Source organism: Leuciscus leuciscus, assembly GCF_965113295.1.
Source record: "Leuciscus leuciscus genome assembly, chromosome: 23".
In the NCBI taxonomy this organism is placed as follows: domain Eukaryota; kingdom Metazoa; phylum Chordata; class Actinopteri; order Cypriniformes; family Leuciscidae; genus Leuciscus; species Leuciscus leuciscus.
The window spans coordinates 28,513,558-28,585,646 of record NC_138747.1 but is presented as its reverse complement, the minus strand read 5'-3'; the positions used below and the strand labels follow the sequence as shown (position 1 = coordinate 28,585,646).

At 37.3% G+C, this 72,089-nt stretch overlaps 3 protein-coding genes and 2 long non-coding RNA genes across 5 annotated transcripts; 2 read left to right on the top strand and 3 right to left on the bottom strand.

The window, feature by feature from the left end:
- Positions 1 to 13,759: 13,759 nt before the first annotated feature.
- Positions 13,760 to 28,254, top strand: LOC309487589 (ribonuclease inhibitor-like; the record flags this gene model as incomplete). The annotated part of the gene is made up of 5 exons (XM_082155313.1): positions 13,760 to 13,786; positions 13,959 to 14,158; positions 17,937 to 18,107; positions 19,601 to 19,776; positions 27,607 to 28,254. The coding sequence occupies 5 exons, from the start codon at positions 13,760 to 13,762 to the stop codon at positions 27,609 to 27,611; spliced, it is 579 nt and encodes a 192-aa protein (XP_082011439.1). The 3' UTR covers positions 27,612 to 28,254.
- A 1,698-nt stretch (positions 28,255 to 29,952) lies between these two features.
- On the top strand, positions 29,953 to 32,815 carry LOC309487782 (uncharacterized protein). Its single transcript, XM_082155608.1, has 4 exons — positions 29,953 to 30,245; positions 30,490 to 30,613; positions 30,708 to 30,754; positions 31,557 to 32,815. Exons 1-4 carry the CDS (start codon positions 30,123 to 30,125, stop codon positions 32,022 to 32,024), a joined length of 762 nt encoding a protein of 253 aa, XP_082011734.1. The 5' UTR covers positions 29,953 to 30,122; the 3' UTR covers positions 32,025 to 32,815.
- On the bottom strand, positions 31,329 to 38,581 carry LOC309487587 (protein adenylyltransferase SelO-like; the record flags this gene model as incomplete). Its single annotated transcript, XM_082155312.1, has 19 exons — positions 31,329 to 32,516; positions 32,693 to 32,772; positions 33,424 to 33,467; positions 33,549 to 33,628; positions 33,720 to 33,812; positions 34,188 to 34,269; positions 34,351 to 34,395; positions 34,473 to 34,602; positions 35,258 to 35,341; positions 35,447 to 35,519; positions 35,621 to 35,690; positions 35,779 to 35,866; positions 35,953 to 36,020; positions 36,251 to 36,349; positions 36,516 to 36,572; positions 36,860 to 36,924; positions 37,012 to 37,140; positions 38,183 to 38,377; positions 38,576 to 38,581. The coding sequence occupies 19 exons, from the start codon at positions 38,579 to 38,581 to the stop codon at positions 32,424 to 32,426; spliced, it is 1,581 nt and encodes a 526-aa protein (XP_082011438.1). The 3' UTR covers positions 31,329 to 32,423.
- Positions 38,582 to 53,855: 15,274 nt separating this feature from the next.
- LOC309487407 lies at positions 53,856 to 56,293 on the bottom strand. Its single transcript, XR_014201840.1, has 2 exons — positions 54,282 to 56,293; positions 53,856 to 53,983 (listed from the first exon to the last, which is right to left on the bottom strand). It is a non-coding gene; the product is annotated as an uncharacterized lncRNA (long non-coding RNA).
- Positions 56,294 to 59,991: 3,698 nt separating this feature from the next.
- Positions 59,992 to 60,384, bottom strand: LOC309487436. The gene is made up of 3 exons (XR_014201850.1): positions 60,309 to 60,384; positions 60,158 to 60,225; positions 59,992 to 60,060 (listed from the first exon to the last, which is right to left on the bottom strand). It is a non-coding gene; the product is annotated as an uncharacterized lncRNA (long non-coding RNA).
- Positions 60,385 to 72,089: the final 11,705 nt, after the last annotated feature.

The window sequence follows — 72,089 nt, the reverse complement described above, 5'->3', positions numbered from 1 at the left end:
GACTTTGCAACATGCACTCGTCTCAATGAACGTGACGTCTGCGTCTGCCGAACGTGACTACTATGGCAAGCCGTTTTAACTTTTATTTATTTCCAGGATATGAATCCTTGATATCAACAATTCAATTTTCACTAGTTAAAATGATAATTCTTGATATCAGGAATTAGATTTCTACTAGTAAAAAAAAAAAAATTTGATATCAGGAATTACATTTCAACTAGTAAAAATGTTCATTCTTGATATCAACAATTGAATTTTAACTAGTAAAAACTATAATTCTTGATATTAACAAATGAATTTCAACTAGTAAAAACTATAATTCTTGATATTAACAATTTATATCCTGGGAATGGCAATAGGCAAGCCGTTTTGACTTTTAATCATTCGCAGGATATGAATCCTTGATATCAACAACAAAATTTTCACTAGTTAAAATGATAGTTATTGATATCATGAATTAGATTTCTACTAGTAACAATGGCAATTTTTGATATCAGAAATTACATTTCCACTAGTAACAATGCTAATTCTTGATATCAGCATTTACATTGTCACTAGTTAAAATGATAATTCTTGATATCAACAATTGAATTTCTACTAGTAAAAACTATCATTGTTGATATCTGTAATTGTATTTTCACTAGTGAAATGTCACCATAGGCTGCCATTCAAAATCAATTGTTGATATCAAGAATTGATTTCTTACTTGTTGAAATTCCAGTTTCACATATCAGAAATACAATTCTTACTAGTAAAAACCTTTATTTTTGATATCAAGAATTCAGTTGTCACTAGTTGAAATGTCTATTATTGATATCAACATATGAATTGCTACTAGTAACAATGTTCATTTTTGATATCAAGAATTCCATTTTTACTAGTGACAATGCTAATTTCTGATATCATGAATGTGATCGTTACTAGTAAGAAAGCCATTTTAGATATCTGAAATTTTATTGATATCAGAAATACATTTTCAGATATCAAAAATTAAAATTTTTACTAGTAGCAATTCAATTGTTGATATCAAGAATAGACATTTCAACTAGTGACAATTGAATTCTTGATATCAGGAATTTGCATTTTTACTAGTAACAATGTAATTCTTGATATCAACAATTCAATTCTTGATATCAACAATTCAATTCTTGATATCAACAATTGATTTTGAATGGCAGCCTATGGTGACATTTCACTAGTGAAAATATAATTGTTGATATCAAGAATTAAATTGTTGATATCAAGAATTAAATTGTTGATATCAAGAATTAAATTGTTGATATCAAGAATTAAATTGTTGATATCAAGAATTAAATTGTTGATATCAAGAATTAAATTGTTGATATCAAGAATTTAATTGTTGATATCAACAATTCATATCCTACATGTGTTTTAAGTGTTAAAAGGGCGACAAAACTATTACAGATATCAAAAATGGATTTCTTACTAGTTAAAATTCTGAATACACATATCAGAAATACAATTCTTACTAGTAAAAACCTTTATTTTTGATATCAAGAATTAAACTGTCACTAGTTGAAATATCTATTCTTGATATCAACAATTGAATTCCTACTAGTAACAATGTTCATTTTTGATATCAATAATTCCATTTTCACTAGTGACAATGTTAATTTCTGATATCATGAATGTGATCGTTACTAGTAAAGAAAGCCATTTTAGATATCTGAAATAATATTGATATCAGAAATACATTTTCAGATATCAAAAATGAAAATTTTTACTAGTAGCAATTCAATTGTTGATATCAAGAATAGACATTTCAACTAGTGACAATTTAATTATTGATATCAGTAATTGCCATTTTTACTAGTAACAATGTAATTCTTGATATCAACAATTATATTTCTACTAGTAAGAAATCAATTCTTGATATCAACAATTGATTTTGAATGGCAGCCTATGGTGAGATTTCACTAGTGAAAATATAATTACAGATATCAGGAATTCAATTGTTGATATCAAGAATTACATTTTTGATATCAAGAATTACATTTTTGATATCAAGAATTCAATTGTTGATATCAAAAATGAAATTGTTGATATCAAGAATTACATTTTTGATATCAAAAAATGCAATTGTTGATATCAAAAATGTAATTCTTGATATCAACAATTCATATCCTGGAAATGAATAAAAGTTAAAACGGCTTGCCATAGTCGTCTGCGTCTGCCGAACGTCTCGTCTGCGTCTGCCACATCACTCGTTCGTGTGCCGGACGTGACGTCTGCGTCTGCCGAACGTCTCGTCTGCGTCTGCCACATCACTCGTTCGTGTGCCGAACGTGGCGTCTGCGTCTGCCATAGTCTGCTGCAAGGGCGGTTTCCAGCACATTCCACACACTCATTCTTTATTATTTTTTCCCACTGATCTTCAGTTGTATTTTATTAGCAATTAAGTGATTTTACCTTGCTTATGTATAGCTTTTATTCCAAATGTTCATGTTAAAATATTTGTTTGCCATTGTTTCTTGTCAACATATCCTGATATTCATTCATGCACTGTAACTAAAAGAGATAATCGATCAGTTCATGTCCTGCTTGGACAGTAAAGAGTCATAAAACGGTGTGTCTATTTATTATTTGAATTTCTTAAACATTTCCAAAACTGTAAAAGGTTAGGTTATAAAAATAAAACATTCATAAATTATTTCATGAAAAACATTAGCCTACTGAACTCATTTATAGTTAGGTAAAAACGCAAATAATAATAATTCATTATTAATATGCAGGCTAGTCTAGGCTACATATTTAGAAGACGCTTTTATCCTAAATGGGAACAAAGCAATTCGTCAAATGTCAGTCATAATATAAGATTATCACATATAAACACAAGATTTTGACGCATATCCAGTGTTTGTGCGAAGTGTGGAGCGCGCTTGCTGCATGCCACGGAGGCGCGGGCGCGAACACTTTCCTATCAACAGTGGGAGCAACTTAAAATAGCCTGTAATAGCTGTAAACTCACAATAACAAGAAAACATTGTGCTTTTGTAAAATAAAATAAAACAATCAGCCGCATGATCTCCGTGAACTGGAGCGCGTCTCAAAAATGAACTGAAACAGTGTAGGCCCTACTGCCTCACAGTCAGACTTGAGGAATATACTTGAAATGGCTACTTTTAAATGAACAAGTTCAAATCGAAAGTGTCTTTCTCTCTAAGGCGCATCCGCAGCGGAGGAGATATGTTTGCAGACACGAATAAAAAATAAAAAAACACTTTAAACAATTAAAATGCCTCTTTATTTTTTTCAGACACATTTATTATAATTAGCCTACTTTTGCTGGTGCTTTGCAGCAAGATTTATGCGTGCGCTTGAGCTATAGCCTACCATGCATGCACCCAGTATTTAATTAATATAAACGTGCGATTAGTCGACTAATTGCTTAAATAAATTACTACTAGTTGACTACAAAAATCTTTAGTCTATGGCAACTCTAATCAATACATTTATTTGACATTTTTTACTTATTATTTATTGGATAGTAATTATCCAGTTATTTACATTGCATTAGTTGAGTTAACATATATAGCCTAATTAGTAAATGAACGAAAAAAAGAGCATTTCTGCATTGCTTGTTCCTAAACGAAAAGGACTGTTTTAAAGGTGGCAATCCTTTATATGTGAAGATTATACTGTATCTTGAAGATTGTTGTATTGTATCTTCTGTTATAAAGATGAAGATTGACATTTCGTTAATTGAAAATAATAAGCACATAATATTGTAAAAAAAAAAAAATAATATGTTCTGTTATGCGTTTTGACTACTTTTTGTATTTTGTATACCCTAATTTTATCTCTAGGTAATGAAGATATATAACTTTTTTTAAAGGGCCTCGTTTTTCCTGGACCCGCTACAATTGAGAATCACTTTAAGCATGCACGCTAAGACAATTTAAAGTATTCCACTTAATACACAATATACAATAATTAACAACGTATCGCTTGCTGTTCTGAGGACGGGCCGAAAAAAAATATTCCTCCAATTTATACCCACCCCACCAAATACACCAAAATTCTCTCTCTACACAACTTTAATAGTTGGGAATGCATTGCTGTACTATTTTCTACATCTCACAATCCATAGTATATTGTTTATACAATTGTTATTTCCCTGTCGACTGGTGATATAACGGATTGCACTTTATGGAGTTTTTATTGCACTTATATTGTAAGATTCTCTGATGTTATTTCGTTGTTATCAATGACAACAAATAAAGAAAAAATAAAGAACAAACAATATTTACAAGACGCTTTTATCGAAAAAAGGAACAAAGCAATTCGTCATATGTCAGTCATAATACAGGTTAGACAATAATAATACAGGGTTTTATTTGATAATCACAAATCAACACAAGATTTTGACGCATATCCAATGGTTTGCGCGGAGTGGAGCGCGCACTGCGTGGCACGGAGGCGCGGGCGCGAACACTTGTATTTTCCTATCAACAGTGGAAACAACTTAAAATGCTCATAATTTATGGCCATATAGAAAATAATAATACATAATTTGCAACTACTTTTATTTGAGTAAACTCAAAATAACAAGAAAACGTTTTGATTTCGTGAAATAAAAGAAAACAATCAGGCGCGCTTTCATGATCTCCGTGAACTGGAGCGCATCTCAAAAATGAACTGAAACAAAATAAAGCTTGAAATGTCCAATTTTAAACGAACAAATTTGAATCGAAAGCAAATACTGTCTGATAATCCGCATGAACGGTGCATTTCTATCTAAAGGCGCATCCGCTTTACAGCGGAGATGGATATGTTTGCAGCCGACACTGATTAGAAAATACTAGTTTATTAATAAAAACAATTAAAATGCCTCGTTATTTTTTCAGACACATTTATTATCATTAGCCTATAAACCACCTCTAGCCTAAATCAGCTCTCTGTATGTTTCCAGAGATGGCTCTTCTTCTCATTCAGCCCTGCGGGAAAATAATTTGGCCTTAGAAAACCAGTAAAATCTAAAAAGAAAATCCATATTAATTTGTGAATATTTTAAATGTTTAATAAAGGGGCAAAACGTCATAAACAAAAAGTCAAATAATAGTTTACAAACTATTTACTTACTTATTGACTTATATATAAAAAATATAGCCTATTTTTCAATTCTATTCTTCTATTTAAAGGATCTACAGAAACAGTGTTTGCACGATCGAGTTGTCTGTTTTCTAGTTTACCAAAGTGCTGTAGCCTAGGCCTTTTAAAACTATAAAAAATTAAAAACACAATAACAACCCTAACAATAAGCTATAAAAATGCAATAGCCTATATCAAGTTTGTTTCTTCATATTTCTATCTTTGTAGGGGGCATTTGGCCCTCAAAATGTGGGTTAAACAACACACACACACACACACACACACACACACACACACACACACACACACACACACACACACACACACACACACACACACAATATCCAATAAATAAATCACAGACGCAGACGTCACGTTATAAGACAGACGCAAGTGTCACGTTCATTGAGACGAGTGCATGTTGCACAGTCATATTAAAGAACCGATCGCAACCGCTGGCACACTGCACTGAGCTGTGCTGAGTCGAGTGTTAAATACGTGTTAAATACGTGTTAGAGAAAAAAAAAAAAAATAACTTCACTGCCACACGTGAATGACGCGTGACGTCTGACTGGACACTTCACTGCCACGCGTGATTTACGTGACGTCAGCGTGACGTCTGCGTGACGTCTGCGTCACGTCTGCGTCTTAAAATGAATGGAATAAATAGCAGAAAAAAAAAAATAATAAGACGTTGAGTGAGACGTTCATTGAGACGAGTGCATGTAGCAAAGTCATAATAAAGAGCCGATCGGAACGCCATACGTCTGCCCGTCTTAACGTCTGCCCGTCTGCACGTCTTAACGTCTGTACGTCTGCACGTCTTAACGTCTGCCCGTCTGCACGTCTGCCCGCCTTATTTTCCTTATTTTCTCATAGGCTACATTTAGGCTACTGTTATAGACATTATAGATAATCTTATTTTGGCAGTTTACTTAGGACTAAATTGGATTTATTTATTTATATGATGATGAATGTCTGTTAAGTATGCATTTTGTATCCCAATGATAGATAAAAGTATATTGTCATGTATACGATGAGAGACAAATAAAATGGGCTAGTAAAATTCAGAAAAAGTGGGTCATATATTTGTTTGTTTAAGATTTGTTAAAGCCCTGCAGCAGCCGGTCTGCATGCCTCAAGTTCATTCATAGATGCTGCATTTAGTATTAATTAACCATTCAGAAACCACTTTAAAACGTATTGGATTTTAAACTAAAATTAATTATCATACTTCTAATTGCTGGTTACTGCTATACTTATTCTGAACAGGTCATTAATCATTCAATTTAAAATAGTTTAACATAAATATACTATTTAATAGAGCTACACTACAGTTTTTATAAAGCCTAGCACTCTATTAAATCTAGCCTAGTCATACTGCAAAAAGTCATTTTTGCTATATGTTAAGAGCATACAAATATATCACCCAACTCAGGCAAAACAATTGACAGCCCTGATAAATAAAGTAAAAGGCTTAAATGGATGCATCTTGTTTTCACCTGCAGGAAAAACAAACACTTAAAACAAAAATGGCAGTAAATGACCACTAAAGTCAGTAGGTGGCAGCAGAGGGACACTCATCTGCTCATTAGACATGTCCACTCCTTGATATACTTGTAAGAAGTTTCAGTAAGTCTTGGGTCATTTATTCCTGTACATTAAGGGCTCAATGCATTAACAATTTCTGAAAGGAGCAATGTTCGATATAGTATACATTTGCTTTTGTAAAATATTTTCAGTGCTTTAAATGTCTTACAGATTTGTATGGGTTCTGCATGCATCTTTGGAAGTTATTCCACAAGATAAATATTAAGTAAAATGTATGACTGAATTATTTTTTTTAAATGGATTTTTATGTCAAAACGAAGAGTTTGTAATGTCATTTGTAGCATTTTTTAATAACAGAATAATAGACTTAAATAGTCAGAGTATGACTGCTTTATTCTATGGTATTGTCTGCATGCTGGTCCTATTCCTGTCTAGCACATGAAATACCCATACCTTTACTCTGCTCTTAAGCACACACAATAATCATAAATGCTACACTAAATCTTTAAATCCTGGGAAATAAAGTTTGTTACATAAATAAGAATTACAGTAAAAAGCATTCACTTAACAATTTTGCAGTTAATGAAGTACATGTTATACAATATGCTCAGTATTTTGTGTTCAGTATTTTCAGATTTAAACTATATGGCTACGATTTATATTTATGTTCTTTATATCACAATGACATACATATGTACACATCAGGGTTTCCGTTGAAATGTCCGACAAAATTAAATCTCTCCGGTCAAATTGTCCGATTAAAATTGCCTAATAATCCCGCCCCCCAACACAATCTGAATTTGAGAATAAGCCTAAAATGTATAAAGCAAAAATACACCGACCTTTGGCTATGTTATAAAGGAACAGGCTCTACCGTTTTAAAGTTATTAAACATTATTACATGGCTTGGTTGAATTCCAATGTGGAATGCGGTCTGTTATTTCTTGATATCAGACCGCTGAAGCACTTGCGGGCCGCAAGTTGCGGCACCAGGATTTTGATTAGGTGGGCCTCTAGAAAACTGGATGGCCCAGTTAAAATAAGCCAAAAAATAAATAAGAACGGTTTCCCCTTCATCTCCGTTTCAGCGCTTTTCTGGGCACTGAGGACAGCGACTCAGTAGCCAACCTGAATTTAATGCGTAATTAGCATAGGTAAAAAAAAAAAATATATATATATATATATATAAAAAAAAAACACTTAAACAGGATTTTTTTGTTGCTTTTTTAATACAATTACAATTTCATTTAATTTATTGTTTAATAAAATTATAGGCCTATTATTTTTAGTTTATTAACAGCAACAACAGCTGTAAAGATGAAGTTGACGATCGCCATCTCCGTAGTGAACGCGCCTATAGAGAGAAATGCACATGATTACATAATCAGAGAGTAGCCTATTTCTTTTAGTTTTAAATTGTTAAAAAGACATTTCAAGCTTTCTTAAGATATATTTCATGTCTGTGAGGCCTATGCTGAGTTTTGTTAGATGAGATGCGCTCCAGTTCACGAGCAATGCAAGTGACCGCGCGGGCGCCTGCATGATTAGGCCTATATCGTCTGCTATATTTCCAGGCAATCGGTTGATAAACATTTTTTTATTAAAATTAAGATACAATTTATACAAAACGAAATTCACTTCAGAAAAGTCTTTCTACAAAACAAAACTTAATTAAGTGGTCAAAATCATGTCTGACCCGCTCCATGTCTCTCGATATTGCGCATCCTATCTTACTTGTGCTGTTCACTTTTCATAATCAACATAAATAAAAAAATAACATTATAATATTTTAACAAATATTAAACTAAATGAGCTTAATGGCTACAACACTTATAGTAGGCTATACCTAGACTCTCTATTTGCTGCACAATTCAATTCATTACAAATTGCTGCACATTCATTTTATTCTGAATTTTGCACACATAAGTTGAAAGGCATTTGTTTGTGCATGCATAGCAAAACATATCTGCAACATTGATCAAGTTTCGCTGATAATTATGCGTGCATTTATTAATTATTATCTTAATGAATAATGAAACAAGGACGAAGCATATAAACTGCGTTGTTTGTTTAGAATGGAATGGATCGCAAATAGATCCGAATGAAGAAACGAACCATAGTAGAAAATGTTTTTTTTTTCGTCTATTTGAAAGTTAGGCTAATAAACATGTTGCATTCGGCCTGATTATGTAATTTTTTAAGTTGCATAGCCTGCCTCCAGTTTTCCTCAACTTTACTAATTAAGTATCTTTGACCAGCATATCATCAAAATGTCCGGAAAGTACATTTACTGTATTACTGTATGTAAAATGCAAGTGGAGTACGTATACAGTATTACAGTACTGAAAATAATGTCTGATTACACACCTGTTCTGTCTACAAACGTTTGAATGATTGAAGACACTGTTGTTCTCCCAACATTCAGCTGTAAGGTCATGATTGATAACATTGTCTGCAATAGTGTCCTTATTGCATTAGAAACATGTCCACAATCTTGACCTCTTCCACTGTTTTGCCTCCATACCCTTCTTCCACCACACATCATTACTCCTCTTCCAGACTGTTGACCCTGTTTGTTTCTGGGTTGTTCTTCCATTATCTAAATGTGTGACACGGAGTTGTGCTCTGTCAATATATGCTTGTCAAATGAAGCTTCAGGAGATGCAGCTCTGAGCTATTTCAGAGACCTGGTTGATTTAATGCTTTACATTCCCCTTCATTAGTGAAATGCAAAATGTATAGCCAAGACACTGTCATTAAAATGTTAAAATGTAGCATGTCATGGGAACCAACAACAGCACATACATTAGGCTATACCCATATTTCTATTTATAACGCAGCCACTTTAAATTCACATAATGTTTCACATCTGAGTAACAGAAATATAATGATATATATATATATATATATATATATATATATATATATATATATATATATATATATATATATATATATATATAATGAAAATGAATTGCCAACATGCCAAGAATATCAAAAAATACCAAGTAAAACACAAATTTGTAAATATTTGTTTGAATGTTTCTGTAATGAGCAGTTTTTAGAAAACCAGAATGCCTATAAATAAACAATAATAATGACTGGCATTTCACACAAAAGTCAATGAAAATACAGTTCCAAACATCGCCACAGCAGAACAATTGTCTAAAAGGAGTAGTTGTGTGGGTGTTAAATATATATTTGTATTTTTGAAAGAATAGGTTGAACATCAACCAGTAATCTCAATAGAACAGGGCCTTGGCGCCATCTACCGGCAATTTTATATTGATATTTAGTAGTTTAATATTTATTTAGCCTCCGTTCATTTCGGCATTTACAACTCGGTTTAAATGAGCTTGCTAGAAGTTCATAGAACGATTTTTTATAACATAGAATTTAAGAATATAATTAAGTAATGCATCCACTCTACTATAGAGCTTTTTTATTATTATTATTGTAGCCTATATCCTATTTCATATTCCCACATGCTCGTGCATAATTGATATTGCAAAATAGGCCTACATTCAAAGCTTTTTTACTGTTGAGATTCGTTTTTTTATGTATCCAAACCTAAATAGTATTTTCTTAATATTCTTCGAGGATGTTAAAAGCTAGGCCTATGTTAAATAGCTATTAATGTGATTTTCTCTGCTGAAAATTACTTCATCTAATTTAATAATAGCTTTAATAGCTAAATGATCAAGTCTTCTAGCCCACACTGTTCGAACAGTGTCTCAAATAAGACAAGTCTATTCAATTCAATTCAATTCAAATTTAGCTGTAGCCAAGCGCTTTTCACAATATTGTTTCAAAACAGCTTTACAGAAAATGCATTTTAGAAATGTACATAGAAAAATACAATTAGTAAGTTAGTCATTTATTAATCCATCATACAAGTAGCTGCATAAAAGTACGTGCGCTATTTTCAAATTAACCAAGGCACGTTTTGCGTTCAGACGTGCAGACGGGCAGACGTTCAGACGTGCAGACGGGCAGACGTTAAGACGGGCAGACGGGTAGACGTTCTCCACACGCACGTTAACACGTCTTTAAGCTTGGTTAGGAAAGAAATGACACAAAGCGAGCGCCATAACGGCCCAGCGGCGCGCTCTCAGTTCCGTGTATGTGTGTGTGTGTGTGTGTGTGTCGGCGGCTCTGTCGTTAACGGCCCAGCGGCGCGCTCTCAGTTCCGTGTATGTGTGTGTGTGTGTGTGTGTGTGTGTGTGTGTGTGTGTGTGTCGGCGGCTCTGTCGTTAACGGCCCAAAGGCTTCAATCATGTACCGAGCACTGGAAAAGTAAAGTCCGCTCAAATAACGTGAAATTTCTCAGTAGACTTCTGTTTGCTGAGCTGGTATAGCCATGCTGGGCAACAATGGTAAAATTATGACCTGCTTTGATCACATGCTCTGCTAATAATAGTAGGACTATATTTTATTTTGATAATTAGTTAAAAAAAATAAAAAAAAATAATAATCTGTTAAATTGATTATATTTTAATATAGGGCTATTTTCTGTTCCTTTTCCCCCCTGTGTTGTTTAATTAGGTGATTCTAAGTTAAAAGGAATAGTTCACTTTAAAATGAAAATTCTGTCATCATACTCACCCTCATGTTGTTTTCAAACCTGTATGAATTTCTTTCTTCTACTGAACACAAAGGAAGATATTTAGAAGAATGTCAGTAACCAGACAGTTTCTGGGTCCCATTGTCTTTAGGAAAAATATATACTATGGAAGTCAATGGTACCAGAAACTGTCTGGTTACTGACATTCTTCTAAATATCTTCCTTTCTGTTCAGCAGAAGAAAGAAATTCATACAGGTTTGAAACAACATGAGGGTGAGTATATGATGACAGAATTTTCATTTTAAAGTGAACTATTCCTTTAAATATTGATGATTACAAGCTTGGGGGAAACGCAATTAATTGCAATTAATTACAGAAATTGTGCAATTAATTAGTTAATTTTTTTTAATCGATTCCCACCCCTAATATATATATATATGATATTCATGGTATTACAGTTTTTCTCAGTCGCTTTGGTGCATTTCTCACATCACTATTTACATTTGCACAACAGTTAGTTCAACCTCCACAACATTTTGTCATTTGTGCACATCATAGTAGCAGTTTCTCATTCCTTCCAACAAATTGCAAATGCTTTTGGACATGCATCAATTGCTTTCATACAACTCTCTGCTGTTTTATAACATTATCATTTGCTTATGTCATGTCAGTCAAAATTAACTATACTTGTGAATGCTGAATAGTCATTCCATATAAAACTAATAGTCCTCATTTCATTGCTTGAGTCATTACATACAAAAATGTTGAACTTGTTGTCAAAATCTATCAAGCAAAAAAAAAAAAAAAAAAAATTAATCTTTTTTTTTCTTTTCTGAAAATGTCTCCTAAATTGAAAAATTTCCTTCAGGTGAATTTCAGCTTTCAGTATAGACAGAGAGGAACGTCTGGATGTGCATGAATGATTACAGTACTATGTATGTTGTATGTTCAGTTCCAGTATGTACTGCAGTATTGTTTACAGTTGTGCACAGCTCTACCCAAAGGGAGTTTATGTTTGTTGTAAATAAGGGTGTATTTGTTCTTTCGCACAATGCTGTGAACAAATTAGAATTGCAAAGAGCATATGCAGTAAAAATGTGAAACATACATATTCAGTGTCTTGTACTCAGTTACCTCACTAAATACAGTAATGTGTAACTTTACTGTATTTTTCAGATGGCTGTGCAAATAGTATATAGTGCTGTCTTGAGCATTTTCAGGTAGTGTCACCAAGATCTGACTTTTTTGCATTGGAAAACATTTACAGAGTAAACTGTCATAATGAAAACATGACAAAGCCATTTGACTATCTTGTTCATAAACAATGGTGTCAGGACTTTTCATCTTGATGACACTGACACTTTCATTGACATAAATACTTGCTTTTGAGGAATGGGCTATCCATTTTGAGCAAGTGACATGCTTTTGCAGGTTATCAACTATGTTTTGCAGTTTGTACTAATTGTTTTGAGAACTGCATTAACTGTTGTGCAAATGTAATTAAGAAAAATAACATTTGAATGATCATTTTGCTACATTATTTGTTTGAACATGTTAAACATATCTAATAATTTCTGTAATACATTTTAATTTTAATTTTGCAACTTATAAAGCGTTAAAATGTTCAATTTACATATTAAAACTAGTGTATGAAATGGCAAATGTAAATTATATAATTGAATTTTCATTTTGCACCAAAAGTTGCACAAATGTAATAGAAAATGTAAATTTAAATACAGAAATGCATTACCATTTTACATATTACATTTCAAATTGAATATTGCTACCCATAAGCTTCGATAGCATTCTCATTGGTTTGCTGGCATTTGGGGGGTTTCATGCGAAAGGAAAGCTGACTGTGAATAGAGCTACAGGGATGACATCAAAACCTGGAAGACTAATTCGCCACTGGTTGCCTCTAATTTATGGAAGATTATTTCCGCCACGAAATAAAACAATTTAAAAGATAATTGTGACTTTTTATCTCACAATTCTGACTGTTTTTCCCCTCAGAATTGCAAGGTACAAACTCGCAATTCTGACTTTTTCTTGCAATTGCTATTTATGTCACGCAATTGTGAGTTTGGCCCTGTCACAAACGGCACCCTAAACACTCGCGGTCTTCCTCTGAGTCCGCACTTTCCTGACGTAACGCCACTTTGACTGTCGTGAACAAGTCAGCTGTGGAGCTCGCTTCAGTGCGCATTTAGAGCACATATCGACCACAGAGGGGCGCTCGTGAGTACCCTTCTGAAACCTAACATTACTAAATGGGACACCCTATGGACTTAACGGGCACGCAGAAGCCATTGTAAGTCTACAAGACTGAAAGTGCATATGAAGTGTGCCATTTAGGACAGGGCCTTTATATCTCGGTGAGTGGATTCTGACAAAATGAAACACCTCTGATTGGCCACTGCGTTCAATAGACCAACAAACATGACTGTGATTGGCTACATTTCTCACCACTGTAAAAACATTTGACGTTCTCCAAAGCTCAAACACAAAAACACACTTGAGAGTTTGCCAGTATGATATTATTACAGAATCAACTGAGGGTGATCTTGCATTCGCTTGAGAGTGCTTATATTTAAATTAGACTTTGTGATATTTTTTACCCATGTTTTAATTTTTTAACAAAAAATGATTTGTGATCAAGCATTAATTGACGGACCCCCTGCAGTACGGCTGCGGACCCTTGTGTTAAACTGATCTGATCTGAACTGAGAGAGTGAAGAGTGTGTCATTGTTCTCTACAGGTTGAGGGATTGTGGAGTCACAGATGAAGGTTGTTCTGCTCTGGCTTCAGCTCTGAGATCAAACCCCTCACACCTGAGACATCTGGATCTGTCTGTGAATAAACTAGGAGATTCAGTTCATCTGCTCTCTGCTGTACTGGAGGATCCTCACTGTAAACTGGACACACTGTGGTAAGATGAACTCTCTGATAAACACATATTTTGTCCTTGGTAAATATATTCTTTATTAGTAATGTAATAGTTTTTAACTTTTTTACTCAATGATCACCAACTTTGCTTGTTAAACTCTAGCTTGTTTTCGGGTCTGAAGAAGGAGTCCAACCAAACAATTACACATCCACACAACACAAATGAGAGACAATTGAATACATTTCATTGAGAGCTCATTTTCTGTACAATTATAGTTTGACCAGGAAAACCAAAACCAGTATTTTATGTGTGATTCACACTCAGTTAAACAATAAATTACAAGTGATACTTACTTCAGTCCAAATGCACATTAAATAAATATTCAGTTAAATCAGTGAACATCACAGGTGAGCCAATGCTTGATTAAACATGCTAATCCTAAAACATAAATGTTCTCCCCAGTGTATACAGTACTGTGCAAAAGTCTTAGGCATGTTAATATCCCCCCCCCCCCCCCCCCCCCCCCAAAAAAATAGTTTTAAGTCAGTTATTTATATATTTTGCTGTAATGTGTCAGTAGGAAATATCAGTTTAGATTTCCAAACATTCTTTTTGCCATTAATTGTAATAATCCAGTGAGATTTGTGTATGCACAAGGAATCTGACAACAGCCGGTATGATCTGATCTCACCATCATCGAGTCCGTCTGTGATTACATGAAGAAACAGAAAAATGATTAACATGCCTAAGACTTTTGCACAGTACTATATAGTATATATATATAATTACTCCACATCACAAACAAGACAAAACATTACACAAATACACAAAGTATAAATGTTATATTAAAACAATAGTGTTTTTGAACTGACAGAGTTACAACACCCACAGACTTCCATAGGAATCGAGGAATGCGGAAGTAAAGTTTTGTATTGCAGTAAATATCATTACAATAATGCAAAACAAAACTATAATAAATGTCCTATAGAACAGAGCACAATATAAAAAAGGAAAAAGAAATAGAAATAGAAAAAAATAATAATACCAGGGACAAAAAGGTTTCTAATAATTAACATTTCTTTAATAAATTGATTCATCTTCCACTTTTCAATGTTGACATTCTCTGATCCTCTTCGGTTTAAAAATGACCGAACACGTTTTTAATTTAATTGTTTTGCTTCATCGGAATGGGATGACACTTGGTGACGATTGTTGTATTAGCTTTGTGAACACACACAAAATAATCATAGACATGATTCGGATATGGTAAAGGGTCATAAAAAAAAAAAGTGTCACACTTGGTTCCTTCAAAAATGACCGACAGGAAATGAATGGGAAATAGGAAAACTCAGAGAAACTTTTGGTGGTACAAACTACAAATCAGCCACTGTGCAGAAAAAAAAGTGCACAGCAATGAAGGAGTGACACTCTAACACATCAAGAGTGCAAATAAGACCCCCCCCCCCCCCCCCACACACACACACACCCACAAACACACACACACACACAGAGAGAGAGAGAAATGAACTGGTAAGACTGCAACAGTAAATTTTGAGAATATGCGTAATAAAATCAATAAATGAAGAAAATACAAAAGAGACTCTCTCGCTCAAACACACACACACACACGCACACACAAACACACAGAGAGAGAGAGAGAGAGAGAGAGAGAGAGAGAAATGAACTGGTAAAACTGCAACAGCAAATTTTGATAATATGCAAAATAAAATCAATAAATGAAGAAAAATACAAAAAAGACTCTCTCGCACACACACACACACACACACACACACACACACACACACACACACACACACACACACACACACACACACACACACACACACACACACACACACACACACACACACACACACACACATAATAATTGTTTGGTCTTATTTTAGCCTAATAGGTGTTCCTGATATCTGCTGCATATGCAACAATACATAAATTACAGTTTGTATGTACATAGTTAAAATAATATTTATTATTATAATTACATTTTTATTCCTGTTTTTTAACCTACAGTTTGATAATGATTGTTTGCTGTTGTTATTTTATTGTTTTTGCTGTTGGATCATAATTGCTGTTCCCTTCTGAAGTTTTATTACCATTTATAGAATTAAACTGAATAAAATACCAATTAATTGCAAAATGTCTGAATAAAGTGTTTTGAATTATCACTATCCATCCCTTATTTTGTTAGATTTTTTTAATTATCAAATACTGATTAACAAAAATGCTTGCATTGTGTTCCTTTTCTAACCAAACATTATTGTTTGATTGTAATCATAATGCAAAACCTGATACTTATGTAACAAAAATATCTAAACCTTGACAAAACGTAGTCTTTTAGAATGTCTAAATATATATCTAAATACATTTAAAAAAACTAATAAAATGGAGAAATCATGTCTAAAAAAACAATGGGAATCAAAAAGCCTCTCTATGTATTTATATAGGGAGCAACAGTACAGCCTACAGGCGGTTACACGACATTACACAAGTTTTTACTTTTTAACGCCACTGGATGACGCTTTTCTCACTTCAAAAAATGGATTTTAAAGGCCTGCACTAATGTGACATGTTGCATTTATTGAAAAATTATAATAATAAAAATAAAAATATGAATTCTAATGGAACAAAATGCTCATAAATTTTTTTTTAGTAGTACCATAGAAACCTTTCTAAATTCGAAATAATAATAAAAAAATATTATTGAACAAAAATATATTACATTGGTTTTCCTGAAAAAAAAAATGCAACAAAAAAATGACATTTTAAGGCTTCGGTCACTTTTGACCGCGAAGGAGCCAAGTGTGACCCCTAAACGAAGAGGACCAGAGGGATTTACAGTAAATCCAAAATTCTTTTTAAGATACAGAAAACAATGCACTGAAAAAGTGTGTTGGATTTAAATGATTGAATCATGCACATCAGCTCCACATGAACCAATTAAGTTCAACAAAGATCATTTGTTCACATAATGTCAACATCGTGGAATCAAGTAATTTCCAAGTAACCCGATGAAGAAGTTTTAAAGTGATTTTAATATGGTTCCCTAACTGGATTAATTCATTCAATTTCTTATATTTGTGTCACATGACTGAGTTATAAGATTGTATTAGATTGCTACGAAACTATTAATTAGCAATAGCATATATTAGCATGCTAAATGCTAAGCATGAAATCTAATTGTAATATAAGTAATAAACATATTAGAAAAAAATATTATTTTAAATGGCCATTAATGGATCATTATTGGACAAATATTTAGAAACAAAAATATCTTCAAAATATTAAATTAATATTATTGAACTAAAATATAGTACATTTAATTGATAAAGTTACACTTCAGGTGTTATTAATGTTATCTCTTTATCACTCCATAGTTACAGCACTGCATGGTATTTGTCCCTCAGTTTCTCCTCAAGTTCATGGAGAACCGGCATCCTTTATATAGCAGTGTAGGATATAGTGGCATTGCTTGTCACTACATTCAAATCACATCACACATTGCAATCTTTAATAAAATGGTCATTTTACACACTGTTTACACAGCGTCATTGTTCTCAGGTTGAAATATTGTGGAGTCACAGATGAAGGTTGTTTGAGGAAGATCTTGCATTCGCTTGAGAGTGCTTATATTTAAATTAGACTTTGTGATGTTTTTTACCCATGTTTTAATTTTTTAACAAAAAATTATTTGTGATCAAGTATTAATTGACGGACCCCCTGCAGTACGGCTGCGGACCCTTGTGTTAAACTGATCTGATCTGAACTGAGAGAGTGAAGAGTGTGTCATTGTTCTCTACAGGTTGAGGGATTGTAGAGTCACAGATGAAGGTTGTTCTGCTCTGGCTTCAGCTCTGAGATCAAACCCCTCACACCTGAGAGAACTGGATCTGTCTGTGAATAAACTAGGAGATTCAGTTCATCTGCTCTCTGCTGTACTGGAGGATCCTCACTGTAAACTGGAGAAACTGTGGTAAGATCATATATGACTCACACATGAAACACAATGTAAAGTCTCCTATATTTGAAATGTTCAGCCTTTTTCTGCTGCTGTGTTATTGAGCTTATTGAACTGTAAGTGATTTGTAAGCTCACGCTAAATCGTCCCAAAGTCCGGCATCCGACCAGCGCGGAAGGTCTTAACGTGTTACTGTCCTTTTCTCGAGGCAAAGTATTTTTTGATTAAATGCAATACATCTGAATATGTATTCTCTCGTTATTTCATCTGACTCCATGAATGAAAAGGTTTTAATGATATCTGTGGATCATTAATTGTGAGCGAATGTTTGACTATTCCTTTCAACTCTTTAATGCAAATAATGCCAAAGTCAGTTAGAATAATCAAATGTAACAATTTATTATGTCAGGTAAATGTATCATGCCAATTTCTTAATCAATTCAAATATAATCGATACAAAACATCAAATACTCTGGAAAATGAGAAGAGATGCAAACCCAACAATAAGAAATACATGAGGCTGAAGATCTCTCTCTCTCTCAGCCTCACGGGCGAATCTGAGGTACAGAAAAAGGCCTCGAATTCCCTGCTGCATTTCATTAAATAGCCAGGACCTCTTTCACTTGGAAATATCTTTTAACAATGGAAATTTGCATTCAGAGGTTACACCTTTGGGTGTAGGGAGACCATTTGTCTAGAGGCCAACCCCTCCTTGTGTGCTAGTTATCCATAAACTCTCAAAAACCTTATTACCTTTTGTTTTACTTATTTGGAAACGAGACATTTGTACCAGTCGCACTGTGACATTTTAAATGATACCAAACATGAAAAATACTCTGTGATAATCATTCACATTAAACTATACATTTTCTTGGGTGATTTACATGTGGTCTCAGCATGTGAGAGGGGGAGTGAGGAAGAGGAGGAGAGATGGGTTCTGAGGTGTGACTTTGCCTCACAAATGCTGAGTTCAAATGGTAATTTCCAGAGAGGTCCTTTGTCCTCTCAGGGTCTGGGTGCTCCCCAAACAGACTGTCCGGCATTTCCTAATTTATCAATTCTTACAGATTGAACACATGAGCTGCTCTTCAGGAACATGATTCTGCAGGACTGAGTCACTGAAATACACACTGTCACATCACAATCAACACTTCAGTCTCTTGATTTTAAACCGACTCGATCTCAACACATTCAGAACTGAGAAATGAAGAACATGCTGGATTTATTCTTGCAGTTCATCACGTTCATCTTTCTGCAGGGACTGTTTTTAGAATATTGTTTACACGATTAAAACAAATCATTACTCCATACGTACTGTATTAGTACAGATCTAAAGACTAGATGTTTAATAATCATGTTTTGAGCTCTTTGACATTTTAGATCTCAGTCCAATGATCCATCAAAACATTTTATTTGTGCTTGAAGTTTGTATTTTCTCTTTAATAATGGATTCACTGCTAAACTGATCTGAACTGAGAGAGTGAAGAGTGTGTCATTGTTCTCTACAGGTTGAGGGATTGTGGAGTCACAGATGAAGGTTGTTCTGATCTGGCTTCAGCTCTGAGATCAAACCCCTCACACCTGAGACATCTGGATCTGACTGGGAATAAACTAGGAGAATCAGCCGTGAAGCTTCTCTCTGATCTGAAGAATGATCCACATTATAAACTGGAGACACTATCTTGTAAGTAGATTATTTACTACAGATTACAAAATACAGTAATTTGTAACATATTTCGTTAGATTACACAAGCTTTGTAACCTAATCTAAATAATTTAGAATACTTTGGAATACTAATAAGGTTTGTAACACAAAGGGTCCACCAAACATAGGATTTGGTTTTCCCCTGCATATTATTTTAATAACATCAGTTCTCTTACGAGAGGTCTCTCGTACTGCGTAAGATATCTTACGCTAGGGGAAAATCCTTTTCCGCGAGATATTGAAGCCAAAAATTATCCTTAATTTTGTAATAATGCAAAACGCGTTGCAGCAGCAATGCAGACATAGGCGAGACAGCTCGCGCGCCTATTGGCTGCTCTGCGGCAACTGCAGCAGCCTATCGAGCGAGGCCTGGCGTGACGTCAGACCCAATCAGGGCACTTCGCGCCCGCTGCGTCACGTCCCGCCGAAATGGGCGTGGTCTAGGCCTATAAATATCGCTCGCAGGCAGCTATTATCTGATTTTTCATCCTTCAAGCGAAGCACACGCATCGCTGGAGCTGGATAAGAAGCCGCGCCGTCTGAAAGAGAGCACCTTCAGCGGGACGAGTCACTGAAGTCGCTGGCCGCGCCGCCTTCCTTGCCTTCCTGCTGCGCTTTCCGGCATTATATCCTTTCTCTGCTACTGTGTTTATGTATGTGTGTGTGCTCGCCGCCGCGACACACACTCCCATTGCACTAAAAGAGCTGGGCGTCTTTTTCAAGACGCCCCTTTTCCTGATCACGCAGCTCTCGCACTCGCTGACGGCGACTGCCCTCACTGCGAGTTAGGTACTGCCTATGGTGACTCTGAGGACTCACCTGGCATCCTTCTCCGAGACTGCTCCTCCACCCCCCCCCAACCCGCAAAGCTTGCCGGTTCGCCCGCTTGCCTTGCCTGCTTGGGGGACGATACCTGTTCTCCCTCTGTTCGAGCCGCGCACACCGCGCCGCTCACAGAGGATGTCAGGAGCGGGCGGTCACGGGGCTAGTTTTCTCTCTCCCTCTGTTCAAGCCGCGCAAACTGCGCCGCTCACAAGGGAGGCTGGAAGCGGACGGTCGGGGTTAGTTTTTCTTTACGTTATAAGAAAGCTACCCTGCCTTCTGCGCCCCATTCATGCGTCACTCACCGGCGAAAGGAGAAAGATGTGTTTTTTAGTCCCTCCGAGGATGGACTGACCTTCAATTTCTCATGCATATTCCCAGTTCCCTGATCATGCGACTGGAAATATCAATATTGCAGCAGGCGAGCCTGTTTTAATACAAGCGCGCCTGCAAGCATACGCCGAAGAAAGCATGTGACGCTCTTATATGCTCGTGCATCCGAAAACCTTTGCGTTCCCCCCTGTGGCTCAGTGGCGGAATCATTGGTTTTTCTCACGAGAGACCGGAGTTCGAATCCCGGTCTAGCGGCAGTTAAAATTATGCCGCCAATGCTTCGCTCTGTCAGTTCCCTGAAAAGCGACTGCAGACGTGCATTTTGCAGCCAACGAGCGCGTTGCACAACCCGCTCGCCTGCACCCAAACACCGTTTCTATGGTTTCCGTGCGTCACTGGCGAAAGGAGAAAAGAGCGTTTTCTGGTCCCCCTGCGGACGGACCGACCTCCTCTTTCTCGTACATTTCTCATTCCCCTCTGAAGTTCGGGCGACTGGAAATGTCTGTATTGCAGTGAGCAAGCCTGTTGTAATACACGCATGCCTGCAAACAAACGCCAGCACGTTGACGCTCTCTTATAATACTCGCACTAACTGAGTTACAATGTGTCTCCCCCTGTGGCCCAGTGGCAGACTCTCAGGTTTTTGCACGCGAGAGACCCGCGTTCGATCCCCGGGTCTACCGGCAGATAAAATTATGCCGTCAATGCTCGCTCTGTCAGTTCCCTGAAAAGGCGACTGCAGATGTGTATTTTGCAGCCAACGAGCGCGTTGTACAACCCGCTCGCCTGCACCCAAACACCGTTTCTATGGTGTTCCGTGCGTCACTGGCGTAAGGAAAAAAGGGAGTTTTTCTGGTCCCGCTGCGGACGGACCAACCTCCTTTTTCCTATACATTTCCCATTCCCCTCTGGAATTCAGGCGACTGGAAATGTCAATATTGCAGTGAACAAGCCTGTTGTAATGCACGCAGGCCTGCAATAAACGCCAGCATGTTGACGCTCTCTGTTTCTATGGCAACTTCTCGCTCGTTCAGTTCCAGTAAATGTGACTGTTCCAGTGTATCCTGCAGTAAACAAGTCGGTTCTGTCACCCGCTTGCCTGCACACAAACGCCGTTTTTACGGCTACCCAGATAAATCCCATAAGTGTGAATTTTTTCTGGTGTCCCGGCCACGGCCGATGGTGCTTTATGTGTAAGAAGAATGCCCACTGCCCAGTGCCCATCTCTACACACAAGCACAGCCCGTCACACAGGGCTCGCGCACATGAATCGGCTCAGACCGATTGCGCTTCAAACATGGTGAATGTGCCCACTAACACCACGTTATGCATGTCTCACGGTTTCTGTAAAAACGAAACCAACGTGCACTCGCTTCACGCAAGCGAACGATGCTTTCGGTGTGATAAATGTGCCCGCTGTCCCGCGCCCACATCCACACATAGACATGACAGTTCCCACGGGAACCGCCCAGCCCTCCCCCTCGCGGTTAACCACCGCAGAGGAGTCGAGCGCGGGCAATCTGCCCGCTGTCATCAGCGCGCCCCATGCCTCAAATGTCACGAGCGACACGCTTGTGTTACAGCACACCGAAGCTTCTCCATCGCTGAGCGAGCGGAGCGCGCTTCGTATTCGACCCCTAGCTATCCATGCAGACGCATGGGCAAAGCTACCCGGGGTTTCGAAGTGGGTGCTGAACATTATAGAAAGAGGCTATTCGCTGCAGTTTCGCCGACGCCCTCGCCGCTATGTGGCGCGCGTCGAGACCACGGTAAAAACAGAAGTAGCACATCTACTTCGAGCCGAAGTGACGAAACTATTGAGCAAAGGGGCCATAGAACCTCTCTCTCAAGATCAGAGCGAGGGAGGGCTATACAGCAGATACTTCCTGGTACCGAAAAAAGACGGGGGTCTCAGACCCATACTAGATCTAAGGCAACTGAACAAAGTGCTTGTGAAGCGACAGTTCAGGATGCTCACGACCAGGCAAATCCTTGTGCAGATTCGCCAAGGAGATTGGTTTGTGTCAATAGATCTGAAAGACGCGTATTTTCAAATACAGATAGCGTCACGTCACAGGCGATATTTGAGATTCGCCTTCGAGGGCCAGGCATATCAGTACACAGTCCTGCCGTTCGGTTTGTCCCTAGCACCCCGTACATTTACGAAGTGCATGGATGCGGCGCTCGCACCCCTCAGAATGAGAGGCATGCGAGTGCTGAACTATTTGGACGATTGGCTGATTCTAGCGCAATCTCGCGCAGTGCTCATAGAACACACGACCATTTTACTCGATCACCTCGAGGATTTGGGTCTGAGTGTCAATTGGGCGAAGAGCTCCCTGTCACCCAGTCAGAAAATATCTTTCCTGGGCACAGAACTGGACTCACTATCCATGATAGCGCGACTATCACAACAGCGCGCGGTAGACATTCGACGCACAGCGAACTCTTTTCGCTGCGGCGCGTCTGTCCCGCTCAAGAGATTTCAGAAGATGCTAGGTCTCATGGCCTCAGCATCGTCAGTGCTCCAGCTGGGTCTGCTCCGCATGCGCCCGCTGCAGTTTTGGCTGAAAGCGCGAGTCCCACGCGAAGCGTGGGCACCCGGTTTGCTTCGCCTCAGGGTCAATCAGAAATGCGTTACAGCTCTGAAACCCTGGAAAGCGAACGACTGGTACCAATCAGGTGTAAGCCTGGGGACTTCCTCGAGGGTGAAAGTGGTGTCCACGGACGCGTCCACCTCGGGATGGGGAGCGCTGCTCGAGGGCAGACCGTTCTTCGGCCAGTGGTCAGAACGGGAGAAGCTCCTGCACATAAACTGCCTCGAAATGCTGGCAGTAGACAACGCGCTGACGCGTTTTTGTCCCCAAATAAAAGGTCACCACGTCTTGGTCCGTTCGGACAACATGTCTGTGGTGTCCTACATAAATCGCCAGGGCGGCATCAGATCCGAGAAACTGTACAGGCTGGCAGAACGCCTCCTGGTATGGGCTCAGTGCAACCTGCGCTCGCTCAGAGCAGCGCACGTGCCAGGGATCATGAATATAGGACCAGACAGACTGTCCAGGAACAATGTTCCGGCAGGCGAATGGTCTCTACACCCACAGACAGTCCAACTGCTGTGGAAGAAATTCAGCAGAGCGGAAGTGGACCTGTTTGCGTCTCAAGAAAACGCTCACTGTCAAGAATTTTTCTCCAAGAGCAGGAGCGCGCTGGCCCATGTGTGGCCCCGCCGCCCGCTCTATGCTTTTCCCCCCGTCTCTCTCCTGCCTCAGGTGATAGAACGGATCAGGGAAGAAGGATGCTCAGTACTGCTGGTAGCACCGTTCTGGAAAAACCAACCTTGGTTCCCAGCCGTGATGCAGTTAGCAAGTACTGCCCCGTGGCCAGTACCAGTGAGGAGAGATCTCCTCTCACAGGCCCGCGGCTCGATCTGGCATCCTCACCCGGAACTATGGTCCCTTCATGTCTGGGCCATCAACGGGTACATGTTGGACTCCCTAAAGGAGTATTAAACACGATCACGCAGGCTAGAGCTCCGTCTACAAGACGACTCTATTCTTCGAAATGGTCAGTGTTTTCGGGCTGGTGCACAGCCCGTGGTGTGTCACCCACAAACTGTGATGTGACGGAGGTGCTTTCCTTCCTACAAGAGCTGTTGGATGGGGGCAGGGCCCCCTCCACGCTCAAAGTTTATGTGGCGGCTATAGCAGCGTTCTCAGAAACAACGCTTGGTCAGTCAATAGGAAGGAACGATTTAGTCATCCGCTTCCTTAGAGGAGCTAAGAGACTGAATCCTCCCAGACCTCCCTCAGTCCCCGTATGGGACCTTTCTACGGTTCTGGAAGCCATGAAAGGTGCGCCATTTGAGCCTTTACAGTCAATCGATTTGAAACACCTGTTTTTCAAAACGGTGTTTTTGCTGGCTCTCGCTTCAGTGAAGCGCATAGGGGATCTGCACGCGCTCTCTGTGAGCGCGGCGTGCATGGAGTTTGGGCCCAATGACTCAAAAGTTATACTCAAACCTAAGCACGGTTATGTTCCAAAATCCCTCAACACACCGTTTAGGGCGCAGATTATCTCTCTGTCAGCCCTACCGGTCCCTGATGAGGAAAGAGACGCGAGCCTCCTTTGCCCAGTCAGGGCATTACGAGCTTATGTGTCTCGCTCGTCTGTTTTCAGACAGACGGAACAGCTCTTTGTTTCGTTTAGCGGACGTTCTAAGGGACTAGCCGCGTCGAAACAGAGCCTATCCAGATGGATAGTTGATGCTATAGCGCTGGCATACGCCTCCAAGGGCATGCAGTGCCCTTTGGGTGTCAGAGCGCATTCCACGAGAGGCATGGCCTCTTCGTGGGCCTGGTCAAGTGGGATTGCCTTGCAAGATATTTGTATGGCGGCAGGCTGGGCCTCCCCGTCTACATTTATAAGGTTTTATAACCTAGAGGTTCCCGCCCTACAGGCCAGGCTGCTGTCGGTCTAAACTACCAGTATTATCTGACCTGATGCGTTCAGCTCAGAATGCTACGTTTGCTGAGCACAGCTCAATGTTCGACAGTTTAAAGCTGGGCAAACTGTGTAAGACCCACATTTTTCCCCATCAGTTCAGGCCGTACCCCGCCCTGTCTGTATGATGAAATTCGCGTCCCATCGACGCTACTTTATGTGGAAAAGTGAGGCTGCACCCCTCCTTCTTCCCGGACTCTCTGTGAGTTCACTGAGTGATTGTGCACTATATGTACCCCGGGCTTTCGCCCTTGGGTCTTTGGTGTCAGATCTCAGCATGCACGGCGTTTTACATTGGGTCCCCTAGCGTAAGATATCTTACGCAGTACGAGAGACCTCTCGTAAGAGAACGTACTCGGTTACTAACGTAACCTCGGTTCTCTCTAGAAGAGGGAACGAGTACTGCGTATCTTGCCGTGCATGCACACGCTCTGGTTGCTTCGATGATGAAAAACCAGATAATAGCTGCCTGCGAGCGATATTTATAGGCCTAGACCACGCCCATTTCGGCGGGACGTGACGCAGCGGGCGCGAAGTGCCCTGATTGGGTCTGACGTCACGCCAGGCCTCGCTCGATAGGCTGCTGCAGTTGCCGCAGAGCAGCCAATAGGCGCGCGAGCTGTCTCGCCTATGTCTGCATTGCTGCTGCAACGCGTTTTGCATTATTACAAAATTAAGGATAATTTTTGGCTTCAATATCTCGCGGAAAAGGATTTTCCCCTAGCGTAAGATATCTTACGCAGTACTCGTTCCCTCTTCTAGAGAGAACCGAGGTTACGTTAGTAACCGAGTACGTTTTACACAGTATTTCTTGAAGAAATTTTTTTTTTTTTTTTTTTGTAAACATTTAGTTGAATATTTTAGTAAAATATATATATATATATATATATTATTTTTTTACTGATGCAACACAATGCAATAAAAGCTGGGGTGTGTAAACTTTTTAAATTGCATGAAAAGGATAAATTGTAATTATTTTGTCTTCTTTGAAACCGGGAAGTATTCGCTTCTGAAGGGCAGTACTGAATGAAAAAAAAAGATGATCTTTAAACAAAATTTACACATCATCATAATCCTGTTTAAAGTTTACACCCCCTGCTCTTAAAGCTGCCGTCGGCAACATTTTTTTGATCATATTCTAAAATCTACTAACAAGCTTCCAATTCCTCGGTTATTGCTATCTATGGATAGATTAGCCAGGGCTGCCTACCTCCGAGTCCATGGTGTTGATAGATGCTGAAGAGACGGACGCGTTCACAGAAAATCAGGTACACACGCACAGTGACGCACTGACGAGCACGACCTCGATGGGAGGGTGCTCGCTGGTAGTGGGGAGGGGCATGAGAGTTGTAAACATTCAAAATTTTGGCTAATCGACCCAATCTGCCAGACTTGCCGACGGCAGCTTTAATGCATCGTTTCCTCCTTAAGCATCAGTAAATGTTTTCACCTTTTGTAATAGTTGTGTACGAGTCACTCAATTGTCCTTAATGTAAAAATATGGATCTCAAAATCATACAGTCATTGTTGGAAAGGAGTCAAATATGCAGAAGATTCTGGAAAACCTAAAAATGTGCAAAACCTGGAGGATTTTTCTGGAGAACAACGAGTTTAACTGCTCAGTTATTTAGATCCTGTAATAAACATTATTTGTTCTCATTATTCTGAGAACACACACAGTCTCTATGGAATGGACTACATATGCCGTATTATCATTTAATCAGTTAGTACATAGATGTTGTCCGACAGGAGGTCCGCTCTGACTCTCGGCTGCAGGACATTGTCACAGAAGAATCTAGATCACTCCCAGAAAAGATTACAATTAATTGCAAGAGTAGTTTCTGTTCATCACATCATTCATATAATGCGAATAATCGACTGAACCTTTCGTTTCCACGACGGTAAGTGGGAAGTGGTCCTGACACGATGATCTGTTCACAATGGTCTTGATCAGGATCTTCTTCATCTTGACGTTCTCCCGCGTGCAGAACAACAGCTCTGATGTTCTCCTCACCTTTATATCTCTGGCTGTAATATTAATGTACTCTGTATGTATCTCTGCCTGTGTTTGTTCTGAAATGAATCTACTGATGTGATGTGACCGCAGTAATGTCTCATACTCCATATGTGACTCTGTGTGTTTAATTGTAGTTTAAGGATCAGCTGATGGTGAATAAGGAGCCGCTACAGAGACGTCACAGTCACACAGTCAACAGAGACCGAAGACACAGAGACTGTGACATTACTATTTTATTTATTTTTTCTGTATGTGCAGCTGCAAGTTTTTTTGTTTGTTTGTTGTTGTTTTTTTACTTTTGGTTCAGATCCAAAGACAGTTTGAAAAAGCATGAAACCTTAATACATTTTCTTTGTGTACAGGAATGCACCCTTATGTCTCTTATGAACTGGTTTTACATTTCTCAATGGTGGAGTTGCTCGGAAGTCATCATCTAAGAAATTCTTCTTGAACTGAAAATTTGTTTTGTTACTTAATTATTTAAACTTTCATGATGGTTTCACATTGCGACATTGTTTTTCTTTAACCTATTCTACACTTGTAAGTTTCACTCTCGGTCCCATCACCGATCAGTGTAAAAAAAAATAAAAAAATAAAAGTGTTTTTTGTACAGTGTATTTACATAATAATTTGAATGTAATAAGATAACGTTCATTTTGGATGAAGACTTATTTAGCCTACACAAAATGATCATATTCATCTGAAATGATGGGTCAATCTGATGATCATCATGTTCACAAGAAAGCAAACAGAAGACAGAGCATAAAAGATTATTGAATTTACAGTTTGCTTGTTTTTGTGTGTAACATGATGTTTATTCATTTATTCTTATTATAGAAGGTATAATAGCTCACCACTGTAATAGAGGAACTGCAAACTGTCAAAAGTAGCCTCTCATTTGTCCACTGGCCAAAGTGTTTTAAAGACACAGCTGTGCAGTGTTGAGCTCACTGCTGTCCTGGGACACTGAAACCATTGTGGAACATTACCTTGAATATGTGCAGGAAGAGCTTCTCTGATCTGATCAAACTCTGTTTCTGTGCAAATCAATACATGCATTATAACTGTAACCATAATAATACCAGGCATGTGTGACAGTGAGTATCTGTTGTCTCATTTCACTGGCCAGCTCTGTGTAATTCTCTCTGCAGTGGCTCTGAGCTCCAGTCCAGGGCTGCGTTTCCCAGAAGCATTGTGAAGTTGATCGTGAAGACCATTTGCCACCAATGTCCTCTGCGATCAACTTATCTCACAATGCTTTGGGAAACGCAGCCCAGGTTTTTCTCTCAGATACCCAGACATTGGCCTATTGTGAGAGGAGATTTCTTTGTACCGCATATATCCAGAGTCTTTATTGCGCAACCACAAACTCTAAAATACAAATCTGGCAATCTCCATTCCCCAGGTTTAACAGTTTCATTTTCAATACTCTCTACCCCAGGCTCTGGGCAGACTTGTCTTAATATTTTCACACATCGAGTCCACTTTTGACATTTCGATTTCATCATCCCACTCCGAAACACAATCATATAAGGCTCTATTAGGTAAGAACCCTCTTACATCATATGCTATATCCTTAACTTGTCTCACTCCTGCTTTCATTTACAATTTGTCATAAAACACTCTCTCTTTCATTCTAATTTTTTCGGATATAAAAATATTGGTTGTTTTAAAACTTGATTTATATTTTCACACTCATACTGTATATTTCTGTATATGACCTCTGCCCACACACTTAGCACTTCCTGATAAAACAGCGGCATTTTGTCATACATCGGCTTTTTCAATCCCATAAAAAGCCTTTCTTCCCCACATCCACTACATTTGTCCAGCAAATCCTTCATATAACCTTTCCATCCATACTCCACTTTATCACATAAATACTTTTTCATCGTTTTTACCCTCATGGCCTTCTTTTTAACTTCTAAGTCAATCAATCCTAATCCTCCTTCTTTATAACTTGCAATTAATGTTTCCTTGCTATTTGAACTCCTTTCCCTCCCCACATAAAATCATTTGTTATCTCAGTCATCTCATTAAGAAAGCATGACAAATCATCAAGGGTGTTTCAGGCTATGATTAGGTTAGGGTGGGCTGTGTTTTATGTTTGTCAAGCAATTGGGAAATAAAACGCAAAAAATGCAATAAATGTAATACATGCACAATTAAACCCCGACTCCGACAGAAAAGGGACATGCATTCTTTGTATGTATGAAATAATTCAAAATTATAAAGCACAAGATTTTTGTGGTTCATTTTAGCAATATTAGGACTAATCCTAAAGTGTGGCATGAGGGGCACTGGCAATCAAATTGTGATTTTAGTGTGTCATCCACTGTCTCTGCTATGCAACTGCAGCTCAATAACATATGTAATCAAAACAATTTTAATATCACCAACTGTCCAATTTGAAGAAAAATGAATATTAGCAAAGCATGAACTAATACTGAAAACCCTAGTAAGTTGTTTACCCAAGCTTTTGTTGTTTAAAAAAAAAAAAAAAAACATTGATTAAAGATTCAACCCCTGAAAAATGAATGGTTCCACAAATCTGTAGAGAATGACAGGGAAACAATAGCGAAAACAACTAAATGAAGTGTTATTATCTTGGCCTTCTCAGGTGTGTATATCAGGTGTGTGTCATGTTCATATGGTCACTGTGATCTGCTTTCAGCATCCTCAAATTCAAAAAGAATCCCAATACATCAAGTATCTGTGTTGTGATGATGAGTTGACCATGACTCTGTGGGTGACTGGGATACGTATTGCAAAGGTGAACAGAAACCAGGCCACACACCAAAAACCAAAATAGATAATGATGATAAATGCAAGAAGACACTAAGTTGAACTTTATGCAGCAAATTAAATTATAAATTATAGTTTACAATGCAAAAACATACTGTAAATTGTAGCTGTATTGTGTTGGGTCCTATTGTGAGCTGTCTACTTTGTCAAAAAATTATAATAATGAAAACCTATCTTATTAATGGTCTTGTTTTGTCATGATTTTGTCATAGTATGGTAAGCAGTTATATGAAAACTACAAAGCCGCTGTGAGGAAAGCAGCCGGCACTGGAAGCTGGGCTAACCGCACTATCCAGGCCTCCTCCAGTGCATCCACACCCTCCCCTACACCTAAAGGTAGAGATAATGAGCTAAATAGATTGTTATAAAATGTATCATAGATCTTGATATATAAAAGGATTTTAATTACATTTTTGTGTTTATCTTTCAGCCAAAGCTGCGAATGGACACGCTCCTCAGCTTCCAAAGGACACCAAGGTATCTCTAAATCTATCAGTTAGTAATGAAGAACACCATAATATAATACCATAAATAATATAAGTTCATGGACCATACTGAAGTGTGAACTATAATGTTTTCAGACACTTAACTGCATGTTAATTGCAATTAAACAAAATATAGTTTACATTTATTGACACACTTAAGTACATAATTTTATAACATTTCATAATTACTTTTACTTTCAATGAAATATGAAGTTTACTGCCGAATGTACTGAGAAGCATTTATAGTAAACTAAAATATACATATATTATTTCTATTGAAACTTGACATGTTTTCAATATTTAATTACACATTTGTCATGATGAAGTTGCCAATTGGTAAATTTAAAATATATTAACATTAAATGTATTAACGAATAACACACTACAGTTGAAATTATAATCAAATTTGCATGTGCTCTAGTATGTTTGTCAATATCTTAATAAATGTACTGCAAAAGATTACTAAACCATAATTTAAAAAGTATAACTGTTAATTTGTCATGATTGCAAAGTACACTTTTTAAAATTGCACTTAACTCTGTTAAGAAACAGTCATGAAAGTGCAGTGTCTTTAAATACACATAGAGTGGCCTTTTATTTAATTAATATATTATCTGAAAATATATATTTTTAAATATACTTTAAAGACTTAAAGTATACTTCAAGAGCAGTAAAATGAAGCACACTACTTTTCCACAGAGGGTGACGGTTCCTTTAGAGTTGTTTTAATCCCCTTGTAATTTCATCATTTATCTGAAATGCTCCTGAATGCTACTTTTGGTTTGTTTTTGAAGGGTCCTGGCAACCAAACATCTTTCCCACCACCTCCGCCTTCAATGGAAACCCTGCCTCCTCCACCACCCGACCCCATGTTGCCTCCTCCTCCCCCTGCTCCTCCTGCCAGCACAACCAAAGTCAACAAGTTTCCTCCTCCACCTCGATTCCCACAATCCTCCTTCCCACCTCCACCCATGGATGACCTGCCTCCACCACCACCTCCTCCAGAAAGATGCCGAGCTGCCCCTGACTTTCTTCCTCCACCGCCTCCTAGTTTTGCACCTTACGGGGAGACTCGCTCCCCCCACCACCTCCAGACCCCATTACCTCCCTTCCACCTCCTCCTCCTCCTGGTCCCCAAAACTTTGCATCTGCAGGTGGAGCTCCCAGGATGGAGGTTTACTGGTGTTGTAAAGTTTTCTTTTATCGAAGCAGAGACCAGGAGACAGTTGGGATCGCGTTCAACAGAAGTTATTCTTTATTGAGAACACCGCTGTACGTGGCTGCAATTCTTCCAACATTATCTGAAGTATATAAATTTACATGGTGTCTTATAGGCATTTTAGGAGGAGGGACTTTTGAAGGTGGAGACAAGTTCAAACAAAGCATGTAAATGAGTATACAGGTTAAGGTAACACCCTAGACTGTGAGGGTCTGGCCAATCCTAATTCAATCAGCATAAGGCTCCAAGAGCCATTTGGGTCCGAAAGCCATTTGCAGAACAAAAGTTGAGATTCTCAGTGAATCATTCGTGTGCTAATCCCATCAGTCTGAGTGAAACTGGGCAATAAGGAGAGAACAGGAATTGCAACTTTGCTGAGATCTTAACCTTAAAAGATTCTTTACCATGATGTTATGTACGGAAGCATATTTGAAATAGATTCTTAAATTTGTAACCCTTCACTGGCATATCCGGCTCTCTCAGCCTCTTCCTGCTCCATAAATGGCTCCATTAAAGTCTTCTGCAACAGTGTCACCTAGAAATACATCAAACATACTGTCAACAAGCCATAATGGTCTGTCTGAAGATGTTACATTGTATGTATAATTGTCAAGTCTTCATTTCACAGTTATATATTAAAGCAAACACTCTAAGATATATGATAAGCATGATCATGACAGTATATTAGTTTGACATCACATGTAATAATACCTCTGAAAAGTCATTTTTCTCTGCTTTTCTGATAGCAGATTCAGCCATCCAGTTCCTCAACACATACCGTGGGTTTACTCCTGAACAATAGAAAAATTACTGATAACATTAAATACAACATAACACATCGTAAAAAAAACGTACACTACCGTTTAAACATTTACGGTCAGTAAGGCTTTTTTTTAAAGAAATTAATAATATTATTCAGCAAGGATGCATTAAAAGGGACAATAAAGACATTTATAATATTACAAAAGATTTCTATTTCAAATAAACGCTGTTCTTTTGAACTTTATATTAATCAAAACATGTATCAGGGTTTCCACAAAAATATTAAGCAGCTCAACTGTTTTCAAATGTTTCTTGAGCAGCAAATCATCATATTAGAATGATTTCTGAAGGATCATGTGACACTGAAGACTGGAGAAATGATCACAGGAATAAATTACATTCAACTGAACGAATATATTAATTACACAAATACTGTATATTCAAATAGAATAATTTATTTTATATTGTACTAATATCTCACATTATAATATCTTGTAGTAATACAAAATTACTGTTTTTATTGTATTTTTGATTAAATAAATGCAGCCTTCGTGAGCATAAGAAACTTCTTTCAAAAACAAATCTTACCAATCATGAACATTTCAGCGGTAGTGTTACTGTAACAATATATAAACACATAATATATAACACTGCATCATATAACATACACAAAAACATACCTTGCATTCTGTGCTGCCGTTCTTCATCTGAGTCACTCATTATCCTGTAGAAGACGATTAACACATCAAGTGATGTTCATTTTTAATCCTCTAAAGAGTTCGAGTTTACATTACAGCAACATTACCTTGACAGACGCTGTAAATACAGCTGAACCCAGTCTCTGAAATGCTTGTGTGATGAGAGGTCTGAAAGAGCCCACAAAGACTGTCAAGAGAGACACAGTCACAGTTAATGGACTGAAATCATGATTATGGATATTGCGGCTGCTGTGGGAGTGAATGGAGAGGAAACATACCGGAGCAAAGGATCCCTTCTGAAGCCGGGACAGGGTCACTTCACTCAGCTGTCTGAAAGTCATAGTGAAGTCTGCTCCAGTGTCCTCCATTAGCTCAACACATCACACATCATACAACATTATATGGGTCATTCTCAGGAAATGCTGCCATTTGTGTGATCTACTACTGATACCATACTGAACTTAACTATTTCTGACAGTTTGGTCGTTAAATATATAATTCTAAAAAAAACACTATCTAATTAAAAAAGTTTATAATGAAATTGTGTGTGTGTATATATATATATATATATATATATATATATATATATATCAGTGTGTGTGTGTGTCTTACTGATTCCTTACTTTTTTTTATTTATTTTTTTTATTGTCACAAATGACACCATTTCCTGAGAATGGCCAAATAACTTTATCACATGAATTAATTATAGTACAATTAGAGAAAAAAACAATCCAGCTAATATTTACCTTTAGAAGAAATGCAATCACATATGAATCCTTTTCTTCATTTCCCAGAAAGCCCAACTTTGCTTTGAACAGCTCATGAAATCTACAACAGAAACAGTAAAGTGAGATCAGGAACGACTCAGAGAGGAATACAGTGATCTATATTGTCTAATGACAGGCTCACCTTTGATGGTAGATTTGTGGATACTCTCTCAATATTTGCTGAGATCTGAAGTAAATGAATTGACACGAATCACCCTTATTTATTCCAGACCAATACCAACAGAAAATAAAAGGATCTCTTACTGTGAAAGCTGATCTGAGGTCAGCAGTGGTTTCAGAGCTTCTAGAAGTTTCTGTAGATTGAACAGGCCAACATTAGCCTGAGCTCCTATACTGTACCGGCCCTCGTCATCAGACGTGTTGGGGACAAAATCTATACAGAGGAAACAATGCTGAAGCAATAACACACATTTAACAATACAAATATTATATGTTATTATTATGGCTGTCTGTTTCACTTTAACTTATTAGAATATAATAAAGTAAAATAAAACAAGTAATGGATAAAAAAAATGATGCAATTAATCATGCCCCTCAACCCATGTATGTATACTGTAAGTATATACAAAATTTATAGTAGATCTAAAGTAGCTTACTATTCATTCAATTTTCCACTTTTGCAGTATTGTATACATATATATATATATATATGTATGCGTGTGTGTGTGTTCTCGTATATGGTTTAGGAGGACACAAATGTGTATAATGACAACGTAAACATCTTCACACTTCCTGTGTCCTCATAGGTTTAGGGGTAGGGTTAATATACAGAGTCCCTGTGTGTGTGTGTGTGTGTGTGTGTGTGTGTGTGTGTGTGTGTGTGTGTGTGTGTGTGTGTGTGTGTGTGTGTGTGTGTGTGTGTGTGTGTGTGTGTGTGTGTGTGTGTGTGTGTGTGTGTGTGTGTGTGTGTGTGTGTGTGTGTGTGTGTGTGTGTGTGTAATGTCAAAATGACAAAAAGCTTAAAAACTAAATTTATAGGAAGATGATTGCTAATATTATGAAAGTTTAAGTTAGACAAAGAAACATACTTGGGTCATATGATTCCATAAATCCAAATGGGCCATAATCAAAAGTGATAGAAAGCAGACTGAAGTTATCTGTGTTGCAGACTCCTGTGTGAAGATGCAGATCATGATGTTGTGCATTTTGCATATTAAGCTCGATCTATAATGATAAATCTATGTGATAACTAAACAAGTAAAGCAGAGTGAACTTACCATGAGCAAAACCAACCGACATCCAGTGGGCGATTAAATGTGCCGTTTCATTCAGCACTCGAGAGAAAAACACCTTCACACAACATGAAAACCATTCAAATATAGTGAGACTGATCAGACAATATAAAATAATCTTGTATTACAGCTAAACAGCAGAGAGACACAGATACTCACCACATACTTGTCAGGGTCATTTGTTCCTATAGATTTAAAATGCTCTTTAATTACAAAGTCCAACAATGTCCTGAAAATAAAAAATAAAAATAAATTAAAAAGCAAATAAGAGTGAGAAAAAAATATTATCTCCCAAGTTAAAGTTAAAGTTAATATACCGTAGGACATCTAACTCTCCAGTTCTAGTTAATATCTCCAGTGAACCGATACGAAACCAGGACTTGGCCAGACGCAGAACAACCGCTCCTGATAGATACAGAGAACAATCACATAAAGCTGAGGAGGATAAAGAACTTAGTTACTCGATTTTTCCAAATCTGATCGTATTTTACCTCTTTCTTTTATGACACTGCCATTATAAAACGGATCCCTCCAAACAGGTTCCTCACTCACAACCAGACTGACAAACAATAAAGGCAAAAAAATGGAAAAAGTATAAATAAAAATAAAAATAATATTCAACACCAAACATTTGAATATGATAAATCCATATATTACTCTTCTTGTGCATGTCCATTCATATATATTGTGCATATATATATATATATGTGTGTGTGTGTGTGTGTGTGTGTGTGTGTGTGTGTGTGTGTGTGTGTGTGTGTGTGTGTGTGTGTGTGTGTGTGTGTGTACCTGAGGGCTCTGCTGGTAGGAACTCCCAGAAAGTGCATGGCTTCACTGCACAGGAACTCCCTCACAGAGGAGCGAATCACAGCCCGTCCATCACCAGACCTGCACACAAAACATCATGTACAGTAAACAGCATAACCATTACACTCCTGCCAGACAGAGAATCACACACTATGAGTCATAATGTAAGATCATTTACAACTAAATATATCTCAGAATTACTTAAAAAGCATATCAAAAATATTGAGCAGCAGGAACTCATATTCACCTTGAGTACGGTGTCTTTCCTGAGCCTTTCAACTGGACTTCCCATCTTTCACCTTTTCTGGATAAAAGAGAGATTGTATACCGGTCTAACGGTTAACACTTGTCAGTTCTAAACTGAGAGATGTCATTGTTCAGACGCATGTTTAAGCATTAAGTGAGAATTAGATTTTAAAAATGCCAGAATCATCTATTTGCTGAAAAACCAGTAAGTATAGATCAAACTTTCCATTCTTTAATCTTAAACAACATTATGGGAAAGTTGACATGCATTACAACAGAAAAGTCACATCTGACAATAACAACTGATGATTTGTGTTGAACGCTGATGGAAAAGGATGATTTTACCTGTTTGTGTATTCACCCAACATATGTGCTCTTCCATCCCCCAGCTGTCCGGCCCAATAACCAAACTATAATAATAATAACACATGGTTGACATGTTTGCTCTGGTTGTCTTACGCCATCGCTGTCGGGTTTGAAGTGACGGTCAGTTTTACCTGATGGCCCCCGTATCTGTGTGCCAGTGGAACAGAGCCAGGAAACAGTTTCCCACCACTGACACAACGGACAAACTCTTCATTCTGAATCACAGACTCATTCAGATCCAAAATATTCCTCAACACATCCTGAAATACACAAAAGAGCCTGAATATATGCAGAAACAACATTTACACAAAAGTACTGTGGTGGTACCATGGTCCAGTTTTGTTTTAAAGCAGTGTTCTCAGACTGTGATCCTCAGACCACTGGTGGATCTGTAAAGAGTCCAAGTGGCCCACGAGTTCATTAGCTGATTAAAAGCTTTATGACTGAATCAATTAATAAAAGTATAACTGACAAAAACAAACAAAAAACACTAAATTAACTGAATTAATTAACTCAATGCAATAAATGAACTGTTTGTGACTAAATAAATGTATGATAAAGTGTTTCTATTGGTATGTAAGTGTTGGGTCCAATTTTTAAGCTAGCATTATATATAATAGCTATATATATATAGAGTATAATAGCTAAAAAATAATTTGCCCACAACCTAAAGTAGACATTTATTTGAGGAGTTGGGTGGTTCAATTTTTTTTTTTTTAAGTGATCTGCTTCACCCTTCTAAAAAATAAGTGTTAAAAATAAAAATGGAAAACTATGTTTCTTTTAAAAAACAGTTATTGCAGATAATACAAAATTAATGAAATAAAAAGCCACTTAACGAGTATACTTTCATGACCGTTTCTTACAAACTATAATAAATGTTCATTTAATTTCAGTTAACATGATGCAATTAAGTGTCCGAAACATTATATTCAGTTTGCACCAAAGTATATTCTTTTAAAGTAGCCTATATTATTTTCATAATTTCTCTTTTTAAAAGTATGATGAAGTGTACTTCTTTGTAACAACAGCCTGAATAAGTTCAAAATTATGCTGACGACGACAATGCTATTGGTGGTGATGATGATGATTAATTTATTACTATTTTAAAATGTGGACAAGAAAAATGATAAAGAATGGGTGGGTGTGACCAAACTTTTGACTGGTGGTTAGATGGCACTAGCTCTATTGTATTTTTCTGTTTCATAAATTACATATAGTTACTGCAACAATATCCCCAGGTTTGACTGCAGTGAAGCACAAGTTCTCTGTAAATGATGATGAGTGGATGGGTTTATTGACCTGTGACACAGCAGCCAGTGTCAGGGGCTCTTTCAGAGGAGAGGGCTGAGACTCTGAAAACACACTTCTCTTCACAGTACGAATAACATAACCATCAACCTCATCAAGAGGCAGAGCATCTGTAAAACACACAGAAGTGATTAAAACATAGTCAACGTGTACAATAGCATGTTGGCACTCGTATCTGTATCTTAACTAGTAGTTTATGTGATAATGCCAGTGGTATTTCTCCACAGTGTTTCACATCGCTATAAAAGTGACTCTTATCGAACTCTCTTTCATTACAACTTTCATTCTCACAGAATTCTTGTTCGTCCCTAAATGTAGCGATGGCGACGGCCGATAAAAATAAAAATAATGTGAAACCATGTTTTGTCATTACATCAAACTCACAGGCATATTTTTTTTAACTATATATGTCCTGTACTTCCTTACATCACGTAACTAGAGGAAAACATCAGAACTGTCACACAAACAATCCTTCAATGTTCCACCAGAGGGCGCTCATCGGCTCAAAAACCCGAATGCTCCATTTATGCAATATTCGGGACTTTTTTGTCTTTTTGGAAATGTATGCGCGTTATAAACCATAACCGATTAAATCTATTAATTGTATGGGTTTAGAAGCTGTCGTACTTTCTCACTATAATGATTAAATAAGCGTCTCTAGCCAATGATCAGAGACAACTGTGATTGGTCAACCTCCAATCTGTACTGTAACAAGTAACAAGTAACAGGTACCATGTGTATGGAAGCTTATGGGTAGCAATATTCAATTTGAAATGCAATATGTAAAATGGCAATGCATTTCTGTATTTAAATTTAAATTTCCCCATACATTTGTGCAACGTTTGGTGCAAAATGAAAATGAAAATTCAATTATATAATTTACATTTGCCATTTCATACAATAGTTTTAATATGTAAATTGAATACATATTTTAACACTTTATAAGTTGCAAAATTTAAATAAAAATGTAGGCTATTACAGAAACGATTAGATATGTTTAACATGTTCATGCAAAAACTGTGGCAAAATTGTAATTTAAATTAAATTTTTTCTTCATTGCATTTACACTCACATTTAAGACACTTGCGATTTCCAAGCGCCACCTACTGACAGAAAGTGAATTTGCGTTTTCATTCAGTCCGTCTGCTGTCTTAGAATTATACAATCTAATTTAAATAAAAAATAAATTATCATGCTACATGTGTGTAGCCTCTTTGTTTGCATCATGATTACATTTCAAATGGCTGGAGACAGATGTTATAGAGCAAATAAACAACAAATAAATTTGCTTAAAGGAAAAAAATCGGCTATCGGAATTGGCCAATTTGCTTGAAAAAAATTGTTATCAGCAATAGAAAATCATAATCGGGCCACCCTAATAATAATAAAAAAAAGAAATAAAACATTATTAACAGTCTTTTCACTGTTTTCACAGTTTTATTTTTCTAGTTTTATTAATTTGTAGTTTGTATGGTTAATATTAATGTAGGCTTATTGTCAGCGCACTAAGGTTTAAAAAAGGTAATTGGTATTATCAATGCTTATTGAGTCAATGTTTATTTTCTGTCACCCTCCAGAATGTCTGTTGCAAGCCAACCGTACAGCCGACCTGCTTTCACCCGGCTCATCTGAGTGGACAACCGCACAAACCGCCGCACAAAAACATGAAGTGTCCACAGATAAAGTTAAGATTGGGTCTTTCTAAACGACCACCATCAGTGCCCTCACTAATGTTGAGAGAACCTTTATGGCTCCAGTGGACGGTGACACCCAACTGTTTGAAACGGGTGTGGTTCATATTATTAAAAATTACATATTGTCCATGAAATTTGCGTGTACTTTTCTTGGTCCTGCATCCAAAAAATGCAAAACTGCTCCCTTTGAGTTGCCAGAGGAGGTAGAAAGCAGAAATGGCAAAAACAGTATATATCTCCCTGAAAGGACAAATTGAAAAAGTGAGTAAATTCATCTATCTATCCTCTCAAAAATAGTATAAATTTAAGATAATCTCAGTCATAATTTTTATAGCTTTTGCATGAATAAGTGAAAGGTGACTACGGCTTTTAATACATACAGGTTGAATTATGATAATGTTTTGTGTAAAGACACATTTTATTCAGATTCACTGCCAATGTTGCACCCACTCCCTACTGCTCCAACACTCAACAATGGGCAAGCAATTCAAAGCTGCACACTACAGCCGTAACAACACATTTAAGCGTAACAACACACTTAGGCCACATTTACACATAGCCGGGTATTTAGAGAAACGAATATTTCTCCCCCTCCGTTTTCAAAAATAACATCGTGCACACAATATCGTTTTCAAAAAAAGTTGTCGTTTACATCAACCCGCATAAATACAAAGGGGCGGCAGTGTAAGGAGAAGGATAAAGCCATGCAAGCCAATCAGAATCCTCAAAATCGACAACGACGAATAGCACGAGCGACTTCCTGTTCCTTTCAAAACAATAGACATGGCGCGAGGTTCGTTCGTGTGGACAGACAGCGAAGCAAACAGGCCAAAAGCGTTTTCACAAAAGTAAAAATGAGTACCACTTTAACAGCATCCATGATCAAATAGTAGCCAAACAAACTCATAGACAGTATGGAACAAACTCTAAACATAGGGCGCTCACATGACGTAAGCATTTTCTGGCGCATAATGTGACGTTTGAGAACCTAAAACCCCGTTTCTCCCAGTTGACACGGCAACACATAACCGGCGTTTTCAGAAATCTCCACTTTGGCCGGAGTTTTTAGAAATAATCGTTTTCTGGGATAAAAACGGCGTTTTCGTGTAAATGACAGGCCAAAACGCAGGGAAATATCTGCGTTTTCCCATCGTGTAAACGGGGCCTCAGGCTCTTGGGAGAAGAAACCTCTCCCTCTCCCTCTCCCTCTCCCTCTCCCTCTCCCTCTCCCTCTCCCTCTCCCTCTCCCTCTCCCTCTCCCTCTCCCTCTCCCAGTCCCAGTCCCAGTCCCAGTCTCTCTCTCTCTCTCTCTCTCTCTGGCTCTGCTTAAATACTGGATCCTCTTGCCATTGATGAGGAACAGCTGGTAGGTCCCATCACCTAGATTAGGACAGGGAGGAGCACAAGAAATTGGACAAAAAAAACAACAACAAAAAACCTTTTAATATATGTCCAAATAGAAACTGTTATTTAAAATGGTAATAATATATCACAATACTGTAGTTTATAGCCTAGGCTACTATATTTTAATCAAATAAATGCAGGCTGGGGGAGCAGCGCAAAAGACTTATTTCAAAAACATTAAAAAAATCCACCTGACACACACACACACAAGTTTCAAGTTTTGAAAAATACAACAACAAACAGTAATATTGTAAAGTATAATAACAATTGAATTTATAATTAGCCTATATAGGATTATGTAATGGTTCACAAAATTCACGGTTCAATCACTGTCTGTTGTTGCATTGAGACTCTGGTAGGGCTTTATTTTGAAATTCTCGTCAGCAAAATAGAGGGAAAACAAACAATATTGACAATATTGTTTATAAAATGTTACTCACCATGTTCATTTATGGTTAATCTGACTGTTCCGTTGCGTTCGCACCACATACTTGATAATCGTGCTGTAAACATTACCTACGCCAATAGGAGGCGCTTATAATCGTGACGTGCGCCAATGGCAGCTGCAAAGGAGAAGCAATATGGGAAATACCGACTGTTTTAAGGAATAAACGCAGAATTTTTGGTTCTTGTCGTGTTTAACACAATCTACACTCGATCGCGCGAGGATATCCATCGTGAAAAATCGCAGCTTGAATTTTTTTTTTAGTTACCATCGAAGTGAAAGACAGGTCCACTCTGTGGTATAAATCCAACATACAACAAAACTACAACTCCCAGCAGGCCGTTGGGTCCATTGGCTGCGCGCGCACACACACTCAATAAATCAATGAATGACACTTACCCATTAGAAAACGCAAATGCATACGTCCTGGGACGGTAACACCAGTCAAATTAAATCATTCAAGGAAAATACATCTTTGCAGTGCATACACAGAAGTGCCAATAATATATTTTCACTGCATTTACAATTGCATAAATAAAGCTATGAGATCGTTATTACAATTAGAAATCAGAAAAAAAAAAAAAAAAAAATTTTTTTTTTTAAATATATGTCCAAATAGAAACTGTTATTTAAAATGGTAATAATATATCACAATACTGTAGTTTATAGCCTAGGCTACTATATTTTAATCAAATAAATGCAGGCTGGGGGAGCAGCGCAAGAGACTTATTTCAAAAACATTAAAAAAATCCACCTGACACACACACACACAAGTTTCAAGTTTTGAAAAATACAACAACAAACAGTACTTTTGAACGGTACAGTTGGTTTCATTACAACATTTACACTACATTTATTCATTTAACATAACCTTTATTGACTTAGAAAATGAAGAAAATGACAGGCTAATTAATATGTTATATGAATTTGTGTTTCAATATGTGGCATCGTCAGGTTTTCATACCTCAAATTAAAACCCAGTGATGTCTAATGGTAACAAAATAAAAACGAAACTAAGATTATGCCCTGTATCATGAAGAAAACATAGGTTTATTTTGTGTTACATGACACCTATTGGTGTTGCCTATATGAACAGTGCTAATTCAGGTTAAGAATACACTGTGACAGAGGCAAAACAATTTATTAAAATAATAATAACAATAATGATTATGACGACGCATGCAAAACAGAGAGAAAAGACTCAATTCTATTCGAATAATTACACAATACCACTGTTACGTTCCCAATTCATTTTCTAGGGGCAAAAGGGAAAGTAGCTTTAAAGCAAAAATGAACAGCGACAAAGAAAAGTTAACCTATCTGAGTCCCAGCACACAATACACAAAGTAAGATTTCCAATACATTTATTTACAATAAGTGATAAATACAGTGCAAAAAGAATCCTAAACAAACAGCTCCAAAAGAAAAAGAAATGAAGCCTGTTCTTCAGGATCAGGTAAAGCCAAAACAAACAAAAGATCTCACTACCCGGTAGAAGGAACACCTACAACAATCAACACAAATAAACAACAGAACTCTTACCTTACTTCCTAACTAACAAAAAACAGGAGAAAATGAGAAAAGAAAAATGGCATGAATAATGTCTAAGCACTAGTAGTTGTGTTCACTTGCAGTGCATTAGCAATCTTCCCATTGTGAAGTTGTACATGCTGGTATTCAGGATGATGCGAGTCGCTGATGCAGAGGTCTCCGTCAGGAACTCTGAGGTGTGGCCTCAAGGTCTTTAAGGTGTCCCTCTGACGAGATGAGGCTCTGGTTGAGCTGGCCAAATCCAGCTATAGATAGATTTACGATGACATCACATTTCTCCCGCAACTCCTTACGGCGCCATCTTGTGTGTCAAGTGGGTCAAAGCATTTGTGTTACGGAGCATTATAATATCCTGAATCGGCATTATTCTGAACATGAAAATCATACGATTATTCTCCGTTTGGCTGGAGTTAATGTTCAGTGCTGCTCTTGTGAACATTTAGAGGTTTTGTGCTCTGGAGATGTGACACTTTATCTAATAATTTCCAAGATGGGCTAGCTAAACGCGCTAGCTCTCATCGGCTGTCAAATCGCTGTAACGTTACCCAGGTGGCTACTATCGACACAGCCCTTGAGAGGTGTTGGCTGGGCAGAAGCACACTCTGACGATTGTCCACCTTCATCACTTTCTCTGTGGCCACATCAGCTGGTCGAGCCAGAGGCAGAGGCAGAGGCTACACCTGGAGCACATCGCTCCGTGCCTCTGCTCTCCATCTCTCTCCTACACTAAATTAGTTCGGAGCGTTGTGTTGTTGTTTTTTTACCCAGATGGTGTTGTCTTGACACTGAGTCTAAATGTACCGTATAATAAGAGCTGTGCAGATATCAGCCGCCTGGCTACAGCGATGTGAACCGTCAATGCAGGGCTCCAGACTAACTTTTCCATGAGGGAGAGAGAGCAAGACAGCGCTTAGTTTGGAGACGGTGAAGTCTTGTTTACACTTTCGCCTGGCTCCGAAGAGAGAGGGAGTGCGCGCGCGACCGGCTCTCTCTCTCTCTCTGCTCGTTCTTTCAGTTAAACATGCGCCCAGTTCATCTACATTACTCACCGATCAAATAAGACTTTGGCGGGCGCTAAAACAAGTTCAATGCAGGAGAATTCATGCGTGAATTTAACTGAGTAGTACATGACCATGCACTCGCACAAATGCGACCACATACAATTTTAACTCGCACATTCTAACAAAATAATTGTATGCTTCCAGAGACTTTCTTCCTCTTAATTCGTCACGCACTAACGGTGTGGATGAGATACTTGGCAATGTCCATTTCCTGAATATCGGGGTACGCCGCAGGATTAGCCTACATAACCAGTCCTCTTTCGACATTGTGTAAGGATCCTTTCCATCGATATAACTCAATTTCTCATCATATCTTGCCTTGCAAACATCGTCTAATGTGTCCCTGTAAATAACCTTCACCTTGTCGCCAGGTTTGGAGGAATTTGTCATCGTTATCTCAACACAAAAGAGTCAAAAATACTTTATATTAACTGGCTTTCTATTAATGTAGCACAGTGAATGAGCCGTGTCTCCCAGTGGCTGCGCGCCGCAGAGGATAATGGGTAATTCGAGAAACGGAAACCCATCTATTGAGCTGTGGAGGTACACAACATCATGCATCATGTTACCTTATTATTCCCTAATTGATCTGTCTTCAACTTCCTACTCTTGCAAGTGTACCAAGTGGATATACATTTCTGAACTTTTTATACTTTACATTCATTGGTACATTTCAAATATTGGTCACACTTTAGAATAAGGCCCTATTAGTTAATGTCAATGCATACATAGGCCTATGAATCTTTGTTACAGAAAATAAAATACAACAGTTCCACAACGAGGCAAGGCAGCGAATGATCCATCTGTTGTATTCTTCATTTCACAGGAAACGAAGGACACTTTTGGAGGCTGCATGTGAAGGAGGCTTAGAATTGGATCAGCCTTCGTCGTGCCACGGTGACTCAATCGGATGCAGCCTCTGAATTGGGAAGCAGCAATGGATCCTTCATGGCCTTACCTTCCCCAGAATTCATTGCGCACAATTGACGACAGGATTTCTTTGAGAGAAATTGCCGAATTACACTTTTAAATGCAAGTAATGCTTTTTTAAACAAACAAACAAAACATTATTTTGGCTAAAGACAATTTCAAAAGAAAGTATGCAATAAAGCATCAGTTGTATAAAAAAAGTATAATGATTAAATTACACTTAATTTTACACTATTGGTTCTTTTCGGTCTCTATCCTCTGTGAGTTCATGGAGTAATGGAGTGTTTGAGAATAGGTTTGTTAAATACATGGACAGAGGATAGGTTTAGAATACTTAGATATAATGAATTATGTTTTCCTTCAAGAAACCTATAAATAGAAAATATTATAGGGTAGACTGTGTACAGTTGAGACACCTTAAATAACTTGCGCGCGCAGCATGCACAAGTTGTGATTTTTGCTGTGCACATGCGTATTAGTGTCCTCTTTTATCCTGCAAAATCTGAAGACTGGACGCGTCTCCGATCAGAAGATATCTGCAAAAGTTTTTTTTCTAAGGTAAGGCTTGCATCGTTTTTTGCGCACTCAACTATGAATAACTTATTATCCTTCTGTGACTGTTAAACGTAACTGGTACCATTACAAACGTTATTCTGTGCCCTAAAAATTGGCATATTTCATGGTATTGAGTCATGCAAGCTCAATGCAAAATCTAGAGAAATGTGCGAAGTGGCCAGCGGGGGATAGTTGAGACACCGTACCCCAATAGAGTTATATTACAAAACACGCTGTTTATTTGTTCAGTGTTATGATAACAGGTTAAACGTCATAATTGGCCAGCATAGGACGCAATTAAAAATACAATTTCATATTTATTATATTTAAACTGTAATACAGTTACTGTATATTATTAATGAATATATTTTTCTAACATGCATGTTAAAGATAACCTAGCAAGTTGTCAAATAGACAAGGTGGTAAAATGATATCTGTTTGTTAAATATCTTGTTCATGTTTTATACATTTTAACGGTGCTAATTTACATCAAATTAATGAATTTAGAAAGGATGAACAAACAGACATGTTGCCCAATTGTTATTTTCTTCATTTCCCTCATTAGAAATGGGTGTCTCAACTGTACCATAGTACTGTCTTAACTGTCCCGTACATTGGTACAGTTGAGACAGAGTTGACACAAAAAGCACCTTATTTTTATTCGCTAATTGTGGAAAATATAAACTACTTATGGGTATTATTGATTGATAATATATTTGATTGATAATATATTAGTCTACAAGCTAATGTAATGTCATGTGGCATTTCATGTGAAAATTCAATTCTTTTCAGTATGTATTTTTGTGTGAAAAATCAAAACTCAAAAAGTGTCTCAACTGTACACAGTCTACCCTAATGAATGGGATGTGGTGGGAGAACAATTTGCTTTTAGTCATGGAACAAACAACAGTGCCCGTTTTATTTTATTTGTTGAAGAAATATAAAAAGGTCTTTATTGCTAACAGAGTTTGGGGTAAACATGTAGGTCCTATTTGAAACTATACACACACACACACAAATTGTGTATAGAAGAAGACTGGAGCTAAAAAAGAAAGGATCCTCATGGTCAATGTTGTGAGGTCTATATAGTTAAGTTTATTTAGTGAATGTGAAGAAGATGATGAGTGTAGAAGTGGTTTAGAGTTGCCTATTAAATAAGAAGAAAGTAGTGCTACATAGATTCTATTTAAGTGAGATATGGAATAATAGGCTAATGAACGCTTAAATGTTTTATTACTGACTGATAAAGACAGGTGACCTGATCTGCACGCCTGTCTCGCACACCCGCTTTCACTACACAGCGCACACCGCCCTCTACTGGCGAACACAGGTATGAATAATCTGCTGTGGCTCCTACAAATGCATTAATAATCCGTGTAATAAATATGTTTGTTTTGAGTTTATCAGCACACAAAACTGACTGGAGTTATTAACTGTAAACCTTACTGGTGATTAAACTCAAGTCATTTGCCAATAAGGGCAACCATTATACACTAACTTACTAACTAAGAGTGAAACTTCTCGCCATATTAGACATTCTCTGCTATAATGTTGGTTAGTAAGTTAGTATATGTTATATGTTAGGTCAGCATATCTTCAGAAGGCCACCTTCAAAGTTCTACCACTGGACCATTAAGATACGTTAGTTAAGTAGGCGGATCTATGTATGTATTCGGACAAATTCTCGAGCTGACTTTATGTACAGGACTCGTTGCACAGTTGATTTTTTTTCCCTTTGAAATAAATAGCAAAAAGTCATAGCTGAGACTATGTGCATGATTATGCTGTATTATTCTACTTGATAAAAACGTATTGCAGCGAGATTATGCGTGCAATAGAACTAGAACAGCTACGTCCGTGTGACTGTTATTCATGCGCAATTGAGCATCCACATCAAAGAGCAGGGCCTCGCATTTCAAGTTCACACAGGGCCTCGGACCCCACCTGCGACGGCGCTACCTACAATATCACATCACATCAGCAAGAGTGCCGTTTTCCGTGCACAACTGCAAATGTGATATTTATTTTATATAACAGTTAAATTAACAATAAATTAACATTGTGAGTTATTGAACGAATCAATTTAATATGTTAGACAAACGTCCGACTAAAATATTTTGGAAATCATTTCGGAAAGAAAATTTCAGCTAAATTTTGCTGAGCAACGGTAAATATGACTAGACCTTAACCTGTTAAAAGCTTGAAGCAGTCTTATACACGAAATCTGTATCCGTACACTTTACACCCCCCAGCCTTATTTCAATCTCACCTGTTGAGTTCTTGTTCGCAGGAGAAGCCTCCACGGCACCCTGAGCTGTTAGGCGAGTCTGTAATAGTGTAATAGTGAGTACAGGCCGTTTGTGTTTGTACATTTCTTTGTAATATAGTGTGATGTTAATTTTCCAATACTTTTAAATATGGTTTAAATGTTTATTTGTGCTTTATGTTTAAAAAGGAGTGTGTGTTATGTGCATTTATTCATATCATTATTTTCGCTTGGCATACCAGCGTGATGACGTCATCGCACGCATCGCATAGTAACCCGCACGCCACGCGAGTGATGCTTCATTCGTAGTAAATGCAGAGACGAGAAGCCATCACAAATGCGTTCTTCTCTTCATTGTCTTGTTACTTACAGGTAACTGCAAAGTATAATGCAAAACACTCTTCCGATTTAAGCATAAACACTGTTAATATAATATGAATGAGTTGTGCGCGGGTTTAACGCAGTTGTTTTGTTATATGAATAGTGTGTCATGAGTTTGTCATGTTGAGCACATGGTTAGCATAAGTGCTCCGCGATTAGCGCCAGAGTCCGCCACATAACTGATTAAAGTATAAATACTATTCGAATCTATAATGTATAATATTGTTTAGCGTTATAAATTATTTCTAATTTACATACGTGGTCGTAATCGACGGTGATGTCTGTAAACTGTGTAATGCGTTACATTTGAGTGAATGTAGTTGAGTGAATTTCACATGTCTTGTCATTCAATGTAATACATCAGACAACGAACTTGTATGTGTTCTAAACTGAGAATAGGGAGTGGATTCTTAATGTGTTTTACATCATTCTCATGTTATTATTTAGATAAAGGGTAAATGGTAGTTAAAGTGTTTTATATATAAAAATTATCCATTAGGGTGTCACTTTGGCAATTGTAAACCCTGAATATGCAAAATGTTTACAGTTGTAATATGCATATACTTTTATTGATTCGTAGTAAATGCAGAGACGAGAAGCCATCACGAATGCGTTCTTCTCTTCATTGTCTTGTTACTTACAGGAGTACTACAAGTCCAGGTCACTTTTGGCTCCACAGGAACTTGACCTGGCAGCGGAGGGCACATCATCTCTTGGAGGCGGTCGGAGCTCCACTCGACGCTGTACATCCCTCCATCTGGGCTCTGCTGGCTGCCGCTCTGCCTCTTCCCGTAAGCCTGACCTGTGAACACAGAGACATCATCAAAACAAACGAAATCATCAGAACAGAAACTACAAACCTCCAGATCATCCGTCTGAGTGGAAGCAGCTCCTCCGGATCAGCGGCCTGAGGCTGCAATATTTCAGACATCACATAGTAAGTTATGTTTTGATAATAATCAGTGATCAATGTCAGTGGTCAATTACAAATTGTTACTCAAATTGAAAGGTTTATTTCACATGCAAGGAATCAAATACATGTGATCACTTAGCTGGGAAAATTGGCGGATCAAATGGGTTAACGTTCCCTCGCACAAGTTTCTGCACATTAATTTAGTCCATCATCATACCATAACAAACCATAAACAAATGAAAAACTAGAGCACTCACCTCCTCTTTCACCCATGTGAGCCATCAACGTCCTCCTCCAACCTGCAATAGAAACAATACAAAATACAATACAAAAACAATAATACAATACAACCCTCCTCTGAAATACTACCAAAAAAAGTCAAATAATAAATAAATAAAACAAAAATAATCAAATTAAACACAAAATTAAATAAAACTACAAACTCCTAGTTTAACTCCCAAATAATAACAATTAGATAAAAGCGTCCTCAGAAATAATATGAATATGAAAAAAAGGAAAATATATATCCTCCGATCTGCTCCTTCTAGAATATAATAGGTTTTCTCTCAGGAATTCTCCGAATCGCTTCAAAATCGCAAGATCTGCACAGAAAATACTCGGCAAAAGTCAATCTGAATTCGCCTCGTTTCTCAATCAACAGACAGCGATGTTTGAGTGTATATTTTTGATTTTGAAGTCAGAATTAATATCATATCACGCGTCGCTAATAGCAACTAAAATTCGAATCATCATCGCACGCACATCTGAAGTCGGCATCAATTAATCTACTACGCAACCAATCGCAGCGTTCGGGAGGAATCACATGACCTCCAGTCAGCTGATCATCAAATCCTGCGTCCTGTAGCTCGGGTCATAGCGATGGTATTATAATCATTTAATCGTGATATTACTTGCAAAACAACCCGATGTACATGCGAAAATGTCATCATTCAAAACAAATAAAACTATCCGGACATAAATACAAAAGATGGAGTATTTGCATGCTGATGATGACTATATAGTGACGTTTAAAGCCCGACACGCTTCTGAAAGGATTGTTGTGTGTGAGAGAACGTTGTGTGTGTGTGTGTGTGTGTGTGTGTGTGTGTGTGTGTGTGTGTGTGTGTGTGCCTCCAGGTATGTTAGGTCAGCATATCTTCAGAAGGCCACCTTCAAAGTTCTACCACTGGACCATTAAGATATACGTTAGTTAAGTAGGCGGATCTATTTATGTATTCGGACAAATTCTCGAGCTGACTTTATGTACAGGACTCATTGCACAGTTGATTTTTTCCGTCTGAAATAAATAGCAAAAAGTCATAGCTGAGACTATGTGCATGATTATGCTGTATTATTCTACTTGATAAAAACGTATTGCAGCGAGATTATGCGTGCAATAGAACTAGAACAGCTACGTCCGTGTGACTGTTATTCATGCGCAATTGAGCATCCACATCAAAGAGCAGGGCCTCGCATTTCAAGTTCACACAGGGCCTCGCACCCCACCTGCGACGGCGCTGATTTCAAATACATAAATATTGACAATTTGTAGGCTGGCCTTTATGTATTTACTTATTAGGGTGGGGGTGCTGCTTTTGTATAAGAAACAAAATCAAGTCTATGAAACTCGTCAAAACTCTGCGAATCACAACAAGCGAATCGGTGGGTTTTGACATTGTTGATGCTTTCAATCGAGTTGCGTGTCCTCCTGGATGAACTTTCACCGATGATCCTTCAGTGACAAGCACTAAAACACTGTAACGAGATGAATAATTGTGATTTCATGACCAAATGTTTTGATGGAAATCACTTGACTTGGCAATCACAATCATGATCTGGATCAATGTGATCATTTGCATTTAATCATTTAACACATGCTTTTATCCAAAGCAACTTACAAGTGATGAACATCACAATGTTATCATAAAGTGACAACTGATTTTGATTTCTGAAGCTTGAATATGTTTATGGGCCGGAATCTAAACCAGAGCCCTGTGTGGAAAAACTCAAAATTGAGAGATATAAACTCGCAATTCTGACTTTTTTTCTCGCAATTGCGAGTTTAGGCTAGCCTATATCTCGCTTCTCGCAATTCTGAAATCTTTTCTCAGACGTGATACACTGTAAAATCTAATTAGTTGGACTTACTTAAAAAAAAGCATGCAAACCTATTGCCTTAAAAAAAAAAAAAGTTAAGTGAAATAGGAATAGTATGTGGTACTGACAAATGCTTAGTTAGTATAGTTCACTTACACAAGAGTTCTAGTAATTAAACAAGAACTGTAGAGAGTGCTTGATAATTTACTTTAAATAAAATATAATTGTTACCATTGTTGTGTTTTGCATGCTGAATGTTGAAGTCTGTGTGACTCAAGTATGATCAATTGCAAGATTGTCACAAATATAGAGGGATTATATCAACACAATTAAAAGTTTCACAAGATGTGTAGGACATAAGTGTTAGCAACAAAATTACAAAAGATCATTAATTGACATGAAATATGTTATACATCATTCATTCATACATATACATACATACATAACTTCTCTTCATTTGAAACCAAATAACTGATTTCTTGTTGCAATCACTGCATCAATGGGAAGATAATTAAAGTTCCAAGTGTCCAACCAAAGGGATCACTAATTGCCATAAAGGTGACTAAAAACATTTTAGGAAAATCAACATCAATTTATGAAGTCAGCTTATGTGATGTTCTCTCAAATAGTCACCCTCCTAAAATAATTGCCTAAGTCATTTTTTGACAAAAATGAATTTTTTTTTTTTTTTTTTCATAAGTCATCTTCTCATGATGCTGGCCACCTCTGGTAAAATCACCCACATCCTCAGTTGAACAGATCATGCAATTCTACCCCTGTAGTATAATGGCCTATGTCAAGAGTTTGACTTAGGCTGTTTTATTTTGCCTAAGTCAAAAGACAATGAGACTTAGGCAATTTTACAAGCTTTTCAAGATGGCAGTTGCATCAAGAAGAACGAAAATCTACTCGGCCTCTGAAGTTAGGTTCAATTTTTTGTGTTTTCTGAGAAACCTGCAAAAATGACTTGGGCAATTATTTTAGGAAGGTGATGAAATGTATCAGTTGTATTCAAATTTCATCATTCAAGATGACTTTGGGAAATGAGTGAATGCAAACAGTCCATTAAGTGAAAAGTCCATTAAGATTTTCCCTGCCTCAAAAACCACACTCAAACTAATCAATTAATCTGAACTTGGGTTTTCTTAGTAAACAAAGCTTAGTATGTGAATAGTACAGATTACTAGATTTTTACAATTAAGTTAAGACATTAAGGAAAGTTAACTAAAAAGTGTTAGTTAGAATCAATGGTGGATTTTACAGTGTATAAAGTCACAATTGTGAGTTATAAAGTCCAATTGCAAGTTATATCTCACAATTCTGACTTTATAACATGCAATTACGACTTTATGTCAGTGTCACGCAATTCTGACTTTATAACACACAATTGCGACTATCACAAAATTCTGACTTTAAAACTTGCAATTGCGACTTAATATCTCGCAATTCTATAAAAAAAAAAAATTGAGATGAAAAAACAGAATTGCGAGATAAAAAGTCACAATTACCTTTTTTATTTTTTATTCTGTGGAGGAAACAAGCTTCCATAGGCTCCGTAGAATAGTTATTCTGGTGAAAAGAAAACAATACATTTAAAACAGTGCCATCTAGTGGCCATTAGTTCAAACAGGTAAGGTAGGCTACTGTAGGTGAAGGTAGGATTCCAATCCGTTTATTAAACTGGCCTGAACTGTCAATCTACAAGTTCTAAATGTAAACTGACATCCTGAGGTGACATTCAATTGTAACTGACATCATCCTCTACTGCAGTTTCCTGTGTTAACACCGTGACTGTGATGTTATGTTTATTGTACGGCTACAAACCACAAAGAGAGAGAGAGAGAGACAGAGAAAATGATCCTATAAGACAGTTTTTAAGCGAGTAAGTGAAATTATATTTGATAAGCAAACATAGAACTGCAAATACTCTAATTTGACATATTTTTGACTATGGAATGGTAAAATACTTGTCATAAATATGTATGTAAGAGCTCCTGAAAAAAAATAAAACAAATTCCTTGTGTGTTTGCGCACACTTGGCGAATAAAGCTCATTCTGACTCTGATTTTGATTCAGTTATCTTTAAGCTGATCACATTCTCATTCTTTTTGCTTTCCAGGGTGAAATAAAGTTAGGTCATTTTATGATGAGACGTGAGGAATGGACACTGACGGAAGTTATTTATACACCACTGAATAATATTTGTTAAATCATAATTTCAAAATTCTTTATACACTTACACACATGTTTTGCACTCACACACATTAACAAGTTATTGAATTTGCATTGAATATGTTAAAACAAATGATCTTGTTGTGATTATGTGGCATCCTAAAGCACCAATTTCTGACTAAACTTTAAACAACATTGGCTTGATGGATACATTTATTATCAATGTGTTTTCTATTTGTAATTTTTGATGAGATTACAAACAGTTAAAAAAAAGCAAATAGCAACATTTCTAAAGAAGTGCATATACAAACAAAGAAGTAAAACTATTTTCATGAGTTCACACTTACATTTGAGGGGGTAAAGTTTAATGCGTATTTGGCGTGCTCTCCGGAGGGAGGGCTCCGAGCTCGGAGTTCGGCCCGAATCCAGAGTACTCCCCCCGTATGTAAGTGTTTAGGACTAGAAGTGTGGAGAAGGGGTGGTGGGGGGATGCTGCAAAAACTGTCAATGGATTGAGGTGAGACTGCTGAGTGTATATATACCTCTTACCATTGATTGCTGAGTGCTCTCCACTTGTGTTAATTATCTGAACGTGCTCCTCCCGAACTTTGTTAATAAAACCTCTTTTGGATGCATTTGCTTGTGGGTGATGTCTAGGTAATGACTTTTGAACATCCTAAATGTTTTTAATGCCATATAGTTTAGTGACCATTAACCACATCTTGTTTTTCATAGTTGTCAGTCACACTGGACATTTATAACCACACATAGCGCTTTACCACAGTGAACCACTAATGTGAAATGTGCTGTTGTATCTGAGCTACAGACCACAGCCGGTCCAGAAAGTGTGTGATCATTTCAGAGAACAACAGATGGAAATTCTCACCACAAGACTGCAAATGAGTTTATATCTTCTTATTTTAATGCATGATGGTTGTTTGAAAGGGCATTAGAGTGGATTGGTTCAGTTAATCCAAATTTAATTAGTAAAAAAAACAAAAAAAAAACAGTGTTGAAGGGGTCATGAACTGGATTATGTTATTATTTTATAATGTTTCCTGGGGTGACCCTATAATGTTAATATGATTTTTACATCAAAAATTGTCATAATTTCGAAATAAAAGGCATTTTTTCTAGCCTGGGCGGTTTTCAGTTTGGCCGATTGGAAATGGAGCGTTCTTTGATCGCATTCTGTATATAATTTAAACAGTTTAAAAAATATTATTTTCATCCTACTTAGAGAAACGATGTGAAGTTGATCTTTTAGTCACTGGCTTGATTTACTGATGCATAAACAGTATTGAACGATTTTGAGAGAAAGATAATCTGTCTGAACTTGAATAATTACACATCAAAAATCACTGATCACAGATCAGGCATTAGAATAAACATGGTTACTTACATGTGGCGTAACCCCCTCGAAAATTAGATGATTCATCTCAAGGGGTTAATCCTAATAAATTCATTTCTAATAATGTGTTCTCATTATGAGTTTGCTTTTAGATTTTTGTCCAGATCACAGATGAAAAAACCACAACAGCCAAACTCCTCATGAGGATCCTTTGTGTCTCCATTGTCACAGTCGATCTTCAACTTTCACTGCTTGTGTCTGAGAGATTATATTCAAGACTCTCACTAGCTTGCCTTAAATAGTCAATAAAGCAGAGCTTAACCCTTGTGCTTTGTTGAAAACCCTGTAACACCTTTTGTGTACTCGGTCAAAAATGACCGGCCTTTTAAAAATTGCTTGTAAATCGTTTGTTATGCTATATTATCACCAAATATTGGATTCAATCTTTTTTATCAACTTGTCTGTCAATTGGCACAGGTTTTCTATTTCTTTTTGGAACTGATTGATCATAGGCCTATAGACCTCATCGATCTGAGCTCATGCACCTCAGCTTTTGAGTAATGAAAGCCTGATTTGTGGATAAATTTGTCAATATTCAACAAAATATGACAGAAGTGTGCTTTAATATTTAACTAGGAAGTTTATTTTGAAATGCTTTTATTTGTACAAAATGTAACAAAGTCACACTTGTGGAGTTCACGGTCAAAAATAAATTACAAAAAATTGCTTGTAAATCGCTCGTTATGCTATATCACCAAATATTGGATTCAATGTTTTTGACAACTTGTTTTATTTCAATTAGGACAGGTTTCATATTTGTTTTTGAAACTGATTGATTGTAGGCCTCATTGATCTGATGATAAGATAAAGTGATCTGTGAGAAAGAAAGCCTGTAATACTCAAAATAGTTTGTTTGTGTACGTGTGTGTGTGTGTGTGTGTGTGTGTGTGTGTGTGTGTGTGTGTGTGTGTGTGTGTGTGTGTGTGTGTGTGTGTGTGTGTGTGTGTGTGTGTGTGTGTGTGTGTGTGTGTGTGTGTGTGTGTGTGTGTGTGCACGGTAGTGAGAGTGTGCATATCCATGCATGCACAGGTCCGAGGCCTCCGAGATCTTTGCAAGCACACATGCAATTATGTGAACATGAACATGATGCTCCTGAACACTAAATGTTTGAAAACATATATTGTCTGATGTATTTTCGATCTCACCATTCATTTTCGATGGATGTTCATTTTTGACCAATATAAGCTCAGATTAATGAGGCTTACAATCAGTCAGTTTAAAAAATAATCAAAACACCTTAAAAAAAAAAAATTTAAAGAAGTTAAATTTGAAGAACAAGCTGACAAAAAGATTGAATCCAATTAATATTTGGTGATAATATAGCATAATGAGAGATTCAAAAGGTACTTTTTGTAGGCTGTTCAATTTTGACCGGGAGCACCACAAGTCTGACTTTTTGTTCCATTTGTACAAAATAAAAGCATTTCAAAACTAAATTCCTGGTAAAGCACACTAGTGTGATACAGTGTATACAGAAAAATTAGGTGCATAAGCTCAGATAAAGAGGTCTACAATCAATCAGATCTAAAAAAAAGAAAATAAAAATAAAAAAACCTGTCCTAATTGAAATAAAACAAGTTGACAAAAAGATTGAATCCAATATTTGAATATACATTTCGAAGGGAGTGTAACGTTTTATTAACCTTTATATTAATCTTTATATTAATCTTTGCAAATCGCTTGCACGCTTCATGATGAATGCGGCTGTCACTCAGGGTACATTACGGCATGTTTTCTATGTACAACGTTCTCAATATAATTCATAATCCCACGTTTATAATGAACAACGCGTTATGGTTATTGTGTTATTGTGTTACAAACGGTGTGCGCACAGAGCAGAGGGGCGGGGTGAGCAAAGCTCATTATCATTTAAAGACACATGCACTTAAACGGCGTGCTGAAAACAGAGCTGTTTTTGACCAGGTAAAATTAGTGTTTTCTTACAATACTAATGAGAATTTTTTAAATAAAGTATATTACAAACTTTTAATTTAGACCCTAAATAATCATATTAGCTTGTACAAAAATGGCATTATATGACCCCTTTAAGGCAAAAGTTAGAATGAAGGATAAACTGAAATTCACAGCATTTAAACATAACTTCTGCTCACGTATTTGAAGGCTACTACTGGGCCATTGAGGGTAAATGTCATATTTCCGAGTCCTTTTTGAGGTTAAAAAAAAAAAGAGCCAGTCCCCATTGACTGTAATTGAATGGGAAAAAAGATAACAGCATACTATTATTTTGCAGATTATAAGAGAATTTTCGTTTTTGGGTGAAACATTTGTATGTAGTATACTAATTAATTGTGTTACAGTAATAGAAAGTTCGCCCTCTAGTGGAGAACAGCACCTAATGCACAGAGTAGGTTATGCAATTTATCAGCCAAAAAACTCTCAACCAGTGTTTATTTGGCTTAGCAAATAAACAAATGAAACATGTTATGGGATAGATTCACAAGCAAAGGCATAAACAGAAATAAACTTTTTTTTTTTTTTACTTTGCATAGGCTACTGTACGCACACATCCCCAAACAAGACGTTAAAAAACAAAAAGGGTAATATTGGGAAGTTATATAGAATCCGTGTATCATTCGTTCAGTCGTTTTTTGAATTAATATTGAATATAGAAAAATGAGAAAACGACAGTAGCTATTAAATCCCCTGTTGAGCAACACATCCAAGTGATGTCGGGTGTCGCAGCCTGTTCGTTATTAAAATAAATCACAGTCAACCAAACATATAAAACGTTATTCTGCTTAATCGGTCTGTTGACATTCCAAACTAATTTCCCTTGCTGTGGAGATGCTGATTTACGTGTAGGCCTATTGGGACTCGAATGAAGTACGAAGACTTCTTTACATTATTAATTAGCATCCAAATGTTACATTGCAAATATGGATAGGCTAGGCCTACTGGACGAATAAGAGATGCCCGAAACCAACGTCTGCTCTGTACAGTTTCAGTTTCTCGTTAAAATACGCATATTATGTTATTAATAGTGTTTATAATGTTAATGTTGTATTTTATTTACCGGTCTTTTACACTATTTATGAATATGCTTTTTTTACAACGATGTGACGCGCGCGTTTCCCTCTTAACATGACCCGGCGCGCCACGCACAAGCGCGCATCCTAGAGATATAAATTATAAAACATTTTAATAAAACACAAGGCCTACATCATAAAACTTCTCCAGTTGTTAGATAGGCTAGTCAGTCTGAATGACAGTTTATACGTTAACGTTAATATAGGCCAATTCTATATAGTCAATGCATTATTCTTTTCTTTTTGCATTAGTGTTAAAAATATTTAATTTACAACTAATTATATTGATTTAGGCCTATATCTTAATTTATAATATATATTTTTTTAATTACTGGGCGAGTGCGACAATGATAGGCTTAACAGCCGTCATTTATCCTGCCCATATAGCCAGCTGATGCAAATCGTAGGTGAATTTATATATACACAGAAGAAAGCCCTATCTAGGCTATTCCCCGGTACAGGTTGTGTCGAGACATTCGTTAGTCTGGTGGTTTGATGAGAAAAAAATTAAATGTAGTTGCAATAAATACGTTAAGAATCCGCACAACGGAGGACTCTTATTCTGCTGTGCAGAACTGATGACGGAACAGTTTGATCTTCGGCTGACAGATCAGAGGAAAGGGGCGTTTAATTCCCGCCCACGTGTAGAAATCGAATATTCAAGCTGTTTATTCATTTTTCTAACTGAGAACGAAAAACGAGAAATCCAGCTGAATTCTTGTTTTTCGTTTTTTTGTAAAAAATGAAAAAACGAAAAAGGAACCGTTTTCTCATTTTTCTATATTCAATATTAATTCAAAAAACGACTGAACGAATGATACACGGATTCTATATAACTTCCCAATATTACCCTTTTTGTTTTTTAACGTCTTGTTTGGGGATGTGTGCGTACAGTAGCCTATGCAAAGTAAAAAAAAAAAAATGTATTTCTGTTTATGCCTTTGCTTGTGAATCTATCCCATAACATGTTTCATTTGTTTATTTGCTAAGCCAAATAAACACTGGTTGAGAGTTTTTTGGCTGATAAATTGCATAACCTACTCTGTGCATTAGGTGCTGTTCTCCACTAGAGGGCGAACTTTCTATTACTGTAACACAATTAATTAGTATACTACATACAAATGTTTCACCCAAAAACGAAAATTCTCTTATAATCTGCAAAATATTAGTATGCTGTTATCTTTTTTCCCATTCAATTACAGTCAATGGGGACTGGCTCTTTTTTTTTTTAACCTCAAAAAGGACTCGGAAGCAATAGTATCATTATAAGTGAGAAGAAGAGAGAAAGTAATTCTGATTCTTAATAACACGAGGATTTATATGTGAACCTGGACCACAAAACCAGTCACATGGGTCAATTTTTTTTTTAAATTGGGACAAAAAGGACAATAGGACAATATTTGTCTGAGATACAGCTATTTGAAAATCTGGAATCTGAGGGTGCAAAAAATCGAAACAAAATAAATGTTTTATATATTTACGGTAGGAAATTTACAAAATATCTTCATGGAACATGATCTTTACTTAATATCCTGATGATTTTTGGTATAAAAGAAAAATCCATAATTTTGACCCATATGTGTTGTTGGCTATTGCCACAAATATACCCGTGCGACTTGTGACTGGTTTTGTGATCCAGGGTCACATATTTCTTTAATGATCTAGCTTAAATATGATTAAATACAGTACAAACTGTTACAGAGAAAAGGCTGGATGTAAGTAAGCAGTGTCATTTTTCCACCAAAAGTGCATTTCAAATTTAAAGGAGATAAAACAAAGCAATTAAGTGAAACTTCTTTTAACTTTCACATAAGCTAAAGGGGTCTAATGGGACCTTTTTTGCCTAAATAAACATATATATTCTATTTGAATAAATTGATATATAGATAGATTTGCGGCATCTTTAGGCCTCCATTGGCTCAGTCCTCAATCTCCTTCAGACCTGAAGGAAAGATGATCATGTTATACGTTTTTTTAATTTTATTTTTTATCAATACACAAGCATCATATTAAGATGTCATATTAATATAGGCTCGTACCTTTCAGTCTGAATTGAATCCAGCGCGCTGTTGGATCAGAGCAGTACTTGTCTTTCTCTGTGTAGAATCTGCAGGACAGATATACAGTACCACTGAAATGAACACAATATCAGGCATATAAAACTGTGAAATGTGTGTAGAGAGAGCTTACACTATAGCATCCACACACGGACTCAGAGCATTCTGATGCTTGTATCCAATCAGTTTACAGTTTTGCTCGATTGCTTAAACACATTTCTTGAAACTATGCCTCATATTCTCAAAACAGTAAACACAAATCTATAACATCTCACCCAATTCCCCAAACATCTTATTTTCAGGTCAAAATGAAGCTCTACACTCAAAACCATTCACTCTTGCTGAAAAACCAAACTTTGCCCTCAGACATCACACACACTACAACATAGTCTTACACACTGGTGCAATACATTTAAAACAACATTTCCAAAACTGGTAAGTTATGTTGCTTGTGGTTGCTCTATCTCTATCTATATGTGAGGCAATTTGATGCATTTCTTTTTATTACAGTATAGTGCAACAGCGACAGTACATGTATGTGTTGTAACAGCACATAGTACAGCTCTCAAAAGTTACAGAGCAGTCTGAAGTAAATCTCCTGTACCTGTTTTTCTCCCGGAAGGTTCTTATGATTGAGGCGACGGTGAAGCGACTCAAATTTGGCCTTACTCGTATCCCAGCCTCCCTCATAGTCATACCATGGACAAAGACATGGGCAACTAGAGTGTCTTGTCTCCTTGCCCTTGCCCTTCACCTTCCTCATCCTCTTCCTTCACCTCTTCCTCCACTCCCATCTACATCTGATATTGAATACTAATGCTTTCTAAATGACAACATGGTGTAGGCAATGAGAAATGAAGGGATTTGTGTGTAGAGTTTATAGTGACAGTTCAACAAATCTGACTCATGTGTCAAAACAGGGGAATCGTGTTTATAGTTTCGGGAAATGGGTGTGCTTTTTGATAAATGGCGTTATGGTTTTGAAATTTTAGTTCTAAAGCCTGGTTAAAGTATTTAAGCAATCAAGAAAAACTGTGACAGCTGTATTTCTGCATGATTTGAGATAGATGTCATGCAGAAAGGGGAGAGCAGACCCTGTGATGTACTCAGCTAAGTGCCCTATATACTCTCTGCAGAGCTTTACAGTCCTGATTAGTGCAGTTCCCATAACACACTGAAATACATTGAGTTTGTACGCTTTCTATTGTTGCTGAATAGAAAGTTTTCAGGATTGCTTGAGAGACCCTGAATTTCCTCAGCTGTCGTAGATGGTACAGTTGTTGTCTGGCTTTATTCACCTGGGAACTTGGCTTGTACATACAGATCAGGTCAAGTTCTCAGAGATGTTTATTTCAACATATTTGAAGCCTCTCACCCTCTCTACGGGGGTCCCGCCAATCAAGAGTAGGGAGAAGGTTCTCTGCTGATGGTGAATCCATAACAGATTGCATTTAGCTATAGCACAGTTTTCTTTGATGGAGCCCTTATCAAGATCAAGATCGTCTTGTTTTCACACATACTGTATACAGTACAGTATAAGTGCTTTGGAGATTTCAATCTCTGTCTCTCTTTCAGATCGTCGGCCCACTAGAGTTGGAGTGACTTGCTGTAAGGAAGTGTCGAAGGGAAGAATCCCTCCTGAAGTGACCGTTTTTTTTCAATTGCTTACACACTAAAATGAAAACTTTCCCACAATTAGCAAAACCTTACAGTCACGGAGCAAAACTCCGGCCGAGATTTGCACGATTGTAAGCACATGGTCAGCTTCACACTTTTTGCAAAACATCATGTGGTGTTGGTGAATATATTTTTACACTCTCTCTGTGTAAATGCTAAAAGTGTTTTAAGTTGAGCACAGGAGTGTGTAACTGATTCAAACAGAATTAGACCATTATGATGGTTGTTTATGTTATGACAACAAAATAAGGTTTTATAAGACATTGTATAGTTTTGACGAAAGTGTTCCATTTTGCAAATGATCTGAGGTGTTGTGCTACTTTGGTGTAGTGTTGTGCTAATTGTGTGAAGGGGTGTGAAAAACCGAGCCCTGTTTTCAAAATTGTGCTTAAGCAATTGAAAAAAACTGTAACCTCCCTCAGTATTAGTCCGTGGTTTATTACATGGTCCACAATTGTTTCCAAAAACAACTATTGTCAAATGTATACAAGTGTGTTTATTGTTTTGCAAATCACTGTGTGTAATGTTTTGCAAAAAGTGTGAAGCGGACCATGTGCTTACAATCGTGCAAATCTAGGCCGGTGTTTTGCTCCGTGAGTGTAATGTTTTGCTAATTGTGGGAAAGTTTTAATTTTAGTGTGTAAGCAACTGAAAAAAACTGTAAATGGATCATTAATGCAAAATCTGATTATAAATGTAAAAAAAATCATTAAAATCAGTAGATCCAGTAGCCTGGATGCCAGCCGAACTTAGCCCTGCCCACAACATTTGAGGTCGGGAAGTATTCTTACTAGAATCTGAGTATGACAACGTCAGCCTATAGATCCATAATAATCAATAACAAAGGCTCTTATAAAAATACAAATCCAATGATAAAAAAATCCTCATCCTCAAAATCCTAAAACTCATATCTGATGAGTTAGTAATCCACTCAACACAGAAAAAGCCAATTTCCTAATTGTTCACACAGCTGTCTTAATTACAACAACTACAAAAGGGGAAGAGAAAAACAACAAAGAAGACGAATGAGGAGAAAATAAAAATAAGAAGAAGAAGAATGAGCAGTGGAAAAGGAAGAGGTGTAAGAGTGAGAGGTGGTGGACAGGGTAGAGGGAGAAGAAGAGGAAGAGGAGATGGAGAAAGAGCAAGAAGAGCTGAAGATGTAGAAGGAGCAAGAAGAGCTGAAGATGTAGGAGAAAGAGAAAGAAGAGCTGAGGATGTAGGAGAAAGAAAGAAGAGCTGAGGATGTAGGAGAAAGAGAAAGAAGAGCTGAGGATGTAGGAGAAAGAGAAAGAAGAGCTGAGGATGTAGGAGAAAGAGAAAGAGAAAGAAGAGCTGAGGATGTAGGAGAAAGAGAAAGAAGAGCTGAGGATGTAGGAGAAAGAGAAAGAAGAGCTGAGGATGTAGGAGAAAGAGAAAGAAGAGCTGAGGATGTAGGAAGAGATGTAGGAAGTAGAGGGAGAAAGAGATGGATAGATTGGAGGGCAATGGTATAGTGGAAAGAGAAAGAGTAGAAAATATAAGAAGAGATGGACAGAGAGGAAGAGGAGCGCAAGGTGTAAGAGGAGGGCAAGCTGTAAGAGGAGGGAGGAGAGGTAGACGGATAGGGTACACACTTGTTTCAAATGAAATCGGAGCAACACTTATTGACCATATCATAAATCATGGTCTCTCACTGAGAGAAGCTGGGCAGAGAGTTCAGTCCAATTTAAACAGATCCACAGTGGCTTCAATTATCCGCACATTTCAGAGGGAAAACCGGTAAGTAACTATATCATTCTACTTCTACAATGAGAGTCCATGTAGTCTTGTTTGACACAGGTCTAGATTTCTACAGTAAATGTTTCTGCTTGTCCAAATATTTTTCAGATTTGAAGTTAGAGAACATTCAGGTGGACTAACAAGACTCCTTTCAATTGAACAAGAGCATGCCATTGTTGACATGGTGGTCCAGAACAACACCCTCCACCTCAAAGAAATTCAGCAAAGAATAACACAGGACAATCAATTGTTCCACAATATCCACCAATGCAGTCTCTCCACAATTGATCGTGTTCTAAGGAGAAATGCAATCCGAATGAAACAAGTATACAAAGTGCCCTTTGAGAGGAACTCCGTTAGAGTGAAGGAGTTGCAATTCCAGTTTGTTCAAGTGCAACCCAATTACTGCACTTTTACTGTCAACACAAAGATATATATTTCCTGAATTTTAAGTATGTGTCCATAAACTATTCCATGCTACTGTAAGTGAAGAGATTTAAGCATATCTATGTACACTGCTGCTTCAAAGTGTGAACTCAAACTTCAGCAACAGTTTCACAGTAGTATTGACTGCAATCAATGCCATTACTGTAAAACACTAACTTACTGTATTGTACCTTGTGTTCTTTTTACTCTAGAGAATCTTGGAGTTGGATAGCAGTGCAACTCATTATGAGTACCTATATATTGATGAAGCAGGCTTCAATCTTCACAAAAAAAAAGGATAAGAGGGAGAAATGTGATTGGCCATCGTGCTATAGTCAATGTCCCTGGACAACGAGGGGGCAACATCACTCTCTGTGCCACAACTTCTACAACTGGTGTTGTGGCACACAATGCTGTCTTGGGACCATACAACATGGCAAGGCTCCTACATTTTTTTTTAACCTCCTCAATGAAATCCTCTTTCCGCAGGGTGATCAGGAGCAAATGGTGCGGAATTTTGTAGTTGTTTGGGACAATGTCCAATTCCACCATTCAGCACTAGTGCGAGAATGGTTTGAGAATCACCCACACCCACATTTCAGGATGGTGTTCCTTCCACCATATTCTCCTTTCTTGAATCCAATTGAGGAATTATTCTCCTCTTGGAGATGGAAGGTACATGATCACAACCCTTACAACCAAGTAAGTCTTCAAGCGATGGAAGAGGCCAGTGGAGATATTGGGGCACAAGCATGTCAAGGATGGATACAGCATTCAAGGCATTTTTTCCCACGATGCATGACTCGTGAAAATATTTGCTGTGATGTTGATGAATTTCTCTGGCCAGATGTAATTGAGAGGCATTATCAATAAATTAATTGATTCAATGAATGCAGTAAATTTTATTTATTTACCTATGTACTTATTTGCATAATTTTTTTTGTGGGGTGACAACTCATTGTAATACACCTGAACTCCTCATTAAAGTACTTAATGAAAAACATGTATTTTCATTTATTTCTTTGTGTATCTTCAGCTGAATTTGTTATCAAATGAACAGAGAACACACTTTTAGTTTTGATGTTAATATTGAATTTTAATAAATGCATTACTAGAATAAAATGCTGTGTTTCATTGTGCAGTGAATACTTAACTGTTTCACCAACATAAGAGTGTGTTTAGTTTGCTGTGTTTACTGTTTTGAGAGCTGTTACCTGAGTTTGGAGAAATGTACCAACTCGATTGAGAAAAACGAACTCAAAAGCCCTTACTTGAAATTGTTTTATACCAACACTAACAAAGTTGAGTTAAATTCAATTCCTAATTCTGTCTTAAAAATGTAAGAATACATACCTGGTAAAAAAAAAAACGATATAAACAGCAACCTCCGTGTGATCATCTCCTGAAACAGACACTCATCAAAACCAGTGTCCACTTGGAAAATGATAGGGCCTATCATTTTCCAAGTGGTAAACTAACGTTAGATGTTTTAAGTGTGACTTGACTGCAAATATGGTTACTTTAAATATGAGCATTATTACATTAATATAATCATAGGCTGAGTTTGCGGGGGGGGGGACATGTCCCCACCACTTTTAAAACAAAATGCACACAAACGTGTCCCTGCTTGATATACAACCACTGATAAACATAATAGATTTTGATGAGGAAAATATTTTTTGCGGAATAGAACCCAGAACCTCTGACACGCTTGGCAAAAGTTATACCACTGGTCCTGGACCATAAAGTACAACAGTCGGATCTATGTATTTATTCACGTGAAAATTCTTGCCACTAACAACATATTAGATCTCATTAAACGCCAAATTAAACCCAATGTACGATTTATCGATTACTGGACATCGTAATGCTATTGTACATACATCTGATTTATGATTTAGCACTGTAACCCCCCTCACATACACCTGTCCCACCCACTTTTTAAAACAAAGTTACCCCACTTAATATAATTACAGTCTTTTTTTCACGAGCTTCAACAGTAAGCTACTGCCTTAATCACACTATAGGGTTCATGTTAACGTAGTAGATAGCCTACTGTTCTTTGCAATATGTGCCTCTAGAGAGCAGCACAGTATGTGTTATGCATATTATGTGCACTACAGTGCTGTTTTGCAGATGATTAATATTGAGGGATGGTTAAAATTTTGGAAGGCATCACGTCATGATAATTTAATAATAAAAAAACCTTTCAAACAGCCAGTGTGAATATTAATATTTGTTCAGTATGGGACACTCCTGATGGAGAAATATTTGTACACTAAAAAAATATGTTGGTTCAACAACAATTCTAATTAAAGCTGCAAGCAGCGATGAAAGGGCCCTCGCACCCGTGCCATCGTCACTCGTTGGCTTTAGGAAGACAGAGCATGGTTGGGCAATGTGCATTTAAGGAGGTATACAGTATATAGTAGTTGCTAGCATGTTTAGTATGTTTTTAGCATGCTTAGTACACAATAGGTATGTGGTTAGTACTGCATTACTGTGTTAACCAGTTCAGTTTCTGTTGGCAGTAGGTGGGGTTATATATCTAAATATTGCTTTGTAGATGTGTTCAGTGCAGGACTTTTATCAAGTATGTGAAGTTTGGGGCAGATTGGATATTGTATGTTTGAGTTACAGCAAATTCATATTTAATTGTAGTAATAGTATGGTTTAGTACTTATAGTGTTTACTAGTATGTTTTAGCATGTTTCTAGTATGTTGGTAGGATGTTAAGCACCTACTGGCATTTTTTTTATATGTTATTAGGAGTCCACAACAGTGTTTAACATGTCACTTCCTGTTGCCAGCAGGTGGCGCTTTGACTGTAACTGAATATGAGCATTGTCATGTGTTCAAGACAGAACGCTTATCAAAAGTGTGAAGTTTGGCGCAGATTGGACATTGCCTTCTTGAGTAACAACAACATCCTGTTTCATTATATTAGCATGCTTTAGCACTTAGCTTAGTATTGCTAGCATGTTTTAACATGTTTCTAGCATGTTTAGAAGTCAATGGTATTTTTAACATGTTGCTAGAACGGCATCAACGTGTTAAACATGACACTTCCTGTTACCAGTAGGTGGCGCTATTACTATAACTGAATATTCTCATGTAGATGTGTTCAGGCCATGACTCTTATCAAACGTGTGAAGTTTGGGGCAGACTGGACATTCCGTGCCTGTGTTACAGCAAATTCCTATTTAATTGCAGTATTAGCATGCTTTAGCACTAAGCTAAGTGTTTGCTAGCATGTTTTAACATGTTTCTAGTATGTTGTTAGCATGTTTAGCACATGCTGGAACTTTTTTATATGTTATTAGGAGTCCACAACAGTGTTTAACATGTCACTTCCTGTTGCCAGCAGGTGGCGCTATGACTGTAACTGAATATGAGCATGGTCATGTGTTCAGGACAGAACGCTTATCAAAAGAGTGAAGTTTGGCGCAGATTGGACATTGCCTTCTTGAGTAACAACAACATCCTGTTTCATTGAATTAACATGCTTTAGCACTTAGCTAAGTTTTGCTAGCATGTTTTAACATGTTTCTAGCATGTTTAGAAGTCAATGGCATTTTTAACATGTTGCTAGAACGGCATCAACGTGTTAAACATGACACTTCCTGTTACCAGTAGGTGGCGCTATTACTATAACTGAATATTCTCATGTAGATGTGTTCAGGCCATGACTCTTATCAAACGTGTGACGTTTGGGGCAGACTGGACATTCCGTGCCTGTGTTTCAGCAAATTCCTATTTAATTGCAGTATTAGCATGCTTTAGCACTAAGCTAAGTGTTTGCTAGCATGTTTTAACATGTTTCTAGTATGTTGTTAGCATGTTTAGCACATGCTGGAACTTTTTTATATGTTATTAGGAGTCCACAACAGTGTTTAACATGTCACTTCCTGTTGCCAGCAGGTGGCGCTATGACTGTAACTGAATATGAGCATGGTCATGTGTTCAGGACAGAACGCTTATCAAAAGTGTGAAGTTTGGCGCAGATTGGACATTGCCTTCTTGAATAACAACAACATCCTGTTTCATTGAATTAACATGCTTTAGCACTTAGCTAAGTTTTGCTAGCATGTTTTAACATGTTTCTAGCATGTTTAGAAGTCAATGGCATTTTTAACATGTTGCTAGAACGGCATCAACGTGTTAAACATGACACTTCCTGTTACCAGTAGGTGGCGCTATTACTATAACTGAATATTCTCATGTAGATGTGTTCAGGCCATGACTCTTATCAAACGTGTGACGTTTGGGGCAGATTGGACATTCCGTGCCTGAGTTACAGCAAATTCCTATTTAATTGCAGTAATAGCATGCTTTAGCAATTAGCTAAGTGTTTGCTAGCATGTTTTAACATGTGTCTAGTATGTTGTTAGCATGCTTAGCACTTGCTGGCACTTTTTTATATGTTATCAGGAGTTCACAACAGTGTTAAACATGTCACTTCCTGTTGCCAGCAGGTGGCGCTATGACTGTAACTGAATATGAGCATGGTCATGTGTTCAGGACAGAACGCTTATCAAACGTGTGAAGTTTGGCGCAGATTGGACATTCCATGCCTGAGTTTCAGCAACTTCCTGTTTCATGGCGAAACATCGAAATTTGTCAGGCCGCCGAGGACCCGCCCTTCGACGAAAACTCAAGATCTTCGCAATTTAACGTCGCAAAGGCCTTAAGATTACACTCACCAAATTTGAAGATGATCAGATTAAAACTGTAGGAGGAGTTCGTTAAAGTACGAGGCATGAAAATGGCAAAAACTGCACAAAAATCTGAGAGGAAGTTGAAAATGGCTGACTTCCTGTTGTGTTTAGGGCTACGCTCCAAGAGACTTTTTTGTAGGTATTAGGTCCTTACATGTATGTACCGAATTTCATAAACGTACGTGGAACATAGCGGGAGGCGCACTCCGTTGAACTTTTATAGGTGGCGCTATCGAGCCATTTTGCCCCGCCCAATTCTGAAACCTATATCAGATGTAAATTTTCGCCAGTTCTGACGCGTGTGCAAAGTTTCGTGAGTTTTCGAGCATGTTTAGGCCCTCAAAAATGTGATTAAATGCGGAGAAGAATAATAATAATAAACAGAGCAATTCCAAGAGGGTCCTCACACCATCGGTGCTCGGGCCCTAATAAAATAACACAACTGTTTGCATCAACCTTTTTTTAGTCATGGCTCTAATGAATTGTTAAATCTACAAACTAAACTGAGTTAGAAGAACTTGATCATTTTTAGCTACTCCTATTTAGTTACTCCAACAAATGGAGTTGTGGCCCTGGAACTAATTAATTGGATCTTTTTCAGTTAAAATCAGCAGCTAGCATAAGCTAATTTAAGTTAATGCAACTTATTAAGCGTGTAAATTTAATGAACAAGTAAGATATCTGCCACTGGCATTAGCACAGTAATTGCTCATATAGTCATTTACCTGCAAGTATCGACTCTTCAGCACAATGGTAAACATACAAAAACTTAAACTCAACATAACAGAAACTATTTTAAATGTCGAACATAACAGCATTTAACACTAACAGGCATTTTCCTTTACCTAAAAGCACATAAAATAACACTTAATTTCAACATTTATTCTCCTTATTCAGTCCTATGCAAAGCATATGCAAATAAATCTACTGCCCAATTTCGAAGTTAACAAGAAAATTTTAAGTTACTTCAACTTATTTTTTTTAGAAAATAAGTTAACAGAGACATTTGAGTTTACATTACATGCAACATTAACTTAATGTAATGATCAACATTATTATCTCAACAAAACTAGTTCTGTTTGTTGTTGTTCAAGATTTTGATTGACCTTTTACACCTTAAAGTTTATTCAAATTAGGGGAAAATAGTATGTATGCATCATCTGAAAACATGTTTGTCTGTGGAGGGTGTGTCATGATCAAAACATTTCGAACAATTTACTTGCATGCAAACAGTTGAAAGCATTCAGCGGTTTCAGATGTATGAGCAGCAGTACATACATGTTCAACTTTCTGACAGAATTCTTCTTACAAAGTTATGGTAAACTTACCAAGACCAAAAGTATTTGGAATGTGTGTAGTAATAAAATAAATATTTTTACTTGTACACTAATTGTAGTGTTGTCTATTGGGTTGAACAAAATAGAGGCATGATAGCTAGCTAGATAGACAGACATACTTTATCATCTCAGGAGAAAATTTAAATGTTTTTATTGGCTAGTCATAAAACTAGCTAAGAAACAAATTTCATTAAGCCTACTTCTGTAGTTAATGATTCTTCCTCTTTTTGTAACCCCATATTTCTCTCTGTGCATTTAGATTTCAGCTTGTTTATATGCAAATGAAATAAGAGACCCAAGTCGAGCGCATATATATATATATATATATATACAGTGAGGAAAATAAGTATTTGAACACCCTGCTATTTTGCAAGTTCTCCCACTTGGAAATCATGGAGGGGTCTGAAATTGTCATCGTAGGTGCATGTCCACTGTGAGAGACGTAATCAAAAAAAAAAAAATCCAGAAATTACAATATATGATTTTTTAACTATTTATTTGTGTGATACAGCTGCAAATAAGTATTTGAACACATGTCTATCAGCTAGAATTCTGACCCTCAAATACCTGTTAGTCTGCCTTTAAAATGTCCACCTCCACTCCATTTATTATCCTAAATTAGATGCACCTGTTTGAGGTCGTTAGCTGCATAAAAACACCTGTCCACCCCATACAATCAGTAAGAATCCAACTACTAACATGGCCAAGACCAAAGAGCTGTCCAAAGACACTAGAGACAAAATTTTACACCTCCACAAGGCTGGAAAGGGCTACGGGGAAATTGCCAAGCAGCTTGTTGAAAAAAGGTCCACTGTTGGAGCAATCATTAGAAAATGGAAGAAGCTAAACATGACTGTCAATCTCCCTCGGACTGGGGCTCCATGCAAGATCTCACCTCGTGGGGTCTCAATGATCCTAAGAAAGGTGAGAAATCAGCCCAGAACTACATGGGAGGAGCTGGTCAATGACCTGAAAAGAGCTGGGACCACCGTTTCCAAGGTTACTGTTGGTAATACACTAAGACGTCATGGTTTGAAATCATGCATGGCACGGAAGGTTCCCCTGCTTAAACCAGCACATGTCAAGGCCCGTCATTTGTTTAGCCTAATTATTTGACTAGGCCTACACAAATAACAAAAAGCAGTTAATATATGAATATAGCTTTTTATTGAAGTTTGTGACATAATTTCAGTAGGCTATATATCTGACTTCACATCCACACAAATTTTTTCTGTGGTCAAAAAGTCTTGTGTGGGGGCCCTGGAATATATATAGGCGGGACTTGTATTCAGGAAAATCACTATATTTTAATGTCGTTTTTCTAATCCTATCACCAACTAAACTAAGATACTAAGAGAGCCTTTAAATAACTGTAGGTGCTTAACAGGTTTTTTGTATGGTAATGGTGCCATATAGCACCTTAACCACCCCAAAGAACCGCTAAAGAACCGCTGAAGAACCAAACTGGGCTTAACAGGTTCTTTAAATGGTAGTGGTGCTATATAGCACCTTAACCACCGCAAAGAACCCCTGAAGAACCGCTGAAGAACCATTTTTTTTTAGTGTGCAGAGGCTTTACTCCCTTCAAGCTTAAATTGTCAATGTTTCATTACAACACTGTTTGAAAACACTCAGAATAATTTGTTGTACCTTTATAAAGGGCATTTTCCCCTAATTTTATTAAATGTATGCTCCATCTTTCATTTCAAATTCTTAAATTTGATAAATATATTCAATTAAAATAATTAGACACTAGGCTGTTACCAATAAAATTTAATAATTTACATTGAAAAATTATAACTGTATTAAATTTGATTATTTTAAATATTTTTGAATATACAAATAATGAATGTTGAAAAGAATGATACTTTCTGATACTAGCGTCTTATCATTCAACGTTGACACTTGCTTGAGAAGGTGAAGTCGTTCTCTATCTCCGTTGCTTCTAGCCACGGTGGTTAAAAATGGTACGGTCCACAATAGGGGGGTCTGAAA

Excerpts from the sequence above, each read along its gene's own strand:
- LOC309487782 (XM_082155608.1), top strand. The coding sequence starts at position 30,123 with ATGGTCACTGTGATCTGCTTTCAGCATCCTCAAATTCAAAAAGAATCC. Across the intron at positions 30,246-30,489 it reads CTGGGATACGTATTGCAAAG|TATGGTAAGCAGTTATATGA; the intron begins GTGAACAGAAAC and ends ATTTTGTCATAG. Across the intron at positions 30,755-31,556 it reads AGCTTCCAAAGGACACCAAG|GGTCCTGGCAACCAAACATC; the intron begins GTATCTCTAAAT and ends TTGTTTTTGAAG.